The sequence below is a fragment of the Onthophagus taurus genome, chromosome 11, assembly GCF_036711975.1.
Source record: "Onthophagus taurus isolate NC chromosome 11, IU_Otau_3.0, whole genome shotgun sequence".
Classification (NCBI taxonomy): Eukaryota; Metazoa; Arthropoda; class Insecta; order Coleoptera; family Scarabaeidae; genus Onthophagus; species Onthophagus taurus.
Genome location: NC_091976.1, coordinates 6,008,821 through 6,080,909, shown reverse-complemented (window position 1 = coordinate 6,080,909; position 72,089 = coordinate 6,008,821). Strand labels below are relative to the sequence as shown.

At 33.7% G+C, this 72,089-nt stretch overlaps 4 protein-coding genes, 1 long non-coding RNA gene and 1 pseudogene across 5 annotated transcripts in view; 5 read left to right on the top strand and 1 right to left on the bottom strand.

The window, feature by feature from the left end:
• Nucleotides 1–380, top strand: part of LOC111421004 (uncharacterized) — a 2,418-nt gene extending 2,038 nt beyond the window's left edge. Inside the window, exon 2 of the mRNA XM_071200104.1 lies at nucleotides 1–380. This exon is cut by the window's left edge and continues 243 nt beyond it. Coding sequence (XP_071056205.1) covers nucleotides 1–377 — 377 coding nt within the window. The 3' untranslated portion in view covers nucleotides 378–380.
• LOC139431872 (uncharacterized) overlaps nucleotides 1–7,864 on the bottom strand; it is a 10,426-nt gene extending 2,562 nt beyond the window's left edge. Inside the window, exon 1 of the long non-coding RNA XR_011641906.1 lies at nucleotides 6,592–7,864. This is a non-coding gene — a long non-coding RNA (uncharacterized lncRNA). The remainder of the gene's footprint in view (nucleotides 1–6,591) is intronic.
• Nucleotides 389–6,287, top strand: LOC111422088 (uncharacterized). Its single transcript, XM_071200103.1, has 2 exons — nucleotides 389–4,517; nucleotides 4,563–6,287. Exons 1-2 carry the CDS (start codon nucleotides 1,235–1,237, stop codon nucleotides 5,939–5,941), a joined length of 4,662 nt encoding a protein of 1,553 aa, XP_071056204.1. The 5' UTR covers nucleotides 389–1,234; the 3' UTR covers nucleotides 5,942–6,287.
• A 7,062-nt stretch (nucleotides 7,865–14,926) lies between the features above and the next one.
• Nucleotides 14,927–18,731, top strand: LOC111422126 (uncharacterized). Its single transcript, XM_023055352.2, has 2 exons — nucleotides 14,927–16,270; nucleotides 16,330–18,731. The coding sequence occupies exons 1-2, from the start codon at nucleotides 16,186–16,188 to the stop codon at nucleotides 17,796–17,798; spliced, it is 1,554 nt and encodes a 517-aa protein (XP_022911120.2). The 5' UTR covers nucleotides 14,927–16,185; the 3' UTR covers nucleotides 17,799–18,731.
• Nucleotides 18,732–20,497: 1,766 nt separating this feature from the next.
• LOC111422143 (SCAN domain-containing protein 3-like) lies at nucleotides 20,498–21,546 on the top strand (annotated as a pseudogene).
• A 24,437-nt stretch (nucleotides 21,547–45,983) lies between these two features.
• Nucleotides 45,984–48,445, top strand: LOC111422141 (piggyBac transposable element-derived protein 4-like). Its single transcript, XM_023055371.2, has 2 exons — nucleotides 45,984–46,427; nucleotides 46,629–48,445. The coding sequence occupies exon 2, from the start codon at nucleotides 46,630–46,632 to the stop codon at nucleotides 48,361–48,363; it is 1,734 nt and encodes a 577-aa protein (XP_022911139.2). The 5' UTR covers nucleotides 45,984–46,427; nucleotide 46,629; the 3' UTR covers nucleotides 48,364–48,445.
• Nucleotides 48,446–72,089: the final 23,644 nt, after the last annotated feature.

The window sequence follows — 72,089 nt, the reverse complement described above, 5'->3', positions numbered from 1 at the left end:
CCGAAAAACAAAAAGAAGAAAGAAAACGTAAACGCTTGGAGAAAAAAAAAGAAAATGAAAACAAAAAGAAATGCAAGAAAGTAACAAAGAACAATAAAGAAAAATTAAAAGATGTAAACAGCAATAACCCAAATGAAAAGCAAATAAAAATCATATCTAATATAAAGTTACGTGAAGCGGTAGAAAATGCAAAGAAAGTTCTTTTCTCAGAAGACGATGATGATGAGGAGAAAAAGGAAAATGATAACAATTACGAAATTCGAGGAACCATGGTTAATCAAGGACTATTGTTCAAAGTTTTTATAATTTATATATTAGTCGGCCGTTCCGTATTTTATTCGTTATTGTTATTCAGTTGTTCTAACGAGTTGTTGTAGTTGACACAAAAAAGCGTAATAAATCGTTCCGTGTAATTTTCGTTAAAAAGTGGTTTCAATCGTGTTAATACACACGTTCGATAGAAGCACTTCGGCTTTTATTTGCTATTCGAAGAGATACTTCTACTTATTCTACAAGAACAGTAAGATTTTTCCTTTTTGACAGTTTTTTTCTAACCCCCGCGTTTTTAAGTAACTTTCTATAAGCGTCTCAGATTTTTCCCGCGCCGGTCTCGACTATTTCTTAACATTTTTTGGTCCTTCGAGCCGGATATAACCGGAAGTGCGGAGAGAAGGCCGAGATTTTTTGAGACGTTTTGAGTATTTTTCGATTTTTCATTTTCGTTATTGTGTGTTTACGTTACCATGGCGACCGCTCGTGAAATTGACTTAAACCCGATTTTCGAACGGCAAAATGACATTCACGGATTAATTTCTCGGACAATAGATAATTTGAAAAAGCTCGCGATCGCTAAACGTACTCGCGGGAACTTTCAAAGTCGTTTGGAACGACTTGAGATTAATTGGGATGAGTTTAATAATGCTCATAAACAATTAATTCAGTATCGCGACAAGTATTCGGATACGATATATTTCACCGAGGACATTTTTTCTGAATGTGAGGAAGCTTATTTCGATGCTAAGGGGACATTGCTTGATTTGTTAAATCCTCTTCCGCTGTCTCCGACCCCGGAAGTTGATACAAAACTAGTTTCAAACGTCAGTCATTCGTCATCGCGTTCGCGTCATTTACCGAAAATTGATCTTCCAACCTTCGACGGTAAATACGCCAATTGGGCTCAATTGTCAATGACAATGAAGACCTTACCGATGTCGAACGTCTTCAATATTTAAAAATGAGTTTGACCGGTGAACCCGCTCAGTTACTAAAAAACATTTCTGTTACCGGTGATAACTTTTCAAGATCGTGGCAAATATTGATTGACCGGTATGAAAATCGACGGTTATTAATTGAGACTCAATTATCGATTTTATTTTCCGCGCGTGCCGTAAAGAGTGATTCTTCTAGCGAACTTAAACGTCTTGTCGGGGAAATTAAAGAAGCTTTCGGTGCCTTAAAAGTATTGAAATGTCCGATTCAGCATTGGGACTATATTCTCGTATATTTAATCGTACGAAAATTAGATACAGACGCCGTTAAAGAATGGGAGAGATCGATTGGAAATCATCGCGATCCGTCAACGTTCGATGAGCTTGAAGACTTTCTGATGAACCGTATTCACACCTTGGAAGCTGTCGAAAATCTTCAATCTAGCCGTAAAGTGCATTCCATTTCAATGGGTTCTAAAGTCTCTAGTGTAAAAGCTCATAATGCTTCTTCTCCTGTAAATGGTTGTGTTATGTGCAACTCAGCGCATTACATTTCGTCATGTCCGGCTTACCTTTCAAAAAGCCCGGCAGAACGGCAAGATTTTGTGATATCCCGGAAATTATGTTTCAATTGTCTTGGTTCACATACCGTCAACAAATGTCGCGTTTCTAAACGATGTCGTGTTTGTCGCAAATCTCACCATACGTCTCTTCACGACGCGCCACGACGCTCAACTTCAACTAGAATACAATCTTCAGTTGAACCTTCAAAGTCAGGAACAGTTTTCGCGCCCATACAAGAACAACCGAGCATCACCGCTAATGACTTAACCGTATCGAATCATCTTTTACATTCGCACCACATTCATGCTCCGGTACTGTTGGCTACAGCTTTAGTACGGATTGAATCATCGCGTGGACATTCCGTCATCGTTCGAGCCCTTATTGATCAAGGATCCGAAGTTTCTTTCATCACCGAGTCACTTGTACAACAGCTTCAACTTCCACGAAAATCAGCAAGTATTCCTATTTCCGGAATTGGTTCGCAACGTACAAGTATTTCAAACGGAATTGTTACAATTCAATTAAGTTCGCAATTCAATCCATTTCTTTCATTCAACGAAGAAGCGTTAATATTGCCGAAATTAACCGCTTATTTACCTCAAAAATATTCTGCTCAGTTACCGATTGACCTACTGAATTTACCGTTAGCCGATTCAGATATCTCATCATCAAAAAGAATTGATTTGATTCTTGGTGTGAGTTTATATTCTAAAATTCTTCAAAATGGTGTTAAACGAAGCAGTGATGGTTCTTTGATTGCTCAGCAAACCGCGTTTGGATGGATTCTTTCCGGCGTACTGTCGAATCAATCACAATCAAACTTCAACCCGTATGGATTTCAGTGTTCGATAGATCGTGAATTCGCGGATTTAATGCAAAAGTTCTGGACGATAGAAGAAGAATCAAGTTCTAAGCTGTGTTTATCTACCTACGAAATTGATTGTGAAAAACATTTCGTCAATTCACATTCGCGTGACAGCTCTGGACGTTTTATTGTTCGTTTACCATTTCGAAAGTCTCCGCGTGAATTGGGAAATTCTTATATGATCGCTGTTAAGACTTTTTCTCGTTCCGAGTTAAGATTCGCGCGGGATGAAAGCTTCAAGACGGCGTATAGCAAATTTATGCGCGAATATCTCGATTTAAATCATATGCGTCCCGTTACAGTGCCAGTCGAATCACCCAACTTCTATCTTCCGCATCACGGGGTGATTCGCGAATCTAGTACGACTACTAAGCTTCGTGTCGTGTTTAACGGATCACAAAAAACATCATCTGGATTATCGTTAAACGATTGTCTTCATACTGGTCCGAAACTTCAAAGTGAACTTGTTGACGTTCTTCTAAGGTGGAGACGCCATCCCGTCGCGTTCGCGTGTGACTTAGAGAAAATGTATCGTCAAATTGACGTTCATCAAGATGACTGGCAGTTTCAACGAATCGTCTGGCGTGAAAATCCTTCGGAACCTCTTCAAAGTTACGACCTGACAACGGTAACGTACGGACTTTCATGCGCACCATATCTAGCAATTCGTTGTATTCGACAGTTAGCAGAAGAACATGTTGAAGAGCAGCCTCTCGGTTCTTCTGCTCTTTTTCGCGACACTTACGTGGACGATATCATTTCCGGTGCTAATGACATTGATGAAGTTCAAGAATTAATCTTTCAATTAAATCGAGTTTTAACGGCGGGCGGTTTCCTAGCGCGAAAGTGGATTTCAAATGTTTCAAAAGCGCTCGCATATGTTCCTTCAGACCTTCTATCCGATACAGAAACGTTGTGCGTTCAAGATGACAATTCCCCTCGCGCATTGGGTATTCTTTGGAACAATTCGACCGATGACTTTCTATTTTGTTTTAATAATGACGATTTTGACTTCCGAGAACTTACTAAGCGTAAAGTTCTATCATTCATTGCGCGTTTATTCGACCCCCTCGGGTGGCTTTCTCCGATCATTGTAACTGCGAAGATTTTTATGCAAAATTTGTGGACTTGCAATCTCGAATGGAACGAAATCCTTCCGCATGACCTTTCTCTTCAATGGAACGAATACGCTAACTCTTTTCAAACGTGTCCGGTAATTCGCATTCCGAGATGGCTTGGAATTACTCGCGATTGTTCTTCGATTGAATTGCACGGGTTCGCGGATGCTTCGACTAGTGCCTTTGGTGCGGTAGTGTATCTTCGCGTTTCAAGAGCTGATGATGTTCGCGTTTCTCTTCTTTTTTCTAAAACGAAAGTGGCACCTCTTAAACGCGTAACCATTCCGCGACTTGAATTGTGCGCCGCCGTGTTGTTAGTTCGGTTGATAAAACGCGTTCGGGCAACACTGGATTTCAACGAAGTTCCAACTTTTCTATGGAGCGATTCTACGGTGGCACTTTCCTGGATCTGCAGTCATCCTTCAAGATGGAAAGATTTCGTCCGGAATAGAGTAACAGAAATTCAGGAGCTTTCTCATGTTCATTGGCGCTACGTTCCGACGAAAGAAAACCCAGCCGATTTGTCTTCCCGTGGAGTTTCAGTGACGAAACTTGAAGCCGAAACGTTATGGTGGAATGGACCGTCTTGGCTTCGCTCACCACCCTCAGAATGGCCATCTCTTCGGACCAATTCGGATGCCAAAGAAATTCCAGAAGCACGTTCTGTCCATACATCCAACACCGCAACTGCTATGAAAAAAGGATGGGATTTAAAGTTGAAATATTCGTCGTTGAACAAGCTTCTGCGAGTCACTGCTTGGTGTAAGAGATTTTTTCATAAAGTAAAGACTAATTCAAAGTTTTCAGACATACTTTCTCCTGATGAACTGAACGACTCTTTAATGTTCTGGGTGCGCGAGTGTCAACAACTTCATTTCTCGGACGAAATTCAAATTCTAACGGACGGCCGTGTAGTGCCGCGTTCAAGTTCTCTTTTCCGACTTTCTCCGTTCATAGACGGTAAAGGTTTTCTACGAGTGACCGGTCGCCTTCGATTTTCAAATTTGGATTGGAATGAGAAGCATCCAATCATCCTTCCAAAAGATTCGCCAATTACGATTCTTCTGATCGACAAACATCATCGAGCTACGTTGCATGGAGGAACTCAACTAACTTTATCTTCAATCCGACGCCATTTCTGGATCGTTGGAGGGCGAGTACCTGTCCGTTCGTTCATTCATCGATGTATGATTTGTGCGAAACAACGAGCAGTCATCAGCCAGCAGTTGATGGGCCAACTTCCGCCTTCAAGAGTCATATCATCCCGCCCGTTTCTACACACCGGTGTTGATTACGCCGGACCTTTTCATCTGAAGTATCTTCGAGGACGTGGTAGTAAGACGTATAAAGGTTATCTTATTCTGTTTGTTTGTTTAGCCACTTCAGCCGTCCATTTAGAAGTGGCCACAGATTATTCAACTTCAGGATTTCTTGCTGCGTACAAGCGATTTTCCGGAAGAAGAGGTATCAGTGAATGCCTCTACAGCGACTGTGGCACGAATCTTGTTGGAGCTGACCGTGAGCTGCGTTCCATGTTTTCCGCAACGTCCAAAGAATGGAAAGAAATGGCTAGTCTCTTGAGCAGCGACGGCACCCGATGGAAGTTCAATCCTCCCGGAGCACCACATTTCGGTGGAAAGTGGGAGGCCGGAGTAAAATCCGTTAAAGGCCATCTTCGAAAAATTGTCGGATCTACACTTCTTACGTATGAAGAATTCAACACCGTTTTGATTCAAATTGAGGCCGTGCTAAATTTAAGACCTCTATGTTCAATATCTGACGATCCGAACAATTTTGATGTTCTGACTCCGGCTCACTTTCTCATCGGTAACGCTCTCACCGTTGTTCCGGAGCCGTCCGTCTTCGATGAAAAGATATCGAGACTCTCTCGATGGCAGCTTCTTCGTCGTATGGTCGAAGATTTCTGGAAGATTTGGGAAAAGTTTTACTTACAATCCATGCAGAACGCTACGAAATGGTTCAATCAACAAAATCTTCCTCAAATTGGACAGCTTGTACTCATTCGAGATGAAAGATTACCTCCGGCGAAATGGTCTCTAGCAAGAATTCTTCAAATTCATTCCGGTGCCGATGGCCACGCTCGTGTCGCAACGCTCAAAACCGCAAATTCAACGCTTGTTCGTCCGTTCGCTAAGTTAAGCATTTTGCCATATTGTACAAATTAGTTAAATGTTATTCAATTCTAGTTATTTTTTCACATTTCATTCCGTTTCATTTAATTCAGTCTTTTATTGTTAATTTCTTTCTAATTATTTCATTACTTTATTTAATGTAAAACTTTGTTTTCCTGCCGCCATTTTTTTCTTATTTAGTTTGTAATCATTTCAGTTAGGGTCAATTTTCAAATTATTGTATTTTTTTTTTAAATTTTTTGTTGCCATTCGGCAAGGCGGGCGGTAATGTTCAAAGTTTTTATAATTTATATATTAGTCGGCCGTTCCGTATTTTATTCGTTATTGTTATTCAGTTGTTCTAACGAGTTGTTGTAGTTGACACAAAAAAGCGTAATAAATCGTTCCGTGTAATTTTTGTTAAAAAGTGGTTTCAATCGTGTTAATACACACGTTCGATAGAAGCACTTCGGCTTTTATTTGCTATTCGAAGAGATACTTCTACTTATTCTACAAGAACAGTAAGATTTTTCCTTTTTGACAGTTTTTTTCTAACCCCCGCGTTTTTAAGTAACTTTCTATAAGCGTCTCAGATTTTTCCCGCGCCGGTCTCGACTATTTCTTAACAACTATGCTATATTTGTGTGACAAATATAAATACTTCTAGTAATGGATTTAAATGTTCAAAGTGTTGTCGTGCTTACCATCAAAATTGTATACAAAAGCAGGGCCTTTTTGACATTTTGATTGACGATGTTTTCACATGCAGAACTTGTAAACTAAAAAAGTAAACATAAATTTTTTAATCGTTTAAACTAATTTATAGATATTTCATTAACTTACCTTCCCAATGTCTGCCTTACTACTCCTCTAGGTAGGTAGATACAAACAAAAATTTATTTTTTTTTACACAAAAAAAGTGTGCCAATCACTATACGCTACGGGTGTCAATTATTGTCATTCAAGTGCCAATCACTGAAATTTAGGTAATTTATACTTCTCAACGAATTTTGAGCTAATTGAGGTAGAAATTATTATGGGAGACGTCTTGTTAATTGAATATATACTATTTTTAATTGCCTGAGTATATCAAACGCAGATTAAACAGCCAAATACGTTAGTTATCACTAAATAAATATTGGTGTCCTTCTTAAAGTGCCAATCACTATACCGTTTACCCTAACACTCACTAAGGATTTCTTTTTTATTAAAATTTTTGGAGGAATTTTAAGTTTCTTCAGTTAATGTTTCGAATTACTGTGTTTTAGTGTATTCCGTTGTTAATTAATTTTGAATTATTATTATAATTATAGATATATTGTGATAAATTTTAACATTCTTTTAGTTCACCGAGAGAACATAACCTTAAAATTGTGACAGAGAGATTTTTTGTTGGTGAAAATTTTATCTTAAACCGTTTTGTTTGCTTCCAAAAGTATCAATTATTATAGTTCAACTCCTAAAGCACATTTTTCATCCATCCTTTGATGTTTTAACGTTATTTTGAGGAAGAAATCCTTAATTTAAATTTGAATTTTTCTAACTTTACTCATTGTTGAAATTTGGCGTGTACACTCTAATGTATGTCTGAAAACAAGAAAAGACAACCTTGAATACGAAGTTTTATTACGTTTCATAAAGGAATAAGGGAGAAATCAACGAAAAAAGAATTTAATTTTGAAGGTTAATTCCGAGAAAAATCAAGAGATAACGCTAGTTGCGATTCAAGAATTTTAAATTTTGAAAAGGGCGCGAAGCTATGAGCCAATCAGAAACGAGGAAAAAACAGTTGGAGTGCCGGGGTATATAAGGAGATCGCGAACAGGGAGCGAGACAGCATACGAGACAGTCGTTGTCTGACCAGCATCGCATCCACGTCGTCAGATAGAAGAAATTTTGAATCTCAAGAGATAACCTCAAAAATTAAGATAATTTTTTAAAGTCAAATCAACTTACGATATATAAAATAAAAAGAGAATCATCAGTTACATTCGCCAATCCTGTAGGGTTGCAATAAAATAAGAAGTAGGAGTTATAGATAAGCAGCTTCTATATAATAAGATGCACCACTACAATTAATTAAGTCTACTTTTAATCGCTGTACCGTGCGCGTCGGGTCATATGTTAATTTTCCAATAAAATAAAACAAATAAGTTTCAAGTTTAAAAGTTGTTTTGATTTAATTTGAATTTAAATAAAATAAACTCTTTTTAAAAACCTTAACCGCTCGACACGATTTGAAACTGGCGCAGTCATTCGGATAACTTGTACGAATACTGGAATTTAGTGAAAGTGTTCGGTGAATTTTAATTCTTCAACAAGCGAATACAACAATTGGAACTTAACGGTGACTTAAAAAGGCGTTCACTGTACTTAGCGAAGAAAGAAAAAGGGACCCACGGTGGAAGGTAAAATTCCTGAAATCAACGAACAAAAGGGTCGGATCAATATTTCCTACACCCACGACACCCACAGCGTGAGGATAATATTTCCCATACGCAACACACCCCCCAGTCCAGAGGATAGAATTTCCCAGTGACCACAACAAAGAAAAACCGAAGAAACGAACAAAGAAGAACGAAGACAAAAACCGAAAACAATTTAGAAATTAAGAAAACAGCTTCCACGTCCGCAACTGACGACAACAACAACAACAGCAGCAACAACATCAACTTTATGTGCACCACAAGGACCATAGCCTTACTCATAGTCCTGTAAGTGATTTCTTTTATATTTTTGTAAAACTGATATTTTCAAAATTGACGAATTATTGGCAAATTTCAAAAATTTAAAATTAAAAATGCAAGGCACATGCAAATCCAGTTCAACCTATTGCGAACATAAATAGAATAGATCAGATAACAACTGTTGAGGTTAATATTATTCCAAAATTTTTTGGTAATCCTATATCTTTACCGCTTTTTATTGAAGCATCAGAAAGTTTAATAAACAGACGAGCCAATAGGGTTAATGAAGATGATCCAATTAATTTTTATATATTGCAAATTATAAAATCACGTTTTGAAGGAGACGCGCAAGATTTAATTGCATCACGGGAATTAAATACCTGGGTTGACATAAAATCATGCCTTGAATTAGCTTATAGTGACCAACGATCAGAAGATTGTTTGTTAACTGACTTAATGAATATTTTGCCTACTACAACCGAAAATCCTTATTCTTTAGGTAATAGAATTAGAAATGTTTTAAATCTCTTGCTGACAAAAGTTAAGTTAACTGTACATCAACTTGCTGATAGACAATTAAAAATCAGTATGTATAAAAAAACTGCATTACAGACGTACATGCGTTCATTGATGCAATATTCAGATTATGGAGAATATATTTATTTAAAAAATCCCGCAGATTTAGAAACTGCTATGCAAAATATTTTAGAAAAACAAAATTGGCAATATTATTGTAAACAATCATCAAAAATAAATCAATTTAATTCACCAAAGCAAAATTTATTAATTCCGGGAAAAGATTTAAATTTATCTCAAAATTCACAGAACAAAACAAATTCTTTAAATTTATCATCAAATTTAAATAGGATAAGAGCAATTGATAAATACCCACAACACAGGGGGCGTGATGGCTCAGCGTGTTAGCTCTCGGGTTAACACGCAGACGTCCCGGGTTCGAACCCCGGTGAATTCACGTTGAGTCGCCCCCCGTCCTTCGGAGGGGACGTTAAGCCGTCGGTCCCGGCAACCAGTCTAACATCTCTGGTTGTCGTTAGCACGCATGTGTGTGAGGCTCGACTTATAGGGACGAATGCGCGTGAGCGCCCTCTGACCCCTCGGGGTCGGGGCGGCGGTAACTCGTCATTGGAAACGAGTAAGCGGTATCGTCACCTAACGAGATCTTCTCTACCATCTCGAGCCTCCAAGGGAGTATGCACAAGGGGCCCACTGGGGCCTAAGTGCGCGTAAAAATTACGCACTCCTCTCTACATACATACATACATACAATACCCACAACAATTCAATTGAAATCCATTAGGTCGAACTTCACAATTTAGTATACAACCAAGACCCACAACTTTTGCACAACCAAATTTCAATCAAAATCAATTTAATTTTCCAAGACCTCAATTTAATCAACCAAATTATATGCAAAAATATCCATATCAAAAGCCAAATTCTAAACAAAATATGAAACCATTTGTACAACAAAAGCCACACATGCCAACTCCGATGGATGTAGATACCACCATGAGTAATTATAGATTAAATAAATCTAAAATAAACAACATTGAAGGCGAAAATCTATTTTATGATGAAGAAAATGGAATGTACTACCAATACGTCGATCCTTACTTGCAAACACCATCAAATGAAAATTTTAATTCAACACAAGAAGAGATTACAGATGAAGAAACTCATAATTCTTGTCCTGAAATTTCTGAAGTAGACTCTGAAACAAATTTTCCTATAACAGCCTCACCACATCAGAAACCGTAGTTGAAGTAAATTTTCAAAACTCTTCAAAATTACCTTATATCATGTTACCAGAGTTAGATAATGTCAAAATTTTAATCGATACTGGTGCAACACATTCGGCTATATCTTCAAAATTAACAAACAGTTATTTTCAAGAGTATTATTATTATGAACCATATGTAGTAAAAACTATGCATGGATTAACAAAACACTATTATACATTGAATTTACCCAGCTTTAAAACTTTCAATTACTACGAAAACAATTATTGTTTCAATATAATAGATTTTTCTGAAAAATTCGATAGAATCCTAGGTAGCGATCATTTAGAAATGATGGGAGCTAAATTAGATTATCAATCAAAAACGTTACAAACTAAAAATGCGAGTATACCATTTTATTTTAATAAAACTGTAATTAATCTACCCCAACGAACACGACAAATTGTTAAAATACCTGCAACTAACAAGGAAGGACAATTTTTAATAAATCATTGCGAAATAATAAAGAACGTAGAAATACCTAATGCATTAGTAAGTGTTAATAACTACGAATGTTTAGTAGAAATAACAAACTTTAACGAATATCCTGTACAACTAAATTGTAATCCTGTGGAACTTGAAGAACTTGACGTAAAACAGTATGAAACAAACAAAACACTTACAAAACAAAAAGTAATTAAAATTCAAAGAGAAAACATTAGTAAAAAGTTACGTTTAGATCATCTAAACAACGAAGAAAAATCGATGATAAAGAACTTGTTACATCAATATCCAGAAATTATACATGATGAACACACTTTAACATTTCATTCGGAAGTAAAACACGAAATAAATTTATCAGATGAAGTACCTGTTTACCAGAAGCCATATCGACAACCATATGTTCAACAAAAAGAAACAAAAAGGCAAATTGAAAATTTAAAATCACAAGGGATCATCAGAGATAGTTGTTCCCCATGGGCAAGTCCAATAGCGTTGGTACCAAAGAAATTAGACGCATCCGGAATTCCTAAATGGAGGATGGCAATTGATTATCGACGTCTCAATGATAAAACAATAAAAGATCGGTATCCCTTGCCTAATATTAACGAGATACTAGATAAATTGGGAAGAGCAAACTATTTTTCCTGTTTAGATTTAGCAAGTGGCTATCATCAAATTGAACTAAAAGAATCAGATAAATATAAAACTGTGTTTATTACCAATCAAAGTCAATACGAGTTCGAGAGAATGCCATTTGGGTTAAGTAACGCACCCTCAACCTTCCAAAGGACGATGAACAGTATGTTACGAGGACTTACCGAGGATATATGTTACGTGTATCTTGACGATATTATTATATTCAGTACCTCATTGCAAGAACACAAAGTACGGTTGCAAAAGGTATTTGAAAGACTAAAGCAGAATGGAGTTAAGATATCTTTAGACAAGTGTGATTTTTTAAAAAAGGAGATCAAGTATTTGGGACACTTAATAACCGAAAAAGGAATAAAACCTGATCCTTCGAAAATCGAAGCAATACAAAAATTTCCCTTACCAAGAACTAAACGTGAAATAAAATCATTCACTGGGTTATTGGGATATTATCGAAAATTCATTAAAAACTATGCGAAATTATTAAAACCAATAACACAATATTTGGCCAAGAATAAAGAAATTGAATTCACATCCGAATATAAAAATTGTTTCGAAATGTGTAAAAATTTATTGTGCAACGATCCCATTTTACAATATCCTGATTTTACAAGACCATTCATAATCACCACAGATGCAAGCAACGTCGCAATTGGAGCAGTGCTGAGTCAAGGAACAATTGGCAAAGACAAACCAATAGCTTACGCAAGTAGAACCCTATCTAAAACAGAATTAAAATATTCTACAGTAGAGAAGGAACTATTGTCAGTCGTTTATGCTTGTAAGCAGTTCCGCCCGTATATCTATGGAACAGAATTCACTCTTGTGACCGACCATCGACCTCTATTGTGGATACATAATTTAAAAGACAATAATCTCAAGCTACAACGTTGGAAGATTTACCTCCAGGAATTTAACTACAAAGTCGTATACAAAAAAGGTAAAATGAACGTTAATGCAGATGCACTAAATAGAATCCAAATAAATCACATTGATAATGAAAGTATTTTGGCAAACAACGGATCAATAAACTTAGATGATGATAATGAAAGTTTAAATAGCAATCAAAATTCCGAAATAATTAACACAATTCCAATTACTGAAGAACCAATAGACAATAAAAATAATCAACTTTTTATCTATCTACATGAGAAACCAACTGAAGTACAAGAAGAAGTGAAAGAAAACAAAAGAATTTTAAACATCTATATTAATAAAAGAGAAATTGAAACACATTTATTACATGTATTAAAAGAATACTGTACAGAAAAATTGTATCATTTATTTTGCAGTGATGAAATGTATAAAATTATTACTGAAATTTATTTAAATCATTTTGAAAATGGAAAATTCAAATTAATTAGATGTTTAACGAGAGTTCAAGTTATTAATGCAAACGATAAAATGAGACAATTGGCTTTAATAAGGAAATACCACGAAGGAATAACCAATCACAGAGGAATAGAATATACAATTAAGGAAATAAGAAAAAAATTTAGTTGGAAAAACTTAAATCAGATGGTAAATAAATACGTAAATAATTGTCAACAATGCCAGCTAACTAAATATGATCGAAATCCACCTGAAATTAGACAAGTAATTACTGTAACACCCACAAAACCGATGCAAGTTTTGCATATAGATTCATTTTCAACAGAAAGAACATTGTTTTTAACAGTAATCGATAAATTTTCTAAATTAGGACAAGCCTATGAACTCAACGATAAAAACGCCATAACTATTGTTGATAAATTAACTGAACATTTTAGCAAATTCGGAATACCAAGCGAAATCGTATGTGATCAAGGAAGTGAATTTAACAATTATTTAGTTAGAGATCAATTAAAATTATATAAAATAAATGTACATTTTACTACAATAGGTCATCATAATTCAAATTCACCTATTGAAAGATTTCATTCAACACTTATAGAACATTTACGACTTATAAGATTAATGGATAAAAATCTTTTTCTACGCATTGCAATGAATAGAGCAATTTTGGCATACAATTCAACAATCCACTCATCAACCGGATTCACACCCTTCAACTTACATTTTGGACATTTGGACAATTTAGATCCAATCAACATAGATTATGAGCATAGAGCCTCACAAGATTATGTCAATAAACAAAAGGAGATTACCCAATTAGTTTACGAAAAGATAAATGAAAAAGAAAAAGCGAGAAAAACTAATGTAAATGAGAAAGTAAACAAGAATATACCTGAATCTCAATTTACAGTAGGACAGCAAGTATACTGGTACAAGGAAAATAGAGAGAAATTAAAAGAAAAATATATCGGACCATATGAAATTATAGAAATTCTAGCAAATAATAAAGTAAAATTAAAATCTAAAAATATCAAAGGAACTAGAGTGGCACACATGAAAGAATTAAAACATCGTCTTTTTACAGGTGCTATGCCAGCACAGGATGACCCGAACTAATAAGATTAGAAGATTCTAATGGAGCGATTATACATCAGTTAGGAATCGCATATAATAGTCATTCAGACGCGGAATTAGTATTAGAAATAGATTTAAGAAAAGTTATTAATACTATAAACACTAATTTTAATTTCATTAATTCAGACGTAAGATTTAGCAACCAAAGTGCAGAATTAATTTTTAAATTACATAATGAAATACGCGATAAGTTGGAAATTTTGAGTTTATAACAAAGAAATAAAAGAGCACTAATAAATATAGCAGGGAAATTAATAAAAGCCATTACAGGCAACCTTGATGATTCAGATGTAGAAAGGTATGACAATTTGATAACAAAATTAGATAAAAATCAAGAAAAACTTGATCATAGTTTACATTATTTGGCAAAATTGGTAAATAAAACTAATATTCAAGTTCAAAATAATTTCGATCTGATTATAAATAAAATCAAAAGATTAGACGATAAATTAGGGTTATTATGGCTCGATAAAAATGTAAATGAAATTATTGAATGCTACGAAATGACAGCAAGAAATTTGAACGAACTTATAGACGTATTAAATTATGCGAAAAGGGGAATTGTACACCCTCTATTAATAACTCCTTCAAAATTGATAGAAGAAATTAAATTAATACACTTGGATGATAACCATAAATTTCCTTTCGATTTATTACTAGAACAAGTTGATATAATTGACAGAATAACGGAAGTAAAAGCATATAAAAAGAACGATAAATACACGATCATTTTACAGATACCTTTGATAAGTAATGAAATATTTCAGTATTACGAAATTCATCCATTGCCAACTATTGTCAATGATACCTTAATTCAAATTGAAAATCAATTTAAGTTTATAGCATCAGACGAAAATATAGTATATTGTTTTATATGGAAGAGAAGCAGTGCTTTTTATGGCGTGGTCTGTCGCTTAGCGACGAACGCAGTGAGTCGCTAATGACAGATGAGCCGTTAAAATTGTGGCGTGTCCGACAGTTTGCCGGACGAACGAAGTGAGTCCGGCAATGACGGACCAGCCACAAACGAATCTGCTTCTCTTCCGAATAAAACATAGTATTTTTTCTTCGAACGTTGCAAATAATACGGCGCTAAAGTGAAATGTTCTTCAACGTTATGGCGCTAAAGTGAAATTTACTTTAGCGCCATAACGCTGAAGTACTTTTCTGCTATGTTGATCTTAGCAACCGTCGTTATGCAACAATGACTTACTTCTACCGCGAGTAAACACGACAACAAAGTTGTCATTTAATGACGTTTGAAGAAAAAATACATTACTGGTAATACTATTTGTGAAAAATTATTTGAAGAACAGTATTTGTGTAAACAACAGATTGAAAGTAAAAATTTGCAAAGTTGCGAATATCAGTTAGTAGTCAGAAATATTGTAAATGAAAATTGTAAATTAATAAATTTAATGATAGTAGATTTTGAAATAATTGAATATGAATTTGGTACGGTAATTGTATTAATTAAAGAAACAGAAATGTCAGAAATTTGTAATAAAATGATAAAAATTCATAAATTAAAAGGCACATATGGCGCGTGTATGGGAAAAGTGGTATATGTTCAAAAATGTAAAATGCGAGTTCTATGTGTAGGGTTGTTTCTAAATTGATCAAAGCACCTCTGGGAAAAGTGGTATAAGTCTTACCATACTAGCTTATCGATTTCTATCTGGTGAATAGGAATACTGGTATAACTCCAATTTTCTAAAACTACTGTCGTGAAAATAGGTACATGTTGATGTAAACCATTGAAATAATCTTCTTTATGGTACATGTCTACATGTTATTCCGTGTAATTTTTTTTCACTCGGGAATATAGATGTAAGTCTAACTATATCTGGTTAAATTATTAAATTATATTTAAACTAGTGGTGAAAAAGGATATAAGTTAACATGTTACATTTAATTTGTGACGCAAAATAAGGTATATATAGAGTTATAGAATAAGGTATTATAAGTGTTTTAATTTTGTACGGTATAAATCTACATGTACCAGTTTTCACAGTTGCGTTATTCCAGAATCAAGAGTAATAAGTATATTTATTACACTTTACGTTTCTAAAGTCAAGTGAACTGTCTGTTTTTAGTAATAAAAAATTATTGTTATTAAACTACTTTGACTAAATTTTCTGTTTTGGTCATAAAGTGATTAACATTACAATAGTGCAAGTATTTAATGTGTACTAAATAAACTACAATACATTCATCGATATTAAAACTGTTTATAAATTGTGAGGTTATGTCGTATTCAAAAAGAGCAAACTTTATAGCTAGACTGCGAGCTAACGTGAAAAATAAAAGTTCCTCTACAACTTTCAGTTGCGGTAAGTTGAATCAAACTGTTATAATAATATTATAGTTTTTATAAAAATTTTAATTTTAGACGAAGGCGATAATAACCCAGAAACGCCGCTGTTAGCAAACACAAGTAGCCTAGGCAAACATGATTCTGTGGAAATTCTTGATTTAATTCCACAGCCTCTCTTGGAATCTGATGAACTGAGTACTGAATGTGCAATAGAGAATTTAGAAGATATTCAAGATATTAGTCAAAATTACCCAAATTTGGAAGAAAGGGATATACTATTATTAGAGCACCCAAATGACATGTTCCAAAATGAAAATTATGAAACATACTTTAAAGCGGATGGAAAAAGAATAAAAATTGATAGACTCATAAAAGAAATTAATGTGTCCGAATCAAGTCACGAAATGAACACGACGGAAAACAATGAATACAACAATGAGGTACCTGAGAAGCAAAATAATAATGATATAGAGTCGCAGGATACACTAGAGAGTGAGAATAGCCAAGTAGACCCAGGAAGACAGAATAAGATACACGAAATGGAGCAAGGTGTTGAGGAGCAGGGTGCTGAGGATCAAGATGAGCCCGTGGATGATAGTGATGCTGATCCAAATTATATTACTGAAAGTAAAAGTAACGATGAGTCAGAACACGGGGAAAAACAAATAAAAATAAAACCGAATAAAAACCAAATGAAGAAGTCAAAAACAAAAGAAACAAGGGCAGTCCGGAATGAGAGAAAATTAAAACGGAATTTAGGACTTGAGTACACAACAAAAAAAGAAAAAGTAGTAAAAGAAAGAAAGTGTATGGAACTAGCGGACTGTAGACTCAAATGTACAACGAAGGTAACCGAGGAAGAGAGGCAGACTTTGTTCAAAGAATATTGGTCTATGGGAAATTTAAATAAACGTGTAGCATTTATGGCTGGATTAATAATAACTCAACCAAAAAAAAGCTGGAGAGTAAAAACTGTGAACCCTGAAAAACAAAAAAATAGGACAATGAATTATAATTTCCACTTACCCCTTGATGGACGCAAGCAAAGAGTGTGCAAGGCTTGTTTTATGAAAACGTTTGGTGAAACTAACAGATTTATAACTGATGTGCTGCATAACAAAAATGCGTCGGTAGCTGGTGTCACACACGATGACTTAAGAGGAAAATCATCACCTGCCAATAAAATACCCGAAGAAGATATAGATCTCGTTCGTTATATTCTTTCTATTCCTTCGTACGAAAGTCATTATTGTAGAAAAAAATCTGATAAGAAATACTTACCTCACTATTACAGACTCAGTAAAATTTACGAAGAGTACAAAAAATGGATCGCTCCAAACAAAACGCCAGTTTCCAGATTTATATACCAAACTAAATTTCACGAATTGGGAATAAAAATTAAATCGTTGAATAAAGACACTTGTGCATCATGTGATAAGTATAATATGTTACTTAAAGTAAACTCCAATGTTCCCAAAAAAGAAGAAATAAGAAACAATCTTGAGAAGCACCAAAGAGAAGCAGAATATGCCTCTTCTGCATAACAAGAAGCCAAACGTCAAGACAAAGAGCTAGCATTATTGCCAGACTCATTTAAAGAAGTACTGACTTTTGACTTGCAACAGTGTCTTCCCACTCCGGCAATTGAAACTTCAGTGGCGTTTTATAAACGCCAATTATGGACGTATAATTTAACACTATACCGATGCAATGACAAAAAGGCTTTCAATTTCATGTGGCATGAAGCTGTTGCGGCCAGGGGTGGCAACCAAATAGCTTCTTGTCTGCACAAGTATTTGAAACAAAGTTCGCAACATGTGAAAGAAATCACATTTTATTCAGATACTTGTGCTGGTCAAAACAAAAATTCTTTTCTGTGTTTAATGTTCATGCTTGCCATGAAGGATCTTCCTTATGTACAGTGCATCGATCACAAATTTCTAGTTCCTGGACACACACATATGGAATGTCGCGGAGTTCACTCAATTATCGAAAAGAAGAAGAAAAAACATCCACTTCCAATCGATCATCCAAGAGATTGGGCAAACTTGGTACGACTTTGTGGTTCCAAAAAAAAAATTTTAGTGATTGAAATGAAAAGGGATGACTTTTTTGAATTTTCGGCGTTGTTTAAAGGTCTATTCCAACAAAGAAAAATTAACACTGACGGTGAGAAAGTATACTGGAAAGATATTAAGTGGTTGAGGTACTCGCAACAGCCTGGTGTAGTAGAATACAAGACAAGCCTTGATGTGCATGCACCGTTTAAAAGAATTAATTTTTTACGAAAAGGTACTTTGTGGCCTAAAAGTATTAAAATCCCATTGTCATACAAATCCTCAAATCCTATAACCGCTGAGAAAAAAGCAAATCTTATTGAACTTCTTCCTTTTGTTAATGAAACCTTTCACGATTTTTATAAGAATCTATTAACAAAAGAAGATTTACGAAATTCTTTACCTGACGCTGATTCAGACGAAGATTTAATTTGCTATGACGAAAACTAATAAGAAAGAAAAAGGAAGAAGAAAATGAAAGTTCTGCACACGTTACATCTTTTTTGTTCATTTAAAATCTATGATTTTATTATTTGTCACCTGCTGCCTTTTGTAATAGTTTCACTTAGTTAATTTTTATAATTGTTATAATTACCTTCTTGTGAAAAGGAGCATAAAATACAAATTTTTTATTAAATTTGATGAATAGTGGTATAAAAGCATTTTTTTTTCTTATAGCAACAATATTTTATATTTTTAGGACAACCCATTAAAAAGACCACCATTTTTATGGTTATCTAAAAAAAAGCACCAAAAATTTCGGCCAAATATTAATTTGCGAGATCTTTAAACATTTACAAGTTTAACATCGATTTTCTCAAAACTTCTTTTTTAGACTTATACCCCTTTTCCCAAACACGCGCCATATTTAATTAATCGAAAAAATCAATGTATTTTTAAGATAGCTGATATTATGATTCGTAATTTTTATACTGTTAGTATGGATACGCCATCAATATCAATACCAATTATAAATAAAAATGTATTAAATATAACATTTGATGAAAATAAATTAAAATTGGAGAATCTTACATTTGTTAACAGTAATAATTTAGAAAAATTGAATTCTATTAAAAATTTTGGCGAAACCCATAGTTATATACTCTATATAATTATTGTTATAATTGTTTTCGTACTAATTGTGTATTTCATGAAAAAGTTCTTTAAAAGCAAAAATTTTAAAGTTAAGAGAATCCAGGAGGATCCTCAATCTAGGCAAGGAGGAGTTACATTCGCCAATCCTGTAGGGTTGCAATAAAATAAGAAGTAGGAGTTATAGATAAGCAGCTTCTATATAATAAGATGCACCACTACAATTAATTAAGTCTACTTTTAATCGCTGTACCGTGCGCGTCGGGTCATATGTTAATTTCCCAATAAAATAAAACAAATAAGTTTCAAGTTTAAACGTTGTTTTGATTTAATTTGAATTTAAATAAAATAAACTCTTTTTAAAAACCTTAACCGCTCGACACGATTTGAAACTCATCCTACAACCTATTCCGAGAACTCCTGATACTTCTTCGAAATCATCCAAGACCCTATTTCCGAAGAACAAACAGTTCCATTTCCCGTAAGAAGAATCCTGTAGAAAACCCAGAAAACTAGATCGTACTCCGAACACAAGAGACAATCCATAATCCAGATACCACGTTGAACTCCAATCCTTTCTTTTTCGCAGTGAGTGTGATGATAATTTTATTTTATTATTTAACATAACCTACAAAAAGAAAAATCAAAGAATCAAACGCAAAGAACAAATCTAAAATTACTTGATTAAATTTAATCAATACTTACTTGTGGGTAAAGATTTATTAGTTTTCTTGAATAACGTTCATTTATTTAACACTATTTTTATTCAACGAGTTTGATGACAATTTAAGACGTCGGCCATTTGTTATTTTCTAAGAACGGTTCTAACGAGTTTTTATCCTACTCTCTCTCTCTCAAATAATAAACGGGTTCTCTCTAATATCGATATTTCAGTCGATAACCGCAGTTATCTACTTTATTTAAAAGTTATCTCTCGTAAATAGGCATTATTATTAAAGTAAATTTAGGAAAACAATTTTATTTTTTGTTACTCATAAAACGAGTTAATTTTATTTGTGTTTAATTAAATGAATTTTTGTCGAACCTGATATTAGTTTTCTTTTTGAACCTGAACTTGCCCGAAACCCTGAGTTTAATAAGAGTCTCACAAATTAAAAGAAACCCAAATTTATAGTTAAATTATTAAATTGTGTACAAACACACAAGTAAAACATTACAATATATAAGTACTTTCCTGTATCGTTTTGTGCCCTTTTTTCAGATAACAGTATGAGTGAACCGAAGAAAAAATGCAGACAATACAGTATTGAATATATTAAATTTGGCTTGATTCCGTCACTAGGAAATAGTACTTTACCTTTCTGTCTTCTATGTAATAAAACGATTCAATGAAACCTTCTAAGCTTAAGGAACATTTAATAAAAATCCATAGTGACAAAAAAGATAAGGATTTAACGTTTTTTCAAACACTCAAAGAAAAATATTTGAAAACACCGAAATTGCAAGAACTCGTGCGTCTTATAATATTTCTTTAATGATTGCGAAGTCCGGAAAGCCGCACACTATTGGCGAACAACTTATTCTACCAGCTATAAGTGAGGTAATACGCACCGTGATGCACAAACCAGCTTACGATATTATAAAAAGAATTTCATTGAGTAATAATACAGTACGAAGAAGGATCGACGAAATGGCTCAGAGTGTGGAAAACTCTTTATGTGACTACTTAAAAACATCTCAATTCTCTATACAGCTTGACGAGTCAACATTACCTGGAAATGAGGCTTTACTTTTAGCTTGTGTGAGATTTGTGAAAGAAGAAAAAATTTCCCAAGAATTGTTATTTGCTAAATGTTTGGAAACTGATACGAAAGGTGAAACATTATTTACTGAATTAAAAAGATTTCTTGATGTAAAAGCTATACCCTTGACTAATATCATCTCCGTTGCTACTGATGGTGCTCCGGCAATGGTAGGACGACACCGAGGCTTTCTGGCGTACTTAAAACAAGTCATACCGAATGTACTATCGGTACATTGTGTTATTCATCGACATCATTTGGTCGCAAAAAACCATAGTGGACGTTTGCATGAATCACTACATTATGTCATTAGAGCAGTTAATAAAATCAAAAGGAATGCCTTAAATGAGAGATTATTTGCCAAGATTCAACGAGACTAATTTGAAACTACAAGGTGACACACTAAATTTAATCAAAACTAAAAGTGTAATATCTGCCTTTGTTGCAAAACGTTTGCTATACAAACAAAACTTGGGAAGAGGAGAATGTTCTGTTTCCAAATCTTTCGAAATTGCAAAATAGGGACGAAGATTTGCTTGCTTATTGGCAACACTTAACGGCACTCCATTCGGACCTTACTCAAAGATTTGAAGACATTCTTCACTTGGATATTCCCGACTGGGTGTTGAACCCTTTTGTAAGTAGTCAAACTCAGAGCACAAATGCAGATGAGTACATGCCAGTACGGGAGCAACTTATTGAATTATCCACAAATGAGGAGCTGAAACCACTGTTTAAGCAAGGATACGAAAATTTCTGGTTACAAAAACAGATCCCAATTTTATATCCAGCATTATGGGTTATTGTACAGAAGCTGTTGATTGCTTTTCCGTCTTTCCGTATTTGGTAGAACGTGGATTCAGTGCCGTTATGAGTCTCGTCACAAAGAAAAGAAACAGACTGGAAATTAATAATCGGGGGGATTTGCGGTTGCTACTGACAAACATGGAGCCGAACATAAATAAACTCATAACATCCCATCAGGTTCATACAAGCCATTAATATTTTATTGTCTTTTAGTACAAAAGTTATAATCAATAAATACTTCTTCAACAAAATGTTTACTTTACATTTTATTTTTACGTCACCATTTACCATTAAGACAACAAAGTTAAATTCTTCATTTTTCTATTATGTATTTAATGCAGTTTTTCACCCTGGGGGTCCGTCGGCAAGGTTTGACTAAGAAAAGGGGTCCGTGGGCCAAAAGACTTTGGGAAACACTGGTCTAGACGATGGCCACTAGTCATATTCTACAGGATTTTAGATATAGCTGCTGCCAATTCTTTCATAATATCTAATTATGACAAATCGAAACGTATGGAATTCATGAAAGACCTAGGAAGACGATTAGTAATACGATAAGAAATACCACAACTTTCTCACGAGCTCAAGAGTCTCATAGGACGTATTTTGGGGAAAGATAAGCCTACTGAATCAAATCAACAAAGCACTGAAATCCTAAAGTTTGAGATTTTGAAGAATTGTTACATGTGTTTCAAGCAAAAACGACGTAGAACCCATTACGGGTGCACAATGTGCGGTCAGCCGATCTGCTTGCAGTGTTCAAAACCCACCTGTAACAACTGCCGTTAAAAAGTGCCTAAATAATTGATTAGTTGCTAACGTAATTTTGATTTCATAAAAACATTCTTAGTTAAGTACAAAAATGATGACAACAAGTTCCTATAGAGTAAGTTTTTTTTTGTTGATTTTTAAATATTTTTTTTATTTTTTGTATACCTCTAAGAATATTGGTTAATAAATATTTTTTCTATGAGTATTTTTATTGTTTTTTTTATCTTTACATCTTAGATATGAAATGTTCTATTACATAAAAATCAATAAAAACATTAATTACGATTGACCACGGCCTCACAGGCCTCGAAAGAAATAGACGAATCTCATTCGTACGTCAGTGGTAGTGTAACGAAATGACACGTCAGTGATTGAGGGTTAAAGAGCAACATTCTTATATCAACACATTACACGAAAACATAACGTTTACATTGGAAACAGAACAAAACAACAGAATAAACTTCCTAGACTTAACTTTAAAAAAGACAAATGTAGGAATACATATGAATATTTATAGAAAAAAGGCACAAACGGATATAACTATTTCAAAAAAGTCACAACATAACGACATAAATTGGCAATTTTTAGAGCATACATTGACAGAATCTTCGATATAAAACTAGGAGAAGACGAAATAAGAAAGGAGACAGAAATAATAAAACATATAGGTAGAAATAATGGATATCATCCCGAAGCTATATACCATTTACAGATCAATTTCGCAGTTATGAAATTCAATTTCAAACTTACGAAATTGAAGTTCACACAAATGAAAATCATTTTTGCACTAACGACAAATCAATTTCCTACTAACGAAAACCAGTTTCACACTAAAGAAACTGAATTTTTCTTTTACGAATTTTAATTTTGTTTTTATTAAAATGAATTTCATACACGTCAAAATTAATTTTAAATTTATGAAAATCAATTTTAAAAAAATCTAGCATACTTACACTTGGAATCTCACCTAAAGAAAGACTATTAATTGCGAAGAATAAGTCATGTATGCTTGGTATTTGTTTTAATAAACGTCAAACTTTCGTAACTCCATGAAAATGCCTCGCGGTAAATACAATAAGGTTAGTGCTGCTGATAGAAGAAGAATAATGAAAGCTTACGAAGATGGTAAAAACTGGAGGCAAACTGCTCAAGACTTGGGTGTCAACGTTCGCACTGCGTACGAATGGTTAAAAAATGATCAAGAAGATCCGAAACCTAAAGGAGGTTCCAAGTCTAAAAAAACTCTTGCAATTGACGAAGCGTTAGTAAGGTGGATCGAAGAAGATAGTACGTTAACGCTTAAAGATCTATCTAATCGCGTGCATAATGAATTTGAACTTCGTGTTTCAATTAATACGATAAAGAACTGGCTGGACGGTAAATTATTTTCGCTTAAAAAAATTCGACCACATGTTGCAAACATCAATACGTACGAAAATAAAGTCAAACGAAGGGAGTATGTTGAAAAACTTTTAGAAAGCCGGGGTAACGGTAGAGACCTCATTTGGATTGATGAGTGCAACTTTAATTTATATTGCCGTCGAAATGAGGGTAGATCAAAAATTGGCCATAGAGCTCATGTGGTTGTTCCGGCAAGTAAAGGAAATAATTTGCATTGCATTGGCGCAATGCAAATTATGCGCGATGTGTTCCACACAAATTGTATCTTTTGAGCATAAAAGAGGTTCGTATAAAGGTGCAGAATGCAAAGTATGGTTTAGAGGTTTAATTGCAACATGTAGAAATTTGGGATTTTTGCACCCGAGTTTTATTATCGATAACGCACCTGTGCACTCAAACTTGGAAAGTGTTTTGCAACCCCAAGAGGATGTTCAAATAATACGTTTAGCACCGTATTCATATTTATTAAACCCTATTGAACTCCTATAGAGCTCCTTTAAATCTAAAGTGAAGAGACAGATACAAGTTAGAATGCCAAACGTACTGAACTATGTGCGTTTAAATAATAATCAATGACTCACTATTGCCGAACGTAGAGTGCGGATTTTAGAAGAAATCGCAGATGAAGCAATTAGGTATACTCCCCAGCAACATCTTTTGGGGTATACAAATCATGTGGAGCGTTATTATGCTGCTGTGCTAAGGGAGCAAGATTTAAACGAGATCTAAATGAAATATAAGTTTTAAGATGTAATTTATATATAGTTATCATTTAATTGTTTAATTTAATTATATTGTTGTAATTATTTAAATACTCGTTATTAAAATTCAATTGAATAAACATGTTTATATAGGTCTTTATTTACAGCATAGTAAAATTCTTTCGAAATTGATCTTCATAAACATAAAATTCATTCTCACGAATGTAAAATTCGTTTTCATAATGTTGACTTTGAAATTCGTAAAGGAAAAATTTAGTTTCTTTAGAGTAAAATTGGTTTTCATTAGTACGAAATTGATTTTTCGTTAGTACGAAAATGATTTTCAGTTGTGTGAAATCCAATTTCGTAAATTTGAAATTGATTTTCATACGTGCGAATTCGATCTGGATATGGTATAGATAAAATCATAAAAAAACATTCAGAAACAAGGTTGCAACATGGCATCCGAAATCTCAAAAATTTTATCAAAAGACGCACGGCTTATCCCGAAAGTTTCTAGTTGTAGGTTTAGTGTTAGTTCTAGTGATAGTGCTACTGCTAGTTCTAGTTTTAGTTTAATTAACACCGGCCGTGAAAGCCTTCGTTTTTACAATTTAATGTAATTTTCTCTTTATTGTAATAGGTGGCATGCTCCTGAAGATGAATGTAAAGAACATTCGAAACCGGTAGAGCCAAAAATAAATACCATCCATCTAGCAAAAAATACACATAGTTTTATTATCTTTTAAGGCCGCGTGAAACGTTTGTGATGGACATATTTTAATATTCAAAGTACATAAATCGCCAATTAAACAGTTTTATTGAATTATCGAGTTCAAGTAAAGTCCAATGCACCTCGCTATCGGAAGTGTTAAGTTACACTTTGGCCATCGGCGCATGGTTACAATAACGCTGAGCAATAGAACACAAATGAAATACATAAGTAGTCAATAATTCTAAACGAAAAGCATTCGTAGCTACATAGTATTAACGAACACAATAGTCATGTAATAACTAAAATAAATTAGTATTCTAAACTGTTTAAATATTATCGTTAAATAAATACATACACCCTAACCACCTGGAGATCCAAATGGGGTCAATACACGTTCAACGTTCGTGAGATGACCTCTAAAACTCGAGATCTGTTTGACTCGGGATCTTGTCGTTCACAGATGTCGCGCCACGCCAGATTGGAGGAAATAAATAAAATTCGCATTTGGAAGCGATTCTTCCCAGCACTACTCGTATCAGGCGAGATGCGAGACTTTTTAATTGGGCGTGACGCCTCTCATTAGAAGGCGGCTGACATTCGCAAGGAGTTCTTATTGTCTCAATCTTATTTGATCTTATTGTCAGATTGTTTCAAGCTCTCTAACTTGTTGCGTCTGTGATTTTAGCGAGTGTTTTAGCTTTGATAATTTTCAATTGCATACAAATTGGATGTTCGTTATTAGTTTGTTACAAAAGGTACGAATACTATGCAGATTACACAATAAACCGATAATAGTGTAGAAATAGAAATTAAAAATAGGTTAAGTATAGTAGTTTCGTCTTCGAAATTTATTATTTACACTCTGACTATTAGTATTCGTTAGCCAAAATCATTTTTTATTTCAGTAAAATTTTTACTTTGTCTTGTCAAGAATAAACCAACAGTATTTAATATTTAGTTATATTTATAGTTAATGTTCAACGATGTATTTTAAATTATGTGCTTTTTTTAAGAATTTACAGTAGTGATATTTGTTAGTAACTATAAGTAGATTAATTAGCATAAACAAGCATGACGTGCTGGTGCCTTGTAATTTGTCTTGTGTTTTATTCTGTGTCTAGAATAAATCATTTTTGATTTGTCGCATCCCGAATATTGTTATTTTGATTTTTACTTTTTCACCTTATATTCATACAATTTTGAACTATTTTATATTAAATTATAGACAATTGGTGGGTTTGTACAGATTTGATGAAAAAAGCTTTTCACGTATCTTTCGTTAGAACTAATAAGTATTTTATACATAATATTACGTAGGTACAGTTAATTTCATGGATATCGAGTACAAACAAAAAACAGGTCAATAGTAATCAATTGTAACAAAATAGTAATATCAAAATAGGTAAATATTTATTTTTTTATTTTTTTTTTATCTATAAATCTTGGTTTTTATCAGTATTTAGCGGGCGTAAACAGGTACTTTATAGTCCTACGGCCGTAATGTTGCCAGGTAACCCGAGCTCCAACTACCACTCCGAACTATCATTTGATCAACTGACCAATGACGTTGATGGGATTTAATTTTTTATTTTGGCATTTTTATTGCCAATAAGTGCACTCGATTTCCATGGTATTTGTCTTTAGATATAACAATATTTATTATAATTTGCAAAATTGAATCAGATGATAGGGAACCTCAAAGGTACTAAGACGCGGTATCTTTCGAAAAGCCGCAAGCGAACACGGGCTGCTAAAGCCAGGAAAAGAGTTCTTTTAGAACAGTCTATACGGTTAGGCTAATCACATCTTGTTGTTTGTGGTCTTTATTTTACTTCTTTTTAGTGAGGTCGCGATGAATTTATTTAACCCTTTCGCTGCGGTAGGCGCATATATGCGCCGGCTAATATCACCCGCCACGCGGGTTATGGATGGTTAAGGATTTACTTCCCACGGAAAGTCCATTAGCTTGTGTAAATGAAGGCGTGGATAAGTAATATCTACATAGTATTTTTTTACTTTATTTTTACTAAACAAAAAAGTTTTAGTTTTGAGCTCGACATAGTAGAACGACGGTGTGTATTTTAGTTATAGTGTTACGAGGTGTGAATAGGAATCCACCCGAAGAATAAACGATGAATTCCTGGACAGGAGACAAGATAACCAGAAACATATAAAAGGAGCGAACCGTTTATCAAGAAGAAGATAGTAACCGGTCGCGCTCCACATCGCACGTCTTAGTTATTATACATAAAATTTTATAATCTTTAAAACTTATAATTAATCAATTAAATAACAAACTTTGTAAAACCAATTGTTTTAAGTGAATAATAAAAATCTTATTTTTAAAACAAACACAATCTTTCTAAAACCGAAAGTATCGATGCAAAATACGTTCTTTTATTTTATTCACTTCGAACCAGTTTCTGAAGAAGGTTGCAACATGGCATCCGAAACGTCAAACCTTTTATTAAAAGACGCACGGCAAAACCCGAAAGTTTCTAGTGTTAGTTCTAGTTTTAGTTCTAATCTTAGTTTAATTCACACCGGCCGTGAAAGCCTTCGTACTTATATGACTTCAATAATCCGCATGCTTCCATAATCTGAATTGAGCTGGTTTTAATTGATTCGGATTAGCGAAGGTTTACTGTACATGTGGTGTTGTTCGAAAAAAGTTCTAGAAAGTTTATTTTAAAAAATAGATTATTTAACGTTAACTCGAAAAAGTTTATAGTAAACGTCCGAAAATTAAAGGTAAGTTCCGGGATATGATAATGTTTATAATTAACTCTTACTCTTTTAATCAACTTTTAGATTTACACAAAGAATAACTCGTTTCACAGGGAAGAACTAATACACTTCAAGGCTGGACACAAAAGAGGATTTATTGAAAGACATAACTACTTACATTACACGTTTTGAAATTTCTGCGCACGCACCACTCGACACTCAAACAAAAATTAAAATAAATAAATGAATAAAAAAATTAATTTTGAAATTATAAATTGAATTTTAAACAGGTGTCTATCAAAAGTGATAGTTCTAGTATTTATCAATATTTTGTAAATCCACTTTAGAAACGAATATGGACCCATATTCTTGCTCAAACGGTTAAAGAAGGTCAATCGTAAAAACATTTTCTTTCTTTTCGGTTTGAAATGAAAAAAATTATTTTTGTAATTCCAGTGTATGTACACTACAGTACCCCTCAAAAGTATATGATAATTTGGTTTTTCCTACATAACTTTTTTGAAACTTTATGAAATCAGACAATCTTTTCACCATAGCTTTTCCAATGTATTTGACATGACATAGACTTGTGTAGAAGAATCCGTTTCAACTTTGAGTTCAATGTCAACAAAAATAAATCATAACTAAAGAAATATCAACATAACAATCGCGTACCAATAAGCCATGTAGAGCAGCCTAATACTTCGAATCGATCAATGCATCGATACTGGGCTGGTCGATCTTCTTCCATTCCGCTTGCAGCTGCTGGAATTTCTCCTCGACGGAAGTGACCCGAATGCCCGTCAACTTGCGTCAGAGTGTCTCACAGCGGTTAGATGATATTGAGATCCGGGCTCTGGCTGCACCAGTCCATTACTGCCAATCGACGCTGCGCGAAGCAGTTGGCGACGTCCCAGGATGTGTGCTTGGGATCGTTGTGTTGTTGGCACAGCCAACCACCGACCCATGTTTTTGCGTACCCAGGGAAGCATGTCATCCTGCTGAATGTCCTTGTACTTGTGGCGGTCCATGGTGCCCGTAATGCGGATCAGGGTTGCTGAAGCACACCCACACCATGACGGAACCACAGCCGTGCTTCGACGTGGGAAGCAGGTACTTGGGATCGAAGCGAGTAGCTGTAGGACAGCGTATCCACGATATATCATCAGATCCGAATAGCGGGAACTTGCCCTTGTCGCTCCACAGGACTTTCTCCCACTGCTGCCGGGTCCAGTTGAGGTGCGCTTTCGCCACTCCACGCGCACCTTCCTGTTCTTAGCTGAAACGAGTGGTATCTTTACTGGACGTCGACCAATAAGTCCCGCATCCTTCAGCCTCCTCTTGATCTTTAGCAATTGTAGATTCAATATTCATCGTTCAATATTTATAGACTATTAAAACTCTAGGTTAACGATGAAGCTATATTTTATTAAAATTTATTTCGATGCAACAAGCTCTTGATCGTCGATGTAGGCGGTTGGCGCTGCGCAGCACTCCACAATTCTCTCCGAATGTCCACCGCAGTGAGTCGTTGATTCTCATTGCACAGTCTCGCAACGTTCCTGTCTTTTAGCCGAGTCTACCATTCGTTTCTTCTTCACGATGCCCCCGAGTATCCACCACGTCTAATTCTATTCACTCGTTATACATTGTCTGAAAATTGTGTGAAGATTCGTCTAGTATTAGAAAAGTTATGTGAGAAAAACCAAAATATCATATATTTTCAACAGAATTGTGAATGTCGAACATTTTACGGATGCATGTACATTTGGTAAACTCTCTGTTTCAAAAGAGTAGCGGACCGGGCTCGTTAGCAAAGTCGCGTTAATGTGTGAGGGATGCGATAAGTTATTTATGTGCAGTACTCAAAATCGGTTAATAATAGTTTGATATCTCACCTTAATCACAGGTTTATTGTACCACATAAATGGTACGTATAACCACTAAAAATTAAGTATGATTATTAATATATGAATATTTAGGTGCATTAGAAAAGTTAGTGGCAAAAGCGCTCCGACTAGTAAAAAAGGAAACAAACAACAAAACAGAGTTGTACATGTCTCTATTGGCAAAGCTCAATTATGGAAAGCGACTGAACTTAACGCAACGAGGGTCGTTTCAACATAGAGCATATATTGCGGGATTGCAGTACAATGAAGGTATCTGACAAAGTATATACCTACGATCTTTTAGTCTCCAAGCGGCCGGGAAAGCACAGGTCGGTAAATGTCTTTTGCAACATATTTCTAAAATTCAGAGGAAACGGAGCGTTGTGCGGCCTAAGGCATATCGTCGCGAGCGCAAAAACATGAATGTCAGATGTAGAGATCTAGATTACGGCAAATTTGCTATTAAATGGTTTCCGAATCAGAAAGAGTGTTAAATTCTTTGCAGGTTTTGCGATAGTTAACAATAATAGACTTTAGTTGTGACTAATATTCCTACCAAATTATTTTTTTTTTACAATTTTTACATAATTATAACATACATATAAGTGTATTATAATGTACACATATATTATGTCTATATAGGTATGTTATATATTTTGAATGTTATTAAAAGTGCTAACTTTACTACACTGTTGTATTTATGAGTATTTATGTAGTACAATTTGTTGTAGAATGTGTAATTTTTGTAGCCAATGAGTAGTAAAAATAGTAGTAGTATTTCAATACCGAAATTTTACATTATAAATACGTATCATAGGTAACAAAAGATGAACGCGACGAGATAGCCACATCTACCACAACCCAATATAATTCAGAAACTTATATTAACGAAAAACGAAAGCGGCTTACTGCATCAAACTTCAGGTATGTTGTGAAGAGGCGCGATACAACAAACCCTGCGTGTTTGGTGAACCGATTAATATCATTCCGTCCATTTAAAAGTGCCGCAATGTTGTACGGAAGTGAAAAAGAATCGGTAACACGCAGTCGCTTTGAAAGAGCATTTGGTTTCTCCGTTTCTCCTGCTGGGTTATATATAGATTTGGAACATGGATTTCTTGGTGCTTCTCCTGACGGTAAAACAATTATATAAAGTGAACACCCACATGAAAGTTAATATTATTTTGATAGGTCTCCTAGGAAGTGATTTCATAATTGAAATTAAATGTTTATATAGCATCCACAAATCCGGACAATCTTTGGAACAAACAATTGCAAATAAGAAAGATTATGTCTTGAATTTAAAAATGACGGCATGCAATTAAAAAGAAGACATAATTACTTCTATCAGGTAAAATTACATGTAAATTAGCTTCAACTGACGAGTTCGTGACAGTCAAAAGCGCTTAATGGAACGAAGCTATTATAATTTAGGAGTAGTAACGGTCGTTACTGTTAGGAACTAAAGTAATTTATTGGGATACACGACCAACACTACAAAGGCTAGATAATTGAAAACAGGCTTCCTTTTATCTTTACCGAGCTTTCGGAAATTTTATTTTTCCTTCTTCAGAGGTAACTACAATATTGAGAAAACAAAAGTTACAATAGTTAACAAACAAACATTTGAACAACTTACAAAAATGGATTGCATAAAGGAACTGAACCAAAGCTAAACATGAGGTCGCAAACATTGAGCACTAGACATATCTTATAAAAACTATACTTCTAATAATTCACTAAAGGTGAGTAATCAAAGATCAAACGATACTAAAAATCATTACAAAGTTAATTTTGAAACTATAAAATAAGTATTACTTACAAAAAGAACACGTTAAAATTTTTCGTTAAAAGTTAAGACGCAATAAGTCACGTAAGTTTTTTATACCACAAAAACTGGAAAGAAACAAGGCTGGCCAACCGTCGTCACGGCAAAACACCAAATACACTAAAAGTAACCACTAGGTGGCGTTGAGAGGGGGAATAAAATTGAAAATATGAAAAAGGAAAACAAAAACAGAAAAAGAACTAGAAAACCAAAGAATCACCTTCAATCGATGTCTGATCCCTTCTACCCCAGTCCTTCATAACAAGGTAACTGTAACTAGAACTAAGGTTCTGGGTGTCAGTTCTGAAGTTTAAGGAATCAACCTCTTTATTGATGTAAAACATCTCTAAGAACAATCTCTTTGAATAAATTGATTCCTTATCAACAATTTGAGAATTCTCAAAATTAAAATGGTGACCACTGAGAACATGGTGATGAACCAACGCACTCTTGTTTTCATCTCTAGATTGACAATCACGTTTATGTTGTTTGATCCTAGCATCTAAATACTGACTGGTAGTGCCTATGTAGGTTTTTTCGCAATTATTGCAAGGAACCCTATAAATAACATTAGACTGTAAACCTTTAGGAACCAAATCCTTAGTCCTTGAAAAACAGGTGGATAGAGGCAAAGAATTGCATTTAGCAAACCTAACCGAGTCAAACCTCAGAACTGAAACAAGTTTATCAGTCAGCCTCGGGACGAAGGGAATCTTAACAAAGTGGGTCCGGGGGCCAGGGAGGCTAGATATGTCGTGTCGGTCGTCACCCTCAGAAGGTTGACTAATATTACGATGGTAAATACCATTATGATAAAGAATTCTATTAACTAGACCTATCGGATACCCGTTGTTGACGAATATATCCCGGAGCTTTTTTAGGTTAGAGTCAAGAAAGCGGACATCAGAGATGGATCTGACACGGTTAACCATAGCAACCACAGTGTTCAATTTCTGATTGAGAGGATGGTTTGAATGAAAGTTGATATATCTCCCCGAATATGTTGGCTTAGTATACCAATTTAAACTAATAGTCTGATCTAATAATGATCAGATCTGATCTATAAGTAATACTTATTTTATAGTTTCAAAATTAACTTTGTAATGATTTTTAGTATCGTTTGATCTTTGATTACTCACCTTTAGTGAATTATTAGAAGTATAGTTTTTATAAGATATGTCTAGTGCTCAATGTTTGCGACCTCATGTTTAGCTTTGGTTCAGTTCCTTTATGTAATCCATTTTTGTAAGTTGTTCAAATGTTTGTTTGTTAACTATTGTAACTTTTGTTTTCTCAATATTGTAGTTACCTCTGAAGAAGGAAAAATAAAATTTCCAAAAGTTCGGTAAAGATAAAAGGAAGCCTGTTTTCAATTATCTAGCCTTTGTCGTGTTGGTCGTGTATCCCAATAAATTACTTTAGAAGCTATTATATATTTTACTTATTAGTATCCATGAAAATGAATGTAAGTGATATCAGTGATGACAAAGTAACTGTACCGACAGGCATCTGACAATGATTATATGACTACGATACGGAAATAAGCGATAGTGAGAGTGAAGATGATGAAGAAGTTGAGCAAGTTGATCCCAGCAACAACATTTTTTCTGACGAATGGTTATCTCAAAATGCAGAAAGACCACCATTTCCTGGAACACATCCTGGAAAAACTTTCGACGCCAAAAAAAGTTCCCTTGCTTTATCTTGAGAAGTAGTTAGATGAAGAATTTATAAAATTAATTACAGAGCAAATAAATTTGTATGACAAGCAATTTTTTGATAGTCATCTTGAGCTACAACCTAAAAATTTTTTTAGGGCTCATAATTTTACAAGGAATAATTGCACAACCGCGATTGGAACCTTATTTTTCAAGAAAAAGAATCATTGAACACCATTTTTTATAAAACCATGGGGAATACAGGTTTGGATTACTGTGTAAGTTTTTGCATTTTACAGACAATTTAAGTTTTGATCCGCGATTACAAATAAAAACTTTCAATATGTGTTAGTGGTTATTGATTATTTTGATTTTACAAAATTCACTTGCTTGTACGCAACTAAGACTGTGACATCAAAAGAAACTATTTCATGCATAAAGAGACTACAAGCTAATTTTGGTAACCCAGCAAGAATTATTTCGGATAGAGGAATTGTATTCATTTCCCATGAATTTTAAGATTATTGCAAGGTTGAAGGTACTAATCATATCCTAATGATGACAGGAATTCCTAAATTGGTGAGATAGAATCCTGAGCTGTAATCTTGCTAAGGAATTGTTAAAATATCCTTCAGCAACTACAGCTCAGTTCTTCGTAGGGCTTGGTAAAAGTGCCCTTCGCACTGCCACAGGTCTCCTCACGGGACACTGTAAGGTAAATAAGCACCTTCATAACATGAAGCTTGTAGACTCCCCCCCCCTCTCTGGCGAGCCTGCGAACAGGACGACGAGACGGTCAGGCACATCTTCTTGTGTGATTGCCCCTCTCTGACCAACCTCAGAATGAGGACCTTCGGGGAAAAATGGCCAACCACAGATGATATTAGGAACACACCTCTGAGAGCTGTGCTAGCCTTTGGCAAATCCTTCGGCTGGTTGATGTGACCAGTGTGTGATGGGAGGATGCACTATCCATACATACATACGACAGGAGTTCCACGTCGAAATGGACAAATAGAAAGGATAAACCGAATTATCATACCAGTCTTGGCAAAACACAGTATCGACAACCCAAAGAAGTGGTACCAATTTACAAATTAGATTTATTTTAAATTCCACTTACCAGAGAAGTCTCAATAAGACACCATTTCAAGTACAGTGGTAGCCGCTTATTAGAATCACGGATAATGTTATCAATCGGATATTGTTATCACTTTTGCGAAGAACGGGCCGGACGTGTAATACTACATACAAAAATTTTCGGTTATAGTAATCATGATTGCGGTTTATGTTATCATTTTTTTCTTAGAAATGTTTTCGCCATGAGCAAAAATTGAAAAGGCAGCCGCACAACCCACCAATCGGTGAATCGCGAAACTCGGCATTTGAAAACTCGAACCCGGGACGCTCAGTTGTATACGTCTCAGTTCTATTCAGGGGAGTGAAACTAGTATTCAGAATCCGGAATCCCGTGCCATACGAAATGCGGTGTTACCGCAGCGCATCACCTGATGAATAAATTGACAACTGCGCGCACGTTACAACATTTGGCGGGTTTTGCGGCTTGCACCTGCGCATTATTCGCCTCAATCGTCGGTTTTCATGTCGTTTTGTGGTTTTGTGTGAAAGAAATATTAACATAAAAGGTAAGTAAAACGAAATATTTGTTTCTATTACATTAGTACTGATTTTTAACTGTTTATCAAGTTACATATGTGTTGATTATAATATATCAATTATATAAAATAATTCGTGTATACGTTTCGAGGTTATGTTTGACATAACATGGAAACAAACAGATTTTTTTTTTAAATTATTAAGTATATATGTATACACTTACTTATTACCAAACTACTATTTTAAATTAAACAGTTACCATTTCAATGAATGATTATTAATATATTTTTTTTAATTTTAGGTCCACAAAACGTTGATGTAAGTAAAGCTTTTATATCATAAATTTTAGTATAGATTGTTTTTGTGCTACTCAATTGTCCCTTATAATTTATTTGCGTCACAATGGCTAATATAGTGAAGGCATCATCTTCCCTCTTCAGAAAGAAATGGTCTTGTAAATATCCTTCATGTCAAAATTCCTATTACACAAATAGCCCTAACAATAAAAAATTTCACCGATTTCCAAAAGATCCAAACACACTATCACGTTGGAAAAATGCTTGTAGATTAGATAACCATTTAAAACCAGAGAATCAGTTTATTTGCGAAGACCATTTTTCTGATTCCGATTATAGCAGTCCTGATAACATCCGTTTAAAATATAATTGCTGTCCGAAACCCTATCCTAGGACATCTACCATGACATCCCAAGCATCCAATAATTCCATATCCGGTAATCCATCTTCAATTATTCCTGATAATGCTGAATCTAGTGAAATTAATGCTGTTTGCCATTCGGATAGTGTAGATTTGAGCGGTACATCAGATAATGTTGAAACAACAGGAGTTTTAAAAGAAAATTTAGACCCGCGTGATAATGTTAAAATTCATCGTAATATACAATCGAAATTGTCAAAATTAAGATCACAGCTGAAAAGCGCTAAAGCTGATGTGAGCTTTGTTAGGAAACTATATGACGAGGGCCGATTTGAGTTCATCGAATCTACTTTGAATTCTGTAACAAAGGAATTTATTAATTCTCAATTACGCAATTCTAGTAGAGCTCCGTCAGGTAAAAGGTGGACTATGGAAGATAAAGCATTTGCTTTATCTATCTACAAAAGAAGCCCACGATTATATCGTTATCTACAAGCTCATTTTGAATTACCATCAATAAGACTTTTAAAAGGCCTGTTGTCCAACATGTCTTTTCGTACCGGTATAAATCCAAATGTTATGGATTATCTTAAACGTCAGGTTAGGAACATGAATGATGTTGACAAGTATTGCACCCTCATTTTCGACGAAGTTCAACTTAGTAGTGGGCTTCATTATGAGGCTCATGAACAAAGAATTTCGGGATTCGAAGATCTGGGTGAACTCGGAACCAATAACAAAATGGCAAATCATGCATTGGTTTTCATGGTCAGAGGGGTTCAAAAAAATTATAAGCAAGTTGTTGCTTATTATTTTGTTCAAAATACAATAGCAGCTACTTCCCTAAAGCAATTAATTGTAAAAATAATTAGTAATTTGCAAGCAATTGGGCTGAAGGTGGTCGCAACTGTTTGTGATCAGGGGTCTACTAATGTGGCTGCATGTAAATTACTTTGTGGTAACGACGATTATGTGTTTGAAGTAAACGGAGAAAAAATATGTACAATCTATGACGTGCCACATTTACTAAAGAATACACGAAATGCGTTGTTGCGATATGATATTGCGTATGAAAGCAATAAGCGCGCAAAGTTTGTACATATTCAGTCTGCCTTCAATTTAGATCAGCAGCGTAGAACCTACAAACAGTTGCCAAAACTAAAATCAGAGTATTTCAATTTTGATAATAGTTATATTAAAATGAAGGTGAAAGTGGCTGCTGCTCAGTTGAGTCACACAGTTACTGCATCGATAGAAACATTTCATGTAACTAAAGATTTACCTGCTGAATCTTTAGCTACTGCCGAATTTGTTCATTTGATGGATCAATTGTTTGATTCGCTGAATGGGTGGGTTCGATATCCAAAAAATGGTAAAAAGTTTCGGTGCGCGTTATCAAAAGATTCCCCACATTTACAGTTCTGGTCCAATTTGTTACCTAAAATCACCAAATGGCAAATGATTGATCGGAACGGTAGGGACTGTACAAAGTCAGTTAGATTTCTTAAAGGTTGGCAGACTACCATACGATCAGTTATTTTCCTTTGGAATCATTTAAGTGAAAAAGGCGTCTCGTTTCTTTCTTTAAGATCACTGAATCAAGATCCGCTGGAAAATTTATTTTGTCAAGTACGCCAACATGGCTTTTTTAACACTAATCCTACATGTCATCAATTTGTAGCTGCCTTAAAGACTCTTGTCGTTAACAACTTTTCTGTACCCTTAAGTAGGGGACGGAATTGTCAAGACGATTATTGTGAGTCTTTGGGGAACCTACAAGATTTGTTAGTACATTTTCCAGAGGATTTTCATTCTAGTGATAAAATGGATTCAAATCCTGTTTTCTCAGATATCGAACTAAACCCAAGTATAGAAGATAATCAAGCAACGGCTTATGTGGCTGGTTATTTTCTGAAAAATATACATATTCCGGACTGTGATACGTGCCGAGAAAATTTATATTCTGCAGAATGTAACGAGAATCATTTGTTTACTTCTTTCAAGGAGTATAACAATGAGACACATTTAAATTATGCAAGTGACGGGCTTATTAAGATGGTTGATGCAGTCCATGAAAGAATGTATCAATTTCTTGATAAGTATGGTCACTTAAGCCCAATTGAGAGCACATTTAAAAATTCTAATGTAGACTTCTTTAATTCTTATCAATTTTGTCAAATTCATGATATTAAGTGTTTGATTATGGATAAATGTATTCGTTTAAATGTATATAAATATTTAAAAGATAAGAATATTAACGAAGTCAACAAGAGAAAGTTAAAAAAAAAAAAGCATTAAGAATGTTCCTAACAGTTTATTTTGTTTTATGTGAGCATGGGTGCAATATACATGGAAGAAGAATACAAGATTTATTTTTACCAAGAAGTATTATTTTACCAAAGATGGTTGTTAAGTTTTTTTTATATTTTGTTTAAAATGATTTTTAAGTTTTTGTTGTATTATATTGTATTTATATTTATTGTTTATTTATTCATATATTTTTTAAAAACAATATATGTTATTTTTGTATTTAAATTTTGTTTTAATATAAATTTTAAATTCCCAACATAACGTGTTTTGTGTTATTATAATACATAAAAAATGTTGTAGAAATAAATTGAATTTTTATTTCTAAAGCCAACTAAAAAATGCCAAATATTTTAAAATGGCACTTTTTGGTGGTTTTTGAAATAAAGAATTCAATTTAGGAAAATAGAGAAGTGAAAGTAAAGTATATAGAAATCAAATTTCCCGCGTGTGTGCCATACGAATCTGGAGGGGGTAGTGTTGCTCTTATTTTAACACAGAGTGCGCACTTCTCTATACTACTGTTCTGTGGTTCTATTCTAACCGCTTACAATGGCTGACGTAAAAAAGAGACGTGATCTTAGTTTAAGTGGAAAAATTAACATTTTAAAGCAATATGACAAGTTGCCGAAATTGAGTCAGCGAAATGCAGCAGCACAATTAAAAATCTCACAACCAATTTTGTGTAAGATTTTAAAAAAACGTGTGGAAATAGAAGACGCTGCTAAAAAAAATTAGAATTTACTCACTAAAAGAAATCGCACTGGGAAAGACGCTCAAGTGGAATCTGCGTTGAAACTGTGGTTTGCGAATGTCCGCGAACATGACGCACGTGTAAATGGCCCGTTGATGCGACAGAAAGCGGAAAAACTTGCAAACAAAATGGGAAAAGAAAATTTTGTTGCAACGGAGGGATGGTTTCACCGTTGGAAAAAAAGGGAAAACATCGTATACAAACAGACACACGGCGAGCAAAAAGATGCTGATTTTAAGAGTGCAGAACACTGGATTGAAAATGAATGGACCAAGATTGCTGGGGAATTTACTTCTAATGATATTTTTAATGCAGACGAGACTGGGCTTTACTATCGCGCTCTCCCCGATCATACATATATGTTTAAAAGACAACGCAAAAGGTTGTAAGACATCGAAAGAACGTATAACAATTTTGTGTTGTGCAAATATGTCGGGTGACAAAGAAAAGCTTTTAGTAATCGGCAAAAGCAAGAATCCACGTTGTTTTAAAAGTGTCAAAAATCTACCTGTTGATTATTATTCAAATACAAATGCCTGGATGACATCCTTAATTTTTAATGACTGGCTGTTAAAATGGGATAGGAGACTAAATCGCAAAATTGCTCTTCTCGTGGACAATTGCACTGCACACTGTGTAAATTGTCAATTAAAAAATATAAAAGTTATTTTTTTACCGGCCAATACTACTTCGATAATACAGCCGTGTGATCAAGGCATTATAAGGACCATGAAGGCGTATTACCGGAAAGAGATGCGTGCTAGAATTTTGGAAAGTGTGGAGGATACCCTAAATATGAGCGCAAATGAACTAGCCAAGAATACAAATTTACTAGACGCTTTACATCTCATTACCACGTCGTGGAACCAAGTTTCCAAAATAACAATTAAAAATTGTTTCAAACATGGTGGGTTTTCAAAAGATGACATAGAACCTGAACATCTAAACATTCAGCCATCCGACATGACGATAAGTGAGTTCGAGGAGTGGATGACAATAGATAACGACTTAAACGTTGCACAGAATGTAACAGAAGAAGACATTTGTGAAAGTGTAATGTGTAAAAGTGTAACAACGTCATCAATTGAAAATCAAGAGCCAGGGGAAGATGTAGATATACAAACAATGCAACCCCCAACAAATAGCGAAATGAGAAAAGCGCTGGAAGTTTTGCGGCGTGGTGTGCAGTACAGGTCATCTGATTTTCAGACGCATTACGACTATGAAATTTTCGTTAATAACTTGCTCCGCGAAAATCAGAGACAAACAACGCTGGATGAGTTTTTTTAATATGAATTTGTTTTTTATTTTATTTCAAATTTAAATGAAATACATATTGTATGTACATAGTAATATTTTTACTTGTAGTAAGAGTTTATGTTACGTTATTATAGTTTGTTTATATATTTTTAATTAAAAAAAAGTTTTGTTTTTTCGGCTATTATTATCAATCGGTTATTGTGATCAAAAACCCCAAGTCCCGTTGTGATCACATTAAGCGGCGTGCACTGTATTAACAGGTGTAGAGAGTAAGAAAGATGTTCAAATATAAGACTTAATAGATCAATGCTTGGTGGAAGAATTTGATGAAGAGAGAGGAATTAAGGTTGGAAACCAAGAAACAAATATTGAGAGTTCAGGAGGAAAATAGGAAGCAATATAATACGATGAAGAGAACCTAAAAGGTATAGGAAAAGGGATTTGGTAACAGTAAAGAGGACCCCATTTTGGTCCTGGACTGAACTACATAGACAGTTTTTGGGAATTACAAAAACGATTCACTGCCATCTCCTAAACATGATGAAAACTTGAATGAAACCAACTCATCAAACGACAGATCTAAACTAAACAGCATTAACCATTGCAGTAAAGAAACGATTAAAATAAATACTCACGGAACACCTTTATACCTATTGAACAAATAAATGATCTGAACACCATCGGTCGGCGAGTAGTTGACATGGGTTTTATTTTAAAACAAATTTTGTCATACCCACGCCATAAACCTTTCGAATGTTCTATCATTGATACGGTTCTAATAAAAAACTGTCGAAAAGGTTTAAAAAGTATTTTTACATTATGATGTAAAATGTGTGGCTTAGATGTCAGATTACAGATCTAATAGACCTAAACGAAGCATCGACATTGGGTGCAATTTCAACAGGAAGTGGCTACGCACAGTGTCAAGAGTTTCTAAATGTTTTGCAAATACCATTTATACGACAGGAAACATTTAAAAAGGCATTTCGTAAAGTAGCCGATCTAGAAAAAAATACAATTGGGCAGTCATCTGGTCATTTAAAGCAAAAAGAGCGAGGACTGAGGCTGATTGCATCCCATCTTGACGAAATAATTAAAATGCGAGCATCGTCAATTTCCAATAAAGCAATTCAACTATTAAAATCGTTTTAACGGAAACATTCATACCAGATATGGCATAGAAAGTGATCTGTTTGCCAAACATGAATTTACCCAACAATTTTTGCCGAAAGCACCAACATCTACCGCGATGAATTTTTTATTTGCATCAACTAGCGCCAGCAACACAATGCTAAAGTGATTTTTATAGCAGAAATAATTAGGACCACTATGTTGTGGTGCTTCGATCAATATGAGTTTCCCATCAAGTGCTACCACTGCATTTGGGAAATTCCATCTTTCCCGAAACTGTGCTTCCGATGAAAGCCACAAATTCTCGTTAGGTGTGGACATTGCGAGTGATTGTATAGAGGCCCAAATTGCTTCACAGGTAGAGTATACTATTTCTCATACTGTAGTCTCGCCCAATCGATAGTTATCAGCTAAAGATGTAAAAGTATTCCCGGTTGCCAGAAACCAGCAAAATTATTTTATTATTATGACCTAACTCGTTTCTAATTTAAAAATTTCATGCATTTCATACGTTTGCAGATATAACATGCAAAGATAAATGGCAAAGGATCAGAGAAAATGTTCGAAAAGCTTCAAATCTTCGCAAAAGTATCAGTGTCGGCAGATAGGCTCAAACCTCCAAAGTATTTTCAGGATAGCAAGTTTCCTAATACCATATCTAAATGACGAAGAGAATCGGCGATCAAACATATTAAGAACTGGAAGTCATTTGGATATAAGAACCCCAGACTTATTAATAGATTCTCCCGAAGGGTGTGAATTCCCTTGGGGGATTCCCGATTCGGTCAGAAAGTAGCTACAGATAAAAGCGGACTTGTTTCACATGGTCCACAATGTAGAGGTAGCAACGAGAATGCATCTGATACATCGACAGCACCAGCTTGAGATATATCTCAAGTATTTCAAGAAACCATTCAATTCGTACCTCAATCGAACGAATTGTAGCGAATTCGAATTGACCGATGAATACCTGTTATTTAAACAATAAAATAGAAATAAATGTATTCTTACCTTAAACAAACAACTAGTCTTTCTTCTGGTCCAATTGCCATTCTATACCTTGTATTTTGTCTAGTTATGTGCGCTTCTAACATACCTAACAGCTGCCTAAACTTGAGAGGAGTGATATGGAAATATTTAAAAAATCGCTTAGGATATAACGAATAGTATTCTTCAAACCATTGTCTTTTTAAGTTAATATTATGAACCCACATTTTTTTTCCCCTTTGTCGTATTTCGTTTTCTTCATCCTCTATTAATAAACTACTGACAACAATAGGGTCAATTTCCATTATACGCGTTCACTTCGACATAGGCGTAGACAGAAATGATACTACATAATACTGTGTTAATGGAGCTCGTGGAGAACAGAACGGCGGACATCTTTTTCTTCCAATCATTCAAAAATGGATACGTTCAGGGACCACCATTATTTCCGATTAGTGGAAGGCGTATGACTGGTTGGAGAGAGAAGGGTACTTACATTTGAAGGTTAATCATTCTATAAATTTTGTAGACCCAGAAACAGGTGCGCATACGTACGCAATAGAGTCCATGCATGAGAATTCAATGAAGTATACTGTATTTGTTGTACCCAATGGACAATATGAATATACGAAAATGCCCTTTGGGTTGAGTAACGCACCTGCTGTGTTTCAGCGTTATATTACTGCAATTTTCCGAGACTTTATCCAGACAAGAGAGATTCAAATCTATATGGATGATATACTTATTGCAACTGAGGCAGTAACAGAAAATTTGGGTGTGCTAAAAAGGATGATGAACCGTGTGAGGAAACATAACTTGAATCTGCGACTAGAGAAGTGTAATTTTCTAATGAGAAATACTGAATACCTTGGTTACAGGTTTTCATTCGGAGAGATAAAACCTAGGTTCAACAAGACTGTCGCACATTTCCATATGCCAACGGAGGTCAAAGGAATGAGAAGATTTCTGGGTCTGACAGGTTATTTCCGGAGATTTGTACGAGGTTATTATTTGATAGCTACTCCATAAAGCAACAAAATACGAGATAACTGAACGACACGTACATGCTTTTGAAAAACTAAAATTCTTTCACTAGTTTCAAATATAAAGAAGCCGCGTATAGGTTCTTATTCCACAGAGCCATCAACACACCCCTCAACACCGAAAATTTCAATTCAGAAATTTACAATATTATAAAAATAGGCTTAAACAACGGTTATAACATTTAAGACATGCAAAACATATTTTACAAAGTTCATAACAATAAAGTTATCTCATTCATTTATCCTCATTATAAACTCCCACCTAAATATATTTCTATTTCACATTACAACCCCACAATCAATCAACTACACCACATAACTAAAACACATAACATACACATAGCCACTAAAAACAACACTAAAATCTCCAATATGCTCGTTAATAATAAACATAAATTCCACTTTCACTTACTTAACGGAGTTTACAAAATTTCCTGTAGTGAATGTAATAAAATTTATATAGGTCAAACAGGGAGAAACTTATTAACACGTTTTAAAGAACATAATAAAGATAAAAATTCCGCTATATTCAAACATATTACAGAAACTAAACATAAAATAAGTCTTAATAATATGGAACTTATTCATAACCAACCTAAATCTTTGAAGCTAGACTTACTGGAAGAATACGAAATATACAAACAATCTAAAAATAACACAGATAATTTATTAAATGAAATAATAGAAAACAAATATTCTCGCTTATACCACAAATTTAACTAACTAATCAAAAATTTTTATTTTTCTTTTTGTATTCCGTACGTGCTATATTATAATAACGTTTTTTACGCCACACCCTTATCTTACGATACCTTCCAAGATTTTATCCTTTTTTGTTGAAGTTTTTAATCTGTGATTTTGTTAATCTAATTTAAATTTAATTGTAATTTAGTTATAAGAAATTAGATATACTCCTGAACCCCACCTATTAACTAATTCCATTATATTGTATAATTTTTCTATGTAAGTTCACCTTTTCAAATTCCGATTTTCATTTTACCGTTATTAATACGTTCCGGTTAACCTTTGTTTAAATTGTTTCTTCTTTTTCATAAATTTAGGTACTGAAGATGAAACATTAGTTTTCGAAACATGTCTACTTAAATAGAATTAAAACATTTTAATATTTCTCAAAAAAGTTTTTACTTTTACATAAATCCTAGTTTATTATATTTAGAGAAATATGGAGAATTTCATCCCGTTTATACTACAATCAGGGTTACCTGTAAAACTCCGACAACTTTACAATTTGATGGAAAAGAGAAACAAATCCAATAACCACATATTCTTCTTACAACAATCATTAAAATTCAACATAACGCCTAAAGCTTTCGATTTAAAATTGCCACGACAATTTCAACTTTATAAGAAAATTTTGGAAAGAAAACTTATCAAATGCACCATCAAACAGCACTACAGAGATCGTGATATTCAAGATTTGAAACTTAAATTTCTACATCACCATTTAAGTAAAATACTTCACCCCTTAGAATTTGATGAACTATATAACGATTTTACCGAACAATTACATCATAAATCCCTAGCTGACATTAAAAATAAAAATAAAAAATTAAGCTTATTAAAGAACAACGCTCTATCCAGTAAGTCTAACTCAAAGGATTCTAACAATCACTTTAATATCAAACGACTAGAAATTAATAATAACAATTATAATATCACATATGATAATAAACAATCACATTTTACATTCGCGCCTAAATACACTAACCTCTCTGACTATTCACTATCACCTTCAGAAATAGAACTATTTAATTTAGGACACAAATTTTCCATTAACACTCACAATTTCAATTCCACTTCTTTAGCCATCGATATTGAAAGCCAATTACTTTTTAATCCCATTTTCCCTAAACTTAAAGCCGATCTCCTACACAATTTACATAAATTTAAATCCAAAAGAAAGAATTTTTCCACATATAACAGTTCCAATTCTAAATATCAAAATACCATTATCTCTTTGAAAAACAACCTTCTCAAACACGATATAATATGTACACTAGCAGATAAAAATGCAGGCCTAGTTTTAATTAATAAATCTGAATATATTTCAAAAACCTTATCTTTCTTTAACGACAATAACATTACCTTACTCCACAAAGACCCTCTTCCTGCTTTTACCAATAAACTTAAGGATATTTTGAAAAAATCATCAAATACCCTAAACAAATTTTTTCCTTCAAATAAAAAATACATACCCATGAATCCTCTACATCCCACTTTACACAGTCTAATAAAACTACACAAAACAGGTGAACCCATCAGACCCATAGTCAGCGATATCAACTCTCCTTGTCACCTTATATCTAAAGCCCTACATAGTATTCTAACTAAATCTTTCAATTTCAAATCCACATATTCTATAAAGAATTCTTCAGAACTAATTTCAAAACTTGATAACATAAGAATAAACAAAAATACAAAACTCATCTCCCTAGATATAAAAAATCTATATACCAATGTCCCAATCAAAGAAACATTAAAAATCATAAAAAATTTTCTCAATTCCAAAAAAATTGAAAACAACAATAATCTTCCCTTCAACATTACTAATAATGATATAAATAATTTGATCAACATACTTAAAAACATAACCAATCAAAATTTTTTCATTTTTAATGACCATTTTTACGAAATGGCTGATGGATTACCCATGGGTTCCCCCCTATCTGGCCTTCTTGCAGATTTTTATGTGTCCAACCTAGAATCTCAACTATTTTATTTAACCTTTAAAAGGTAACGTGGGGGTGGAAATACCCCCACTTCTAAAAAAAGAGGTATATTTTTTGTCAGGAGTTGGCAGCAGTCGTGTAGTTCCAGGTACCTTCCTGTGACCTTGAAGACAGTCTGTATTCAGTAGAGTCTCAGTGCTGACACATCCTGTTTATTCAACATAACCTCCAAAAGTGCTTGGGGAGTCTCTGTACCCCCACGTTACCCGTTGTGTCAGCACATTTCACCGCATCCATTCTTCTATTTCTTTTATAAAAGTAAGTATATTATAGTTTTTTCTGACTTGAATAACTAGAATTGTAGTTGTTATAACCTAACCTATAAACTCACATTAAATTTGGCCTTCGTAAACATAAACTAACCTGGATGTGTGTTACATAGCAATTTCATCATGTACGACTTGCCTTTACAGTTATTGTATTATTTTGTCACATTCTAAACTCGTTTGTGCTTTGCAGAATGGAACCTGATGAATGCCGCAGAATACAAGACCTCCTTCAAGAAGTTGAAGAAGAAGAATTGGTCTCCTCTGAAGATGAAGACTCTGAAGTGGACGAGGTGCAATTTTCTGACCACAACTCTGAGTCGGAGTTGTCCGAAGAAGAAATGCCGGTAGTTGAACTCCACGATGGTCCAACATACAAAGGAAGAGACAATGTTACGACATGGAGAAAACATCAACTTCCGAGAAATGTGAGAACAAGGCAGCAAAATATAGTGATACATTTGCCAGGAGTACGGCCAATAGGTCAGAATTCTAATACACCTAAAGAATGTTTCTCATTAATTTTTGATGATACGATGATTGAGACAATAGTGGCTTCTACCAATATAAAGATTGCAAAACATTCAGAAAAAAACAAAAATGATCGGAGTACTTACCTAACAAGTATTACCGAAATGAATGCATTATTTGGACTTTTAATACTTAGTGGTTTAGTAAAATCAGGCCATCAAAATTTAGAAGATCTTTGGAATGTTCATCAACTAGGAATTGATATTTTCCAAACAACTATGAGCTTGAAAAGGTTTAAATTCTTAATTAGGTACATGCGATTTGACGACATAAATACTCGTCATGCTAGGAGGCAAGAGGATAAACTTGCTCCAATTCGTGAAATCTTTGAGCGTTTCAACCACAACTGTAAGCAGGTCTACACAGTTTCTGAGTACTGCACATTAGATGAGCAGCTTGTGCCTTTTCGAGGACGCTGCTCGTTTCGCATGTATATACCTAGTAAGCCTGCCAAATATGGCTTAAAAATATTCACTTTGGTAGATGCTAGGACTTGGTACATATTGAAGTGTGAAGTTTACGTTGGAAAACAAAATGATGGCTCGTTCAAAGTATCTAACACAACAGTTGACGTAACGATGCGTTTGACAGAACCTATCCACAGATCAGGGAGGAACCTAACCATCGATAATTGGTTTACTAGTTTCCCTTTGGCAGAACTGCTGCTTCAACAAAATGTCACTATGGTAGGTACGATGAAAAAAAACAAAAAGGAATTGCCTCCGGAGTTACTTGCTAAAGGTAGACCAGAAAAGTCGTCTGTGTTTGCATATCAGAATAACAAAACTGTAGTATCGTATGTACCAAAAAAAAACAAGAATGTTGTACTTCTTTCAACTATGCACTTGGAGGATGGCACAATTGATGAAACCACTGGTGAGGACAGTAAACCTGAAATAATCACCTTTTACAACATGACAAAAGGTGGAGTCGATGTTGTCGATAAACTGTGCTCAACATACTCAACAGCAAGAAAAACCAACCGATGGCCACTAGTGCTCCTATTTAGGATTCTAGACCTGGCAAGCGTAAACAGTTATGTGGTGTTTCAAGGTAACAATCCACAAAGTAAGATGAACCGTAAAAGCTTCTTGCAAGAATTGGGGTTTACATTAGTAGCTCAACAAGTGCAAACTAGAGCTACGCAGATGCGCTTGCCAAAGGAAATACGGCAAAGAGCAGCCAAGAGGGCCAAAATGGACAATGCTATTGCACCTGCTGTTCCACCAAATCCTGGTCAAAGGTCTAGGTGCACTGTTTGCCCTAGGAAAAATGACATGAAGGTTAAAACTACGTGCTTCAAGTGCAACAAATACATGTGTAATAAACATATGAAAACCGTTTGTGAGCCTTGCCTTGCACCTGCAGAAAACACGTCCTCAGACTCAGACTACTGACTTTGGGTTGTATAAAATGTCCACTCGTTGTAGTTTTTTTTTGTATTAACATTAATTAATAAATAATATTATAACACTTTTAGATATTATTGTAAGTTTTTGAGTTTTCCTATAAAATACTGTACATTTTAGATATTTGTGAAAAAAACTCATACACAAAACTAAAAAAAAAAGAAAAATGATTTTTTTTATGATTCTTTAAGTTTTTCCTAACAAAATAAACATCTAAATTAAATCAAAGGTCCATAATGTCTTAAGTAAATAGAAAAAATAAATGGGGGTAATCAGACACCCCACGTTACCATTTATATTCTACTTTCCCATGTTACCCATTAAAGGTTAAATAATCATTTTGCCACTAAATATATTAAATTCTATTGTAGATATGTAGATGATATCCTCATTCTATATGATGGTTCAGATGCTAATTTAATAGCCCTATTCAATTTAATAAACAATATCAGCAACCTTGATTTCACAATTGAGAAAGAAGTTAACAATAGCATCAATTTTCTTGATTTAACAATTTCCAAAAACATGTCTAACTCTTCCCTTAATTTCAACATTTTCCGTAAACCAACTACTACAGACACAATTATCCCCAAAAATTCTTTCACTAGTTTCAAATATAAAGAAGCCGCGTTTAGGTTCTTATTCCACAGAGCCATCAACACACCCCTCAACACCGAAAATTTCAATTCAGAAATTTACAATATTATAAAAATAGGCTTAAACAACGGTTATAACATTAAAGACATGCAAAACATTTTTTACAAAGTTCATAACAATAAAGTTATCTCATTCATTTATCCTCATTATAAACTCCCACCTAAATATATTTCTATTTCACATTACAACCCCACAATCAATCAACTACACCACATAACTAAAACACATAACATACACATAGCGCCACTAAAAACAACACTAAAATCTCCAATATGCTCGTTAATAATAAACATAAATTCCACTTTCACTTACTTAACGGAGTTTACAAAATTTCCTGTAGTGAATGTAATAAAATTTATATAGGTCAAACAGGGAGAAACTTATTAACACGTTTTAAAGAACATAATAAAGATAAAAATTCCGCTATATTCAAACATATTACAGAAACTAAACATAAAATAATTCTTAATAATATGGAACTTATTCATAACCAACCTAAATCTTTGAAGCTAGACTTACTGGAAGAATACGAAATATACAAACAATCTAAAAATAACACAGATAATTTATTAAATGAAATAATAGAAAACAAATATTCTCGCTTATACCACAAATTTAACTAACTAATCAAAAAATTTTATTTTTCTTTTTGTATTCCGTACGTGCTATATTATAATAACGTTTTTTACGCCACACCCTTATCTTACGATACCTTCCAAGATTTTATCCTTTTTTGTTGAAGTTTTTAATCTGTGATTTTGTTAATCTAATTTAAATTTAATTGTAATTTAGTTATAAGAAATTAGATCTACTCCTGAACCCCACCTATTAACTAATTCCATTATATTGTATAATTTTTCTATGTAAGTTCACCTTTTCAAATTCCGATTTTCATTTTACCGTTATTAATACGTTCCGGTTAACCTTTGTTTAAATTGTTTCTTCTTTTTCATAAATTTAGGTACTGAAGATGAAACATTAGTTTTCGAAACATGTCTACTTAAATAGAATTAAAACATTTTAATATTTCTCAAAAATGTTTTTACTTTTACATAAATCCTGGTTTATTACATCCAGTATACTATGCGAGTTGGAAGACTGCTGATATTGAGTCCAGATACGGCAGCTTTGGATTGGAAACGCTGGCCGTAGTTAAAGCAGTTGAAAAATTTAGGATATACTTGTTGGGAAAGGAGTTTAAAATAGTGACCGATTGTACAGCCCTGAAGTATACATTATCAAAAAAAGAAGTAATCGTATGGTGTTTACCTGATGTATAATGCTGCAAGAGTTCAACTATGAAGTGGAACACAGGCTTGGAATAAAGGTGGCTCATGTGGACTTCCTCAGCCGAACAGAAAAAGTGCTCTACGTGGAAGACGATAACCAAACCAGCATTGAAGTAGCACATAACAAAGACAATGACATTCAAGAAATGAAGAATAAGATCTTACTTGGTATTGGTGATAAGAAGAACTACGAATTGTTAGAAAAGGATTAGTGACGAGCGTTCATGAAGTATATCTCAGTTGGGTGTACTAAAGACGGTTGAAGAGCTGAGAAAGGAAAGTGGTACTATTTCAAAAACATGAGGAAATATGTTAAGAAATGCCTATAAAATTGCCTGAAGTGCATCGAACACAATTACAAAACAAGGACCAAAGAAGGATTTCTCCACAGTATCAATAAAGGGAAATCCTGCATATCGACCATTTAGGACAATTGGAAAAGACATCACGGGGGTACAAGCACATATTTGCCGTCATTGATGGATTTTCAAAAAGTTTTTGTTTGAAAAAATTATTCTGTCACTATTAATTTTTAAGTTTAGAATAAAACTTTATTTGATAAAGTTATCTACAAAGTAACAATAACCTTTAAACTAGAAAATATCTTTAAACACCGCAGATGAACCGCATTACTACGGCACCAAAATGGTTAAATACGATACAAGACTATTAAGTTAATATTAAGTTTTGAATAAAACTTTGTTTGATAAAGTTATCTACAAAGTAAAAATAACCTTTAAACTAAAAGATATCTTTAAACACCGCAGATGAACCGCAATACTACGTCGCCAAAATGATCAAATACAATACAAGACTATAAAGTTAATATCAAGTTTTGAATAAATGGATTTAGACGATACTTAGATGAGACATTAGAAAAGTAAGAAGAAGCAGAAGAGTTCATAAAGAAGAACTTCACAAGAAGTTCACAAGAAAGAAATGGAATTATGACAAAGGAAGAAAAAGCGTGATGATCAAGCGACTCAATAGGCGGAAGATATCATCAAAGTTCATGGGAAAATTACGTATCGAAAAAGTTTTGGCCAATGATCGTTACTTAGTTTCAAATATACCAGGCAATACTATTACCCAGAAACCGTACAAAAGCGTGCTGCCTCCAGAGCGAATAAAGAAATGGATTAACCAAGATGGCGATGACTCATCTGGAAACGAAAATTCCACCAACGACCTTGAGGGCGACGCCGATACCAGGACGGACGAATGTGTTGTGAACTTCCGGAAGATTTTAAAAGTTATTCCCTAAAACCTTTGTTATTTAATAGAAAACATCCAAATGTTCGAACTGATTTAAAAAGATAATTTATTTTAAAATTATTCTTATCCTTAAAAAAATCGTTTAAACGCATGGTTTTCAAGTCATTCTGGAAAATTTCCAAATAATAGAAAATCTTATCTTTGATTAAATTTTTACACGAATCGCTATCAGTCTTACTCATGTTAGTAGTTATAAAAATACCTATACAATGCTAACATTTTATTTAGTCAAGAAGTTTTCTGAATTACATGACGACAAAAGCAACGATAATAATATAGTTAAAATTGTCGTTGCAAAAATTAGAAACGAATTAAATATTATTGATCACACCGCTTCCGCTGTTTCCATTATAAGCACATCCTCCTCGAACGATTTGTTAAATGAATGGTTACAATCCGCAAATAATACGCTTGAGCCGGTCGTCGCCCAAACAGATTTAAAATTGTCCTGTATTCAGGTATTAGATATAAGGCCACTTTTACCATCTTCCTCTTAGCTTAATCGTTCAGCCGTTGTTACTGCAGCTTTAAGCGCTATCCTTGGCTGGATATAATTGTCTAATAAATTTAAGAAAATGATGGTAAAAGTGAACCTTACTTGGATTTATACACGGTGTCCGTATATTCGCGTAAAAATAAATAGATATGTACAATTTCGACTTTTTAACCCCAACGGTTTTTGAAATAATGAGGATTAACTACATGTTGAATATCCTTAACATCCGTATATGAACTTTTCTTCATAATTTGTTATGTTGAATCAACCCTTTAAATATATGAACGCAATATCCGGACACCTGTATTTATAGGTAACTTTTAAGCACTTTTATTTCAAAAATAGCTTCTTTAGAAAGCTAGGGACAAAATCCTATACAAATAAGTGTGCAATAAAAGGATTACTAGAAAAAGGAGGTGAGAACATATTTAACTACTATGAAAAAGAAGCACTTCTTACAAACAGTTTACGAATCAAATTAGTGCAAATAGTTTGTTTTATTTTAAAAGAAAAATTTCAAAATTTTCGAATACCTGAATATGCAAAAAAGAATGCAGCAGAAACTATTATCGAATTATTTCCGAATATAAAAGACCCTTTAGAAAAAACTAGATATCATTAGTATTATTTCATTCCATCTTTAGGAATTCGACTCAAATAAAACGGTTATGTATATTTGAGGTGGAACCTTTTATTTGTACGGCTCCACCGGTTTCAACTATTAAAAATAGTCATCTTCAGGAGATTATGCCACCTATTTCATATTATAAAAAAAAAAAAAAAAGTCCGTGTCTGACAGTGCTAGCGAGTGGACGTATCGAGCGCTCTAAACGCGATAACAGGTTCACCCTCAAGACAAGACCGGTTTATTACTCCTTATCAGAATACGTATATGAAATAAATCCTTATAATATGAACAAAATTAATTATAAAACGTGCTTCCCGTAAGGGGAAAGCTGTCCTGGAAGCATGGATGCCACTGCAGGCCCGTCAGGAAATACCGTAACAACAAAAAAAGATAACAACAAAAGGAAAAGTGATGTATTATCACCTCCCATATCGGAGACTCAAAAACGCTACACATGGGATCCTAATCCTAATGTCCTTTTACAAAACAACAAATACTACCCATTATCAACAATGCAAACGGATAAAGTGGAAGACCAACAACAAATTTCTGAAAAACCTTCTAAAATACCACCAATATTCCTACATAATGTAGTAAACTACCAAGAAATATTAAAGGATATTAAAACAAAGGTAACCAAAGAATTTAGTACCAAATATACTAACAATAAACTAAAAATTAATTTAAACGATATTGATGACTATCGCAAATTGACAAAATTCTACACGGAAGAAGGACTTGAATTTCACTCATTTCAAGATCCTAATTCCAAGCATATATCTGTAATTATAAGACATTTGCCCATATCTTTAACCGAAGAAGAAATATCCAACGAGCTACTAACCCATAAACTCCCAATTATTAGAGTAACTAGATTACTTAATAAAGACAAAAGACCGATACCTATATGTGCAGTCCAACTAAAACCAGACGAAAGCGCCAAGGGCATATATAATATTAAATCAATCTTTCAATGCATAGTTGACGTTGAAGCAAGAAGGAAACCGGGAAATATACCACAATGCCATCGATGTCAAGAATTTGGTCACACTAGAAACTACTGTTTCAAACAGCCGAAATGTGTTAAATGTGGGAAAGAACATATAACTAAAAATTGCACAAAGGTGAAGACTGGTCCACCAACATGCGCAAACTGCGGCGGTAATCATCCAGCGAATTACAGAGGTTGTATGGTTCATCAAAACATCCAACAACGAAACGCACCTAGACGAAGACCACAAGGTATTACCCAAACTACAAAAGTAACACCCCAAAGTAGCAATAGTTATCAAACCACCACAAGAAGCTATTCACAAATACTAAAACAACCAAACATACAACACCAAAACATAAACACTTCTCCTATCTCTGGTTCCAATCATCACCCTCTATCCTCAACCCTCACAACCACATTACAAATACCATTATCAAATTTCTAAAAGATCTTTTTACACCAATTATATCACAAATCAAAGAATTCATCACATGTTCCCTACTTCCCAATCTTATCAATGGCTAACAATAGCAACCGTACCATACAAGACATCACCGTTATGAACTGGAATGCGAATGGTCTAAAGAACCAACGATCTGAAACCATAGAATTTCTCTATCGACACAACATCCAAATAGCATGCATTACTGAAACACATTTAAAGCAAGGCGAAAGATGCAATATTCCAGGATATAACGTGTATAGAAAAGACCGAAACGCAGCAACAGCTGCAGAAGGAGCAGCAATTTTAATTAAGGGAGGAATACAACATGAAGAAATTCACTTGAATGGCATTCAACATCTTGAAGCTGTCGGAGTTAAAATAAAAACGATAGATGGTACTAACATAAAATTAATATCTGTCTACAAACAGCCAAATAAACAACTAATAGAAAGCGACATAAGACTCATATTTAATACCGATACTCCAACACTCTTGATAGGCGATTTGAATTGTAAAAATACAATATGGGGATGCCGTGCTAGTAATCCAAATGGAATAAAACTCCAACAAATTTCAACAATAAATGCATTACAGATAATACCACCTGAAGAATACACGTATTATCCGTATCAGCAAGAGCGACTACCAGATATAATTGATATTGTTATACAAAAAAATTTCAAGAAACCTATTGCCCAACAAGTTCTAAGCGAATTAAACTCCGATCACGTACCAATAATCATATCGTTTCAGAGTTCTCCTAAAAACTTCGCACCACCGCCAAAACTGATAAATGGCAAACCAATATGGGAAAAATTTCGAGAAACACTAGATCGAATGGCTAAAGCTCCAATTAACATCGATTGTAAGGAAGAAATAGATCAAACAATCTCCAATTATACAAACAACATTTGCGAAAGTGTAAAACTATCAACAATTCCTCATAAAAAACGAAATAACAAACCTTATCAAGCACTTACACCAGCTGCTATATCAGAACTAATAAAACAAAAAAACAGTTTGAGACGAGAATGGCATCGAACGCGGAACCGTGAAATTAAAAACAGAATGAACAACTTGGCACACCGAATTAAAAAAGAACTTGATGTTTTTCGAATTGAACGCTATCAACAACAAATTAAAACATATGGAAACAATGATCCTGGCATGTGGCGAACAACGAAAAAGCTAATACAGCAAAAGCAAACTATAAGCCCTATCAAAGATGACCAAAATACGTTTTATTCAGATACTGAAAAATGCAATCTATTTAGCGAACATTTAGAAAAAATTTTTCGTCCTCCTACTATAATTAAAAACACGCAAAGAATAAACATACTAAACTACATTGAAAATCATATGCCAATCGCTAGTGAAATTGAACCAACATCACCTGATGAAATTAAAATCATAATCAAACGACTACCTAAAAAAAAAAAAAGTCCAGGGTACGATTTGATCACTAACGAAATTTTAAAACAACTCAGCAATAAAATGTTAGTTTTTTTAACAACTCTATTTAATGGATGTCTGAGAATTGGGTATTTTCCAGATAAATGGAAACATGCCCAAATCGTAGTCTTTCCGAAGCCTGGAAAAAATCACAGTTGTATGGACGGTTATCGTCCTATTAGTTTACTAACAGTTTTATCAAAGATTTTAGAAAAGATCATCCAAAGCCGACTAAAAACAGAATTAGTGATAGAAAGGACTATTCCGTCATTTCAGTTTGGATTCAAAAATAACCATTCAACGTGTCATCAACTACTAAGACTTAGTGAAGCTATTGAAAAGGGATTTGAAGCAAAGCAATACACAGCGGTAGCTTTCCTAGACTTCGCCCAAGCGTTCGATAAAGTTTGGTTAGAAGGCCTTAAATACAAACTACTACACCTAAAACTACCATCATATTTAACAGCTATATTATTCTCATTTCTTGATAAACGAACGTTCCAAATCAAAATCAATAACGAATTATCAACAATTAAATCTATAGAAGCCGGAGTGAAGACCTCAAGGCAGCGTGTTGGCCCCCTTGCTATTTAATATATATGTGCACGATATACCAACCGTTTCAGGAATACTATCAATGTTTGCTGACGACACCGCTATTATCAGCCAGAGAAATAACATCATGGAAACAACTGACGCACTACAAAATGATATCAATATCGTATGCAGGTGGGCCAATAAATGGGGAATTATGGTAAATCCGGCTAAAACACAATTGAAGATGTTCACGTTAAGAAGATTCCGAGAGCTACCAGAAATATCAATTAACAATGAAGGTGTAGAATGGTCAACCGAGGCTGTTAAATATCTTGGAGTATATCTCGACACGAGGCTTCACTGGGGCTTTCATATCAACCGAAAACTCAATGAGGCAAATGTACGGTTAAACCAACTTTATCCCCTCATAAATCGAAAATCCCAACTAAAAATAGAATGCACCCTCCTACTTTATAAATCATTGTTGAGATCGCTATTAACATACGCCAGCTGTGTATGGTCAAATACCTCCAAAACCAATTTGCGGAAATTGCAGACTTTTCAAAATAAAGTTTTAAGGATTGCAACAAATGCACCGTGGTTCGTTAGAAATGACCAACTTCATAAAGAATTAAACATACCTACAGTGACAACTTTCATCAAACGGCTTAACGTGAAGTTCTTTGAAAACTTAAAAAACTGCGAAGGAGCAACACACTATAAGTTAGGGAAGAAAAACATCCATGTACGTCTTAAAAGAAAAATGCCACAAGACCAATTAACTAACGATGGAAGTAGCGAAGAGGAGACAAGTGAATAACCTCATACAGTATAATGAATAAAACACTAATTCTAAACTACAAATATTGTGCATAACATGTAATAAAATGTTGATCCAATAAAAACTGTAATTAAAAAAAAAAAAAAAAAAAATGTAAAAAACATTAAAATTAAAACTATAATTTTTTTAAAACTTTTACATTATATAAAATGTCATTCTTAATGTTATTTTGATTTTAAGCAACTTACGTCAGTTATATTTTTCAAACTTAATATCTAAAACTGTTTTCTTCATTTTACTTTCTTTGCACTTGAAAACCCTTTTCATTGGATTGGCCACTACTTTTATTTTGTTCTAAATTTTGAGGATATGATCTTCCACGTTGTTAGTTGTTAAATTTTTTGTAATTATTATGATAAGGAAAGCAAAGTTCCCTTATATCTACTAGAATATTTCGAATTGTATCACACTATTGCAGATTATTAATCTTGTATTACTAATTTTTGTATAAATAAACTGTTTGTAGTACTTGCATCTACCACAATTATTGCATCAGGTTGTAATTACTTATCAAATATTCCACAAATATTTATAACTTTAGGAGGGCGCCGCCGCTAATATTTATATTTGACCCGATCATAGTACTACGGGCTATGCCCGTAGTTGTAGGTTAAAGGGTTAAGTGCTCGTGTTTGAAGAAGATAGCATCTAGATAAGAAGACATCAGATAAGCAATGAAGATAGCAACTATAGTTTAAATTCAAACGCAAATTCTGAACATGAAGAAATCATACCAATAATATTCTTTTTCTACACACATAATTTACCTATAGATGTCACCATTTCTTTAGGATTTCGAAAAATCTATGAATGTCATGTCAATAGACTACTTATGAAGAAATCTTCAGAATTATAAGATACTATAGATCCACAGATTCGCAGTGGATATACTGCAATGACGCAATTTATAAATTAATATGTCAAATCTATTTAGATAAATTCAACAAACAAGGCATGACAATTGTACGATGTCTAAATAGTGTGACTATTATCAGTTCAACAGATCGTGAAAATCAATTACAGATAATCCAAGAATACCATGAAGGCCTCATAAATCACAGAGGAATTAAAGAAACGTTAAACCAGATTAAGGGCCGGTTGTACCACCTCCCGATAGGTTTATCCCATAGATAAATTGGCGCACTTAGCCAATGAGAGCGCTTAAAACCGCTGTAACCATGGTAATTATCCGCTAGATAGTTTATCGGGAGGTGGTACAACCGGTCCTAAATGAAACTTTTCATGGAAATGACTGGAAAACAAGTAGCCAAATACATCAATGCATGTGAAATTTATCAATCAGCAAAATACGATAGGAATCCTCCTAAACCGCTTTTCCAAATTACACCCAGCATCCAGAGACCTATGCAACTATTATATATGCATGTGTATAAGTTTAATAGCTCTACATATCTTACTATAATTGATAAATTCAGCAAATTTGGCGAAGCGTATGAAATTGATAGCAAGAATTCGTGTAATATAGCTGATAAATTAATAGAACATTTCTGTAAATTCGGAACACCTCAGGAGATTATATGTGACAACTGTTAAGAATTCAAAAACAAAGTGGTAGAGTGAAGTGAAAGTGGTAGAATCATTCTTAACGTTATACAAGATTCGTTGTAAATTCATGATAGTCGGACATCACGAATCGAATGAAGGATTAAATGAATGAAATGAAAGGAACACTTAAAAATACTAAAGCTACTGTCGAAATATATTTCCATAAAAGTTGCCATTAATAGAGCTGTATTGGCATATAATTCTAGTATTAACCCAAATACGGAGCATATGATGTGATAATTACATCAAGTTATTATTTATATAATAATAATATTACTTCTCTTAAGAAGCTTTTTCACGTCGAAAAATTAACAACATTAATTTGTATGTTTAGACTGGTTTAGACTTGATAATCATTTTTTTTATTTATATATCGTTTTTTATAGTAATAGGAAAACATATTTGTGTCATATATAAACAAGAAAACTTGATAATATTTAAATACGAAAATAACGCCACAGCACACATCGTTCGAAATTCTATTCGGAAGAATTAACGTGCTCGATCCTATGAACTTAGACTTTGAACAACGCTATATGGAAAACTATGTGAATAATCACAAGAAATTCACAAAGCTTTTATACGAAAACATTAATCATAAGACAAAGGATCTAAAACTATTGATAAAGTTAACACCAAACAAAAGTCACCAAATAAACAATTAGGAGCTACCGTATATTTTAGGAATAACACAAAAACCAAATGCACTACTCCGTACCAAGACCCGTATATAGTCGATGAAATTTTAGATCATGAAAAGGTTAAATTGAAACCCGGCCCTTGAACTAAATTAAAAACAACAACAGCACATATCAAAGAATTAAAAGTACATGATTAAAATTAGGAATAGCATATAATTCTAAAAACTATAATTACACAGTTAGATTTAAGTTCATTAGTTACTATAAGAAATAAACACTTTAAACTCACCACGGATTACAACCTTCAAGGTAATCATTTTTCATTATTAACGGGATTTCAATAAGAACTAGATGACAAAATAAAAACTTTACATATTCGTAACAGACCGAAAAGAGGTTTGATTAATGTTTTGGGTAATGCAATTAAATTTATAACCGGAAATTTGGACGCTACAGACGACGAACGCTATGATACTTTGATAAATCAGTTAACAGAGAAACAAATTAATTTGGTTGCGAAAAATGACCGTTTTCTCAGGTACTTGAATGAGACAAGCGAAACGTTAAATTACAATTTTCGACTATTAACGTATAAATTGGATCAGATTGAAAATCGATTTTAGGCCATCAACCGTGAGATATTCTTTCCCAACAAATCGAATCTCCTGAACATTTAAACAGAAAGATATACGAAATTATAGAGATAATAAATTTAGCTAAGAGAAATATTTTGCATTCTTTGTTAATCGCACCAGAACAACTGCTTAAAGAATTAAAAGACGTTCATTTAGATCCTACACATAAATTTCTTTTCGAAATCATTTTAGAACACACGTATCTTATTGAAACCTTAGTTGAGCTAAAGGTGTCTCAATAGTTTACTGTTTTACACCTATGTTTTACAAATACCGTTAATCACGAATGAAGAATATCAGTATTTTGAATTAAATCCGCTACCAACATCATTTAATGGTGCGTACGTTGAGATAGAACCCTCCTCTAGATACATACATGGATAAACAATATCATACCATGACGAATAACAATCAGTTGGAATGCTACGATAAAACCAAGTGCGAATTTGAAATTATAACGCAGGCAATCTTATAAATTGCAGAAAAGTTTTATGAAGTAGAAATTAACAATTATAAAATAATAGAGACTAAGCACGTTACCCTATTTATAACCCTACAAATAATAGAAGTAAAAGAAACCTGTGGAAAATATAATAGAAATGTCCGATTAAAAGGAACATATCGATTAAATCATATTAATAATTGTAAATATAAAATTGATAATATTATTCTTCAAAATTATTTCAAAAATATTAAGCTAATTTAACTCTTAGTCTATTGACATTGTTCTGTATCGTATGTGCGGGGTATCCAATAAAAAACAGCGAAAGTGTTGAGATTCAGGAGAATCCAGAAGAAATTTTGTGCGAAAATTAACATTTTTAGTAACAGACGAAGTTACTCAAAATATCCCGACCAACAAGGTTGAAGTGGATGTAACGTATCCGGATCATGTAAAATTGGCAAATTCTCGATACATCATACCTGGAAGGGTAGATGCCTTAATTGGAGCAGAATTCTTTTTTGATTTACTTTTATACGGCCAAATAGGATTTGATAAAAACAACCCCGTTTTGCAAAACTCTAAACTGCGATGGTTGGTGACAGGGACAATGAGAACGAACAATCGGGCAAATAACCCGATTACTTGTCGTTCCACCAACATTGAAAGTAAAGATGAAGTTTTACAGAACTGGTTGAGAAATTTTGGAAAAGAGAACAATTTCCACATGACAATAACGAAACCTAAATGGATACTTCATAAGACCGATTCACAACCCTGGTTTATTACCAGTGATTAAAATGGCGCTGAATAATTTTATCTTATTTTATTTTTAAATTTATTGTAAATTAAAGGGGGTTATGCCGGGTATTACCTAGCAGAGAGGGAGGAAGAGGAACTTGAAGTCAACTTCCTGTATTTCTTGTCAGGTTTTTTCTTTTTTATTGACGAATTGAATATACCATGTTTTGTATAGCTTTCGAAAAATTAGTACTGTGATTAATTGGCAAGGCGCTGAATAAGACGACTTTTCTTTTAGAATCTAGAAATCACGAAAAACCGTGATTTGAGTGAGGTTATGTCACTCCAATTGAATTTTCTTTGTAGGCTGTAATGTTCTGATGAAGGATACAAATAAATCCGAAAGCTTAACGTTATAAAAGAAAAAGCATGTTATTCAGCGCCTTGCCGATCAATCCCAGTACTAATTTTTCGAAAGCTAACATAGTACGGCAAATACTACCATACTACTCATATTTTGTATATTTAAGAAATAAACTATTATTATTATAGACAGAGAACAATGTAGAGTTTTACGTATGATGTGCTGTTGTAACGAAATAACAATAAAGTTTTTTTTCAAACATAAATTTTGGTTTCCTGACAAAAACAATCCAGTACGTGCATACCATCAGATACCTGTGGCTAAAGAAGATGTTGGCAAACCAGCGATTTCAACACCAGTTGGCTTATTCAAATTTTCGAGAATGCCATTTGGCCTCCAAAATGCTGCTCAAAGGTTCCAACGTTTCATGAATGAAGTACTTTCAGGCCTAAACTTAATTTTTGTCTTTTGGAAAACAGTCTTGTTGCAAAAAAAAGACAAGACCACTTACGCGCTTATGGTATCAACATATAACCATCAATATAGCGACTGTTTTCTCTCCATAATTATCAAAAAATTGTTAAATAAAAATTAGGGTTGAGTTTCAATTAGTCGTGCCTGAAGACGTGATGAAAAACACGACATGTACATTGCACCGAATTCTAAATAAATTAATAGTTTCATCAGAACTCAACTCTAATTTTATTTAACCATCAATATGTATTTTTGGTGTTTATTCTTTAGATTTTCTTGCACATGAAATCTCGTCAGAAGAAATCCGTCCTTCTCAAAATAAAATAAAATCTATTAACAATTTTCAAAAAGTACGAATTTGAAAGAACTTCAAAGATTTTAGGAATGATAAATTACTTTCGCAGATTTGTGCCAAATTTTTCAGAGCTCGTTATAATTTGGTAAATACCCTTTGTTATAAAACACAACCTATACTTTGGTCTCAAGAAAACATTTTTCACATTTGGCCACAGTCGCCTCCGGCACTGCTATGAAGGCTGCTCTTTAACAAGCAGTGAACGGTTTTACATCCCCACTTGCTTTTTATTCAAAAAAACTCAATCCTACTCAACCGAAATATTCTACTTTCGATCGAGAAATTATTAGTAATTCATTCCGCCATTAAATATTTTAAACATTTCCTACATGGACATTAGTTTAGTACTTTTTTAGTCTTTCAGATAAAACTCTTCGCTAAACCCGCTACCTAAATTATATAACCCAAGTTACTTCAGAAATTAAATTTATTAAAGGTGATTCTAATATTGTAGCCGACGCTGTTACGAATCAATATTGAATCCCTTTCATCTAATTATCCGTCGTCTGACATCACACGAGTAGCCCAAGTCAAAGCTGAGGAGTTAAAGAAAATTGTATAGGTAGAAAGTTGGCTAGGTTTCAGTTCATGTCGAGCATTATTGATAACATAGAAAAGGAATAGTTGAGGTGCAGAAATAATGCATATAGAGCACTTACAGAACATACTCCAAACAACAAATTCGCCCTTGAAAGGCTATCAGGGCAAAATTTAAAGCGATGTGTAGAATGTAGTAATAAACAGAACGGAAGAATGAGGAAATCAAATCTAATTTGCTCTATGTGTAAAAGAGGACTTCACGCGTATGACATTTTTAAGCATACGAAACATGTGGTTGTAACTCGTTTTGAACAGTGAAATTGCATTTGCAAACCTTGTAATAGGGAAATTAAGAATTAATAAAACTATAAAATAAATAGAATTAAATATATGTATAACAAGAAATACAAGTAAGCTGAACGGATATGCATCAGCATATTGTAACAATTAGATACTTGAGGACCTTCCGGTAGAAAGGGGCTAAGTACCCAAATTCTACATTTCAAGACATTGTCACAAATAGGTTCTATATACCACCTTTTATTATATAAAAAAGAGCTAAGTACCAACACAGAATTTTAGAGGTACAAATACTTAATGAAAGATGTCGCCACAGTAAGTGCCTATACGAGTTTAGGTTGAAAGGGGCAAAGTTCCAGTGTGCCAGTTAACAGTGTCTAAAGTTATGGAGTCCGAACGAGAAAATAAACGAAAACGAGGTAGTGGCAGATGTAGAGATGAAAATAAAACAAGAAAAGATTCAGGGAAAAGTTATGTGACTTATAAAGGAGTTCAAAAGCCTGCTAAAGTTCTACCGCAAAATGAGGTTAGGTTTCATACAGCATGCTCGCAAATGAATGTAATAACGTTTATTTTGTTGGTTGTAGGTAACATGTAAATGTTACTTTGATTGTAAAACATTACGTCCGGAGAGAATGAGACATCTAAATGAAGAATTTTATAAGCAAAATACAACCGTACAGGGTACATACCTTATGACTCTTATACATCTTGCACCAGTATGTAGACGTAGAAATGGGTTATACGAGGATTCCAGTGATAGCCGTCGTCAACATACAGTGCATTATACTGTTTCGAATGCAAAAGGAGAAATGATCAGGATTTATAAGACTACATTTATGAACATATTCTCAGTAACTAAAAAAAGGTTGGAATGTTTAATTAAAAAGAAAAAACTAGGACACACAACTTATACTGATAAACGAACTTCTAATAAGCCTAAAAAGTTTAATAAGCAGGATACAGAAATGATTAAAACACACATTCGTTCAGTACCAAGGCAGGAAAGTCATTATTGCAGAAAAAAAAGTTCTCTTGAATATTTAAGCCCAGATCTTAATATTAGACGACTGTATGATGCATTTCGGCTTCAACATCCAGAAACTAAAATAACTATGGCTTATTATAGATCTGTATTTAAAAACAAATTTCCAAACTTGAAATTTCATCTCCCCAGAACTGATACTTGTCGCGTTTGTGATCATCTTAACTGTGACGTAAAAGCAGCAACAGTTTCAAGCAATGATGCAAAAGTTAAACTTGAACTGCATCATCGTAAAGTTAAAGCGGCTTCTCAGAAGATGAGGCAGGACTTAGCTAATTCGCAGTTACCTGGTAGTTCTTTTTCCTGTGTGGTAATGGACTTACAACAAGTAAGTCACGTTTTATGTTAAGAAATTACAATAAATTTATGTCTTCTGTATTTCGTTTTAGGTTCTGTTTGTGCCAAGTTTAACGCATAGCGACATGTTTTACCTCAGTCAGCTTAGCTGTTACAATCTTGGAATTTATGTGAGTGACATTAATCGATCATTCATGTGCACTTGGCATGAAGGGGTTGCAGGAAGGGGTAGTAACGAAATTGCATCTTGCCTTTTAAGCCTGTTAAATAAAGAAGACGCTGTTACTAAAAATGAACTACGAATTTGGACTGACAACTGTGCAGGACAAAATAAAAACAAAATTTTAATATTATTGTATATCTTCCTGGTGACTCACAAAGTGTTTAATGTGATAGAGCATAAATTCTTAGTCAGTGGTCACAGTTTCATGCAGTGTAACCGCGACTTTGGTCTGATTGAAAAAAGGAAAAGACTCTCGCAACCCATGGTCCCTAAAGATCTACACGATATTATTAAAACAGCGAAATACAATCCGCCGTTTCAAATAATAGATATGGAAGAGCACGTATTTCTTGATCTTAAAAAAACTGCTGACCATTTGCTTGATACTAAAAATTTTCAAATTAGTAAGCTGAGTGAGATCAGACTACATTCCGGTAACCCTGCAATAATAGAAGTAAAGCAAACCTTTGTTTATAGAGAATATAGTTAGCTCACGAGATAGAAAGAATTGGCAACCCATAAAAGATTTAATTTTTGATGTCGCCATCTAGCGATTAAATCTGTTTTTATTTTTATATCTTAACGAACAGTGTTCCATCTAGGAGTTAAGTCAGATAATAAACCATTGACAATTCCATATCAAAATATTTTACAGATGCCTACAATGAACTTTAAAAAAAAGCAAAATTAATCGACTGAATATAAAATTAAATCAATAGTAAATCGAAAATTGTAGGTAATTAAGACCATTCTTATCGAGTAAGTTCAGTTATGTATACATTGGTATTAATCTCGGTCGGCGGCTTTATCAATCAATCGATATTTCGATATTTCGTGTTTTTAGGTTTTAACGAATACATCCGGGGCAGGCGCGTAGGGGTGTACTGGTTGTTTACTGGCGATATTTTGAGCAAACATAAGAAAATTTCAAAGAACCGAAAATACAGATTCGCATTTTGTTGAAATTAAGCAGGATTGACGATATAAGTACATATACAAATAAAATTAAAATTTTTTTATATATAAAGATTGTTTATGTATATTGTTAGCAATTATGCGTTTTAATTTACACATTTGATATTTTTCATGATGAAACTGTACACACTGATTCTGTTTATGTTTAGAGAGAATGAGCGTATACATTTGTACCTGCTATTTGTTTATTTAAGGCCCCTCGACGCTCGAACCGCTGTCGATTTCCGAAAAGATGCATTCTTTGTTCGGACCCCGTATCAATTGCCGTTCAATAATTATGTCTTGCGTAATAAACTATTCTTTAATACGAGTGTTTGTTTTCTAAGTGCGCCCTACCTTCAAGAAAAGTTCAGGTGGATAGATGTAAGTATTCTAAAACTTTCATTCAAACTTTTTTGTCTCTTTAATAGTCTTCGAAAATTTAATATAATGTTTATTTTATATATTATTCTATAGCACTGAATAGATTCCATTGTTTGTTATATTCCCAACAAACATAAGTAATAAATAAACAATAAAATGTCTGGAAATAGATGTGTATATATAAATTGTGCCACCAGCAAAGCAAAAAATCCAGAACTCAAATTTCATCATTTTCCAACTGAAAAAAATAACGATGAAAGAAGAATCGATAATGGGTGAAGAATTGCGGTAAGTTATAATTTTTAAAGTTGTTTTAATGGACATTCATTTACTTATGTAAAGTAGTCAAATCGAGCTTAATCGTGTTATCAATCAATTAGAACAATTGCAAAAAGAAAAAAAAATATTTTATTGAAGGAGTTAGTAACATATCAAATTATAAAATTATATATAAAATATAATTTTTGTAACCATTATTTTTTAAATTCTAAATCTGCACGCTATATACAGATCATTCAAACGTAGGGTATCAAATTGAAATCTTCCGATTTTAAGTCGAAATGAAAGAATAACATTTTTTCCGATTGGCTTTTGTTTTCGAAATAATCGGCTTCAGTTTCATTTTCACTGTCGCCTCGCTGGTAACAACTAAAAGATTTATAAAAGCAAAATTCTAGAATTTTTCTAGTACAAAAATTCATTTTAAATCGAAAATAAAGAATAGTAGAAGAAAAGTAGTGTGCAGTTTGCACTTTAAATCGGAATTGTATACTGACTCTCATCGTTTACAAAGGGGAGCAGTTCCGCAACCATATCGGATTATGAAGGACTGTGTAAATATTTCGCCAGAACACCTGAAGGTTAAAACACCAGAAAAGACTTACACAAATGTCTTTTTGTGACCTTAAATTGGCGCCTTCTAAACATGGCGAGGTACGTTTTCTATCCCCTGATAAAAGTTCTAAATCGTCACCAGTATCAGATAGTTCGCCTTCTCAAAAGAAGTTTCCAAGTGAGTATCTAGAATTTCCGTCACCGAACTCCCATCATAGTCAGATACCCTGTGCTTTAAATAAATTAAAGGAAAAATACGATAAACTCAGACTGAAATGTAAAAATGCGAAGTCAACAATATCAAAACAAAAAAAAAGATTAACTACCACCACACTATCAAACATAGAACATTCCCCTCAACATAGAACATTTGCGGCAATGCAATTACTGCATAAAACAAAAGGCCACTGGACATACAATGAAAAACAATTTTCACTTAGTTTATATTATAAAGCACCAAATGCGTATAAACATTTATTAAGACAAAAAATAGTTTTACCGTCTGTATCAACAATTAAACGTTGGATAGGAATCTCGCCTTTTCTACCTGGGTTTAATAAACCTTATTTAAAACAATTAGCAATTAAGGTAAATACAATGTCAGAAGATGATAAGCGTTGTATAATTGTATTTGATGAAATGTCTGTAAAAAAATATATTCAATATTCCAAACAGTTGGACATTATAGAAGGTATAGAAGATTTCGGACCCTTGGGACGAACAAAATTGTTTTGTAAAGAAGCGCTGGTATTTATGGCAAGAGGACTATATACCAATTGGAAAGTTCCAATAGCATATTTTTTATCAGGAAGTGCAACAACTAGTGTAAGATTGAAAGAACTGGTATTCGCAGTTTTAGAAACAGTTGAACATTTAGGACTCATTGTAAAGGCGGTTGTATGTGATCAGGGTTCGAATAATCGCAGTATGTACAATAAATTAGCTGTAACTTCTAAAAAACCTTATTTCATGTTTAAAAATACGCGAAAAGTGTTTGCACTCATTGATGCCCCTCATCTTTTGAAAAGCATACGAAACAATTTGATAACCGGCGATTATATACTAAAAAATAAAACAATTTCTTTTCAAGATATCAGAAGATTATATCATATTGATCAAAAGTCAAAGTCAGGGGCGAGATGTTTACTCAAAATCTCAAACGCTCATTTATATCCTTCGCCATTTCAGAAATTATCGGTAAAACTGGCCGCCCAAATATTTAGCAAAAGCGTTGCGTCGGCATTAAAAACATCAATAGCAACAGGCGAGCTAAAAAGTTCAACAGCTACTGACACTGCAGATTTCATTATGTTTATGGACAAATGGTTTGACTGTCTCAATAGTTGTAGTAGATACAGTAGAAATCCTTTCAAGTGCGCACTTTCCGATGCTTCGGAGGATGTATTAAATGTTTTATATGAAGCTATAAACATATTTTCACAATTAAAAAAAAAGGATAAGAAAAGTAATAAGTTTACCAGACCTCCCTGTTTCGACGGGGTTATTCAAACGGTTCAGGCTGTTTTACAACTTTATAATGAAGAAAAACGCAAAGGGAAACAATTTATAATAACATCCCGATTAAATCAAGATATTATTGAAAATCTTTTTTCAATTATCCGACAACGTGGGGGTTATGCCAGAAATCCGTCCGCGCAAATGCTTCGCCTTACGATCAGGCAGATTTCTATAAATAGTTTGTTAAAATCGGAAGTGCAAGCTAATTGTGAAGAAGATCGAGCCGTGTTTTTATCTACAAATGAATATGTAGCAACAAGAGACTCGTCGGTATCTCCAATGGATATCTCAGAGTCTGATGAAGATAATTCGGAGGACGATTTGCAGGAAGCCTCAACATGTGAGGAATTTAGCATCCACAGTACATTGGAAGGATGTTCATTGGCATATTTTGCGGGTTATTGTGCAAAAGTTCACATTGACGAAATTCAGTGTGACTGGTGCCGAGAAATTTTGTTGAAAGAAGGCGAACTTAGTAATTCTGATGAAATTCTTTTGTTTCATAAAATGTACAGAATCAACATTAACAATATGTCCTTAAATGTACCGTCAGAAATTTGTAAAAGTATTACATTCACATCGCTAACTCAATTTAGATTATATATTCACAATTATCTGTATAAAAGATGCGTCAGGAAACGTTTAGTTAAAAAAATTTTTAATATCCAACAAAAAAAAAAGTTTGACCACCACTTTGTAAATTACAAAAATCACTTGGCGTCTTTTCTGGATATTTTAGTCAAAATACAGTTATTTTCAGAATGTAAGAAAGTTAATTTATTAAACAAACAAACCAATAATAAATCAGAAAAAATGAATATATTGTCTCATAATTAATTTTTTTATTGTATTATTAACTTTTTATTTATATTTTTTATTTTTATGTATAATAAATTTTTTCTCTCAGTTACAGCTTTGTTTATAGAGAATGGTTACAGTCATCATATTGTATTATTTCAACAAATCAAATCCATCCAATCCATACCCTAATTTCCCTATTTACATTTTAACTTGTTAAGGCTCCTTAACTGTGTGATATTTATTTTATCATTTTATTCTGCTAGTTTAATAAATTTTAAGTAACATTATTTTTAAAACTTTACTGGTGAAAAAATTAATAACTTTAAAAAAAAAGTATTTATTTATTTCTTCATTGATAAAACACATATTTTTTCTCGTATTTATCTTTTCCATAATACACAAATCATTCTTCAAGCGTTTTTGGCTATTTTTAATTGTTATTGCTCTAAGAATATTTTTATTAAACACACACGAGGTGATCATAGTCGGTTAGCCAGTAGGAGAAACATACTATCCTTTTCTGAATATTCGTTTCTCTCTCGAACGAATTTGTTCTGTTTTTACGGCATTGATTTATAGATGGCATTATTTCACAATCTGTAAATAATATGCTACTACGTCATATTTAAGAAGTTTAATACAAAGTGCGCCACCTCTGGAGAATATTATCAACTAAAAACGTGGAGTCAAATAAAAGCATTGGATGAGCTAACTATATACTCTATAAACAATGAGCAAACCCATTCAGAATTAGAAAACTGGAAAGGATTCAATGTACTAAAAAAACACAAAACCATTTTAGATATTAAGAATGCCATTTTAGACGGGCGGGAAAAGGGGGGGAAAGTTTAAAATCTATGATCGGTTATCTGCAAAACGAAAATCATAAACAATTTTACAGGCAGTTACTATCTTTAGATTGAAATATACAATAACACAATAATATATTTTTATATATGAAATGTTTGTATGTCGATATAAGTAATAAAGGCGGTTTAAACAAATTTTTGTGGTTCCTACTATTTTTGATCTTAAAAATATTAAAAATCAAAGCTAATTTCTTTAATAACCTTAATAGTGAGTTTTGGTACTTAGCCCCTTTCTACCGGAAGGTCCTCAGTCGACGATGCATATCCGTTATGAAAAGAACTGAATGTATAACTTTGGATACATTGAATAGAGCAGTCTATAACAACATATCAAAGAATAAACAGTTTTTTAGAAAAATGTTATTAGTTTTATTATAACGAACACTTAAACTTGTGACAACCAAAAAATATAAAAGAACCATTTATTACATGGCGATCCTGCCTCTTAAGAATCTTTGGATGACGTTTACCAGTGAAAGTTAAAAAAAAAAAAATAAAAAGTGTAATCAACAATTGTTACCATCATGGCTATATTGGGATTAATATCATTATGGGTGTGTTCGAGGAGGTGCTCCTGACTGGTTTATACCAATAAAACTTATTGACATCAATCGAGGGTAATCAACAGTCAAAAGAGAAAAAATGGGTTCAACAAACACCAAGGAGGAAGTAATTATCGCTCAAGCTGGCAACAGTGGAGGTGTATCGTCAAATTTGGAAGGAAAATACAACCTGTTGGAAGTTGCAGCCGTGGTCGTCGGAATCTTTATATTCATAATTCTGGTGAGATGTATCTATCTACGAGGTAAAAAATGCCTGATTTCTACTGTCAGACGTGAAATTATCCAAAGCCGCGATGGTTTAGATCGTGTAGAATCCAACGTTTGATAATATGTTAATATAATTTAATGTCGGAAAGTAATTATTTTATAGAACTATTACAAGAAGTAGGTAATTTTAAGGATAATAGTAGTGGGCGTGCTAATTACGATTTGGTGCTTAAAAAACTTAGAAAATTAGACGAATTTGAGGAAACTTTAAAGAAATTAGAAACAGAACATTCTCCTAATGTTAATTTAGATATAAAAACTTGTATTAATGAAATTAATGTCATTATTAGCGAAAGTAGGGTTTTATTATTAGAGAGACAAAATAATTTAGAGAGAGATAAAAATCAAATAAGTAAACCAAATCAAGTAGATTATCAAATAGAAAACAAAATGACGGAAAATTTTGATTTAAAAGTTGCATCATCTCTACTTCATTTATTACAACCTGGTGGTAGGAAAGCTAAAATCACCGATGATGTTGTAGAAGATATTCGTGAGCGAATGGACAGCAGTTCTAACAAATCAATGAGAAGATGATTTACCCAAACAGGATTGTTATTTTTTTTTAAATTAAAACCTAATTCCATCGGTATAATATTATAATTTTAACAGGACTAGTGTTGCCAGCTGTCACAAGGTTGTTCCAAAACAACTTCAAATGCATCCCTACAAAGTTACTGTAGTGCATCGACTGCAATACCACTTGATTACGACAGACGTGTAACTTTTTGTCATTGGTTCAATCAAAACCTAAATAATTATGACGTACTGGACGGAACCGTTTTTAGTGATGAAGCGTGGTTTTATTTATCGAGATATGTCAATTGATTCAGTCGTTCGAACATTGGTCCAAATGTTCGAACGGATAGATAGCCGAAGAATGGTACTACTAGAAAATGTACACGAGAATCAGACGCTATCGCCATTGTCAAGTCGTAAACGAATACAATAAAAGGGTAAGTCAAAAGCCTCTGATTCCTTTCCTACACAATGGATAACCTTGAAACCCTCTTAAATTCTCGACAATCGTTATCATCACGTATAATCAAAATTCATAATTTCATTCAAAAAATCGACAACCGCGATCGCGGCGTCTACTCCTGTGGAAGCCATGAATTCAACTGACGGCAGAGGCAGACAGCTGCGTGTGTAGGCTCCTCGTCTCTTGAGGTAAACCTCTGCTGTTTGACTCTGCGGTACACCTGTACGTGCATGGCAGGCCTTACTATTAGTAGTTGTGGTAAAAGATGGGAGTGACTCTTTGTTCGGGAGTGACTAAGAATTACT

What these genes read in the sequence shown, in the direction of transcription:
- LOC111422141 (XM_023055371.2), top strand. Translation starts at nt 46,630, where the DNA reads ATGGAACCTGATGAATGCCGCAGAATACAAGACCTCCTTCAAGAAGTT.
- LOC111422088 (XM_071200103.1), top strand. Translation starts at nt 1,235, where the DNA reads ATGAGTTTGACCGGTGAACCCGCTCAGTTACTAAAAAACATTTCTGTT. An exon ending in TCTGCGAGTCACTGCTTGGT is followed by an intron (nt 4,518 to 4,562) that starts GTAAGAGATTTT and finishes CAAAGTTTTCAG; the next exon opens with ACATACTTTCTCCTGATGAA.
- LOC111422126 (XM_023055352.2), top strand. Translation starts at nt 16,186, where the DNA reads ATGTCGTATTCAAAAAGAGCAAACTTTATAGCTAGACTGCGAGCTAAC. An exon ending in CTCTACAACTTTCAGTTGCG is followed by an intron (nt 16,271 to 16,329) that starts GTAAGTTGAATC and finishes TTTTAATTTTAG; the next exon opens with ACGAAGGCGATAATAACCCA.